The sequence below is a fragment of the Haematobia irritans genome, chromosome 3 (assembly GCF_050003625.1).
Source record: "Haematobia irritans isolate KBUSLIRL chromosome 3, ASM5000362v1, whole genome shotgun sequence".
Taxonomy (NCBI): domain Eukaryota; kingdom Metazoa; phylum Arthropoda; class Insecta; order Diptera; family Muscidae; genus Haematobia; species Haematobia irritans.
The window spans coordinates 97328098-97400186 of record NC_134399.1 but is presented as its reverse complement, the minus strand read 5'-3'; the positions used below and the strand labels follow the sequence as shown (position 1 = coordinate 97400186).

At 34.3% G+C, this 72089-nt stretch overlaps 2 protein-coding genes across 2 annotated transcripts; both read right to left on the bottom strand.

Moving 5' to 3' along the window:
• Positions 1 to 65369: 65369 nt before the first annotated feature.
• LOC142231089 (uncharacterized) lies at positions 65370 to 66743 on the bottom strand. The gene is made up of 2 exons (XM_075301708.1): positions 65813 to 66743; positions 65370 to 65428 (listed from the first exon to the last, which is right to left on the bottom strand). The coding sequence occupies exons 1-2, from the start codon at positions 66741 to 66743 to the stop codon at positions 65370 to 65372; spliced, it is 990 nt and encodes a 329-aa protein (XP_075157823.1).
• A 138-nt stretch (positions 66744 to 66881) lies between these two features.
• LOC142231088 (uncharacterized) lies at positions 66882 to 71864 on the bottom strand. The gene is made up of 2 exons (XM_075301707.1): positions 71493 to 71864; positions 66882 to 71405 (listed from the first exon to the last, which is right to left on the bottom strand). Exons 1-2 carry the CDS (start codon positions 71697 to 71699, stop codon positions 66882 to 66884), a joined length of 4731 nt encoding a protein of 1576 aa, XP_075157822.1. The 5' UTR covers positions 71700 to 71864.
• Between the last annotated feature and the right edge of the window lie 225 nt (positions 71865 to 72089).

The following is a 72089-nucleotide window of genomic DNA, read 5'->3' as shown; positions in this document are numbered from 1 at the left end:
GTTGTCATGATGTCCGATCGAAACCACATGCACATCGTTATTCACATCTACGAAATTAATTTGAAAGGTATTTAATACACACAAACTGTTTATCTGTAAATTTCTAACCGTATCATTGTATACATACTCGTTGTGTGCACTACGGCATTTTCTGCGTTATGCAAAGTTCTTGTGTTTTTGCTTGAACAACTTGAGAGCCTACTGTTTTAAAATCTAACAATAAAAGTAAGTGGTAACGGAATTGTGGAAAAACATGAAATGTACTCAAATCAAATACAAATCTAATCTAATATTTTCTTGTTTAAAGTATTTACTCATGTGACAACATTGCTCACCATTGTGAAGATGACAAGAAAACGCAAAAAAAAATACGGCGTAGTCAGATGTTGAAAGGCAGAAATTTAACCAATGTGTAAGCAGCATAACGATCTTCGTAATTTTCCACAATTCCGTTACCACTTACTTTTATTGTTAGATTGATTGTTAGATTTTAAAACAGTAGGCTCTCAAGTTGTTCAAGCAAAAACACAAGAACTTTGCATAACGCAGAAAATGCCGTAGTGCACACAACGAGTATGTATACAATGATACGGTTAGAAATTTACAGATAAACAGTTTGTGTGTATTAAATACCTTTCAAATTAATTTCGTAGATGTGAATAACGATGTGCATGTGGTTTCGATCGGATATCATGACAACACAGCAAAAGCTATTTGATGGTGTAGAGTGACCTATTGACTTTTTAAAATCTCTGTAACTTTTTTGTTTATGAATATAATTAAATACTTCCAAAGCAAAAGTTTCATATTTTGATAAGATCTTTATAATGGTTATAAGAAATGGGCATCATAGGGGTATACGAAGCGAAATAAAAAAATTAAAAATCAAATTTGACGTCGGAGTCAAAACTGACCAATGCACGAAATATAGCCCCTGATCAACCATGAACAACGATATGCGTTTCTTTTCGATCCGACTTCAAATGACGACACAGCACAGTAAATTGCATTTCGGGGGGTCGTAGGGTGCACGGAAAAAAAAAAGTTTTAGTGTTCTGAAATTGTCTTCAAATATGCTACAAAACTGGGGGGTGACTGCATGAACTTTTTTTCGCGACCCTATCTAATATACAGCTCCCATATGAACCGATCCCCACATTTCACTTATGAAGGAACAAATTTCATCAGATGCGGTTGTTACCACCTGTTACTATTGAGCCATATGGTATAACTGAGATACGTTCTAAATGTGTTCTAGTTCTAATTTTCTTCCCTACTATTTAGCTATATCTTTCGATTTCATCGAATTACTTTCAAAACTTGGTCATCTATACACAAAATGTTTAGCCCTATATGTGTGCCTGTGTGTATGTGTGTGTGGGTGTAATGAAATTCTTGGAAACACTTTTACTCTCTAGTTTGACTGATTTTCTTCGTAATGGCAATTTCGAAGGGTAAACATAGCCAATATTGGCTTTTAAACCATTGTGTGGACACTGAAATTGAAAAACAATAACCAAAGGCTTTAACAAACAAACCATTTTTTCAAATAAATATCACAGTCAAGTCAAAAAATAATGATTGTGTCATAGCCATCCTTGTTTCATTGCAATGTCATCAGCCGCAGGGAGAATATTTAGACTTCTCGAACTAAATGTCAAGAATTGTTAACAAACATCTTCGTGGAAATTTTCATTGTTATTTGGGGATGGTGATATCCTATGAATCCAAATTCTTCGTTTATAGCATTTCCAATTGATTTGCCCGCGGCATTATTTTCATAACGATTTTTTTGTGTGTTCGTTTTTACTTTAGAATTCTATTTACTTTGTGGAGAAGGATACTTTGTGGATACATTCTTATGTGTCCAGTATTTTTCTTATTTTCTTTCCTTCCTTATGCTATATGTGTTTAAAATAAAAGCAATAACTATTTTTATTCAATGCTAAAAAGGCTTTTCACATTTAAAGCCATAACCGACAAGAGAGATACACAGATAAATTAATTAAGATATATTCCCATTTACTGCTAATATATGTTAATAATATTTCGTTAAATTGCAATCGTATATGGGCGACAATACTTGAGTGTGAGCATTGTAGCAAACATGCACATTTCAGAAATATATGTGACAAAGCATATTAGTCGAGTATACGACACTCTAGCTCTCATTCATTATCACACCGAAACTAACGCAGCCAAAAAAGTGTCGTCAAAAAAGTTGCGAAAATGTTCTTTTTATACCCTGAGCCACACTGTGGAACAGTAACCCAGCAAAATTTGAAGTTCTTCTAAAGGCACAGCACTTCCTAAAATGACCTCCCAAACATGTTCATTATTTTAATTGCACAGAAAATCCTTTTGTGTAAATTTTTTTTTATAAGTCGCTCTTTTAATATTTTAAAGACAGATAAGAACAAGTATATACGGCCGTAAGTTCGGCCAGGCCGAATCTTATGTACCCTCCGCCATGGATTGCATAGAAACTTTTACTAAAGACTGTCATCCACAATCGAATTACTTGGGTTGCGGTAACACTTGCCGATGGCAAGGTATCATAAAACTTCTTAACACCGTGTTCTCAATTGTAAGTTAGTCCATATATATATTGTATATATTGAACAAAAAAAGGCCGATTAAATACGAAAATAATTCAGTTTGACAAAATTTTCTATAGAAATAAAATGTTGACAAAATTTTCTATAGCAATAAAATTGTGACAAAATTTTCTATAGAAATAAAATTTTGACACAAAGTTTTCTATAGACATAAAATTTTGACAAAATTTTCTATAGCAATAAAATTTGACAAAATTTTCTATAGAAATAAAATCTTGACAAAATTTTGTATAGTAATAAAATTTTTATAAAATTTTCTATAAAAATAAAATTTTGACAAAATTTTCTATTGTAATAAAATGTTGACAAAATTTTCTATAGAAATTAAATTTTGGTATATTATTTTTGGGGATCGGCTATATATAACTATAAACCGATATGGACCAATTTTGGCATGGTTGTTAACGGCCATATACTATCGTAATGTACCAAATTTCACCACGTACCAACTTTCAACCGGGTCGGATGAATTTTGCTCCCCCAATAGCTCCGGAGGTCAAATGTGGGGATCGGTTTAAATGGGTGTTATATATAATTAAGAACGGTATGGACTAATTTTTGCATGGTTGTTAGAGACCATATACTAACACCACGTACCAAATTCGCATCACACCTTAAGACGTAATGCAAACTCAGTGCAACGGCTGTTAAAATAGCGGATATCCGTCCTATGACAAGCCCATTTTAAATTCATAGCTTCTGAGCCAATTTTGCACCACTATCGGATCCAAAAAGAACATTGTCACTACTGTTTTGACGACACTTTTTTTGCTAGGAACCCAGCAAAAAAATTTGGAAGTTCTTCTCAAATGCCCTCTCAAAAATATTCTTCAGTTTAACTGCACAGGAAGTTCATTTTAGTAAATGTTTTATAACACGTTTTTTTCATATTTTTAATGGGAAATTTATTTTTTTTACTTAAATTAAATTATTTAAATTTAGCCGAAAAAAATGTTATGTTAAATCCTTCCTAGAAAAATTGCGAATTTTTGAAAATATTTGATGACAAACGTTTCAGACAAGCGTTATAATCCATTAAAATTCATAAAAAAATTTAAAAAAATATTTAGTTGTCAAAATATCACAAAAATCCGTAATTCACATCCAAAACACTGAATTCACCTCAAACCTTAAGAAGTGATGCAAATTCAGTGCAGCTGCTGTTGAAATGGTGGATTCATCATGTTAAATTCATCGCTTCTGCGTCAATTTGGCACCACTTCCGGACCCAAAAAAAACATTTTCACCACTTTTTTGGCAACACTTTTTTGCGGGAAAGTTAGTACATATGCTTACAACACCCAGAAGCGAACAAAATAGATACCTGGTGTCTTTGGCAATAATGCTCAGGGTGGGTCCCTGAGTCGATCTAGCCATCTCCGCCAGTATGTGAACATATTTTTGTGATTAAAATCTAGGTCGCAATTTTAGTCTAATCGACTTCAAACTTGTCACAAGTATGTTTTTTGAATCAGAGCAGAACCCTATTGATTTTGGTCCAGATTTTGTTTTAAATCGTGTACAACGAGTAGAATTAACAATCTTACTATCCATGCCAAATTTGGTTGAAATCGGTTCAGATAAAAACTCCCATATATATCTATCGCTCAGGGAATAGAATTGACATTCTGACTATGTGTGTCAAACTTGGTTGAAATCTGTTCAGATATGTATATAGCACCCGTATGTATCTTTCTCCCAATTTAGAAAAATATGACCACAGGGATCTTAGTTTCACTCTGATTGATATTAAATTTTGCACAGGGAGTATAAATAAAATAAAATTCTGTTTATTTCAGATTTAGCTACAGGCCCCATGTATATGTCGTTCGCCCGATTTAGACTCAGATGAACACGGTAGTTTAAAATTTCATTCCGATTTACTTAAATTTTGCACAAAGATTACAATTAAAATTTAAGAATTGTGTGCCAAACTTGCTCAAAATCGGATTAGATTTGGACGAAGTCCGCTCGATTAGTGTAAAAATAGACAAAATACCCACAATATCCTTGTAACATTGCCACTGATAAGTCGATAACTTGTACAAATAACTCATATCTTTCTATAACTCTAATAAATATTTATCGACCGATAAATCATAAATTCACTTTTGTGAAGTTGCCTAAAATGACTTGAGATTTAAATATTTTCCATATTTTTTTATGGACATTGTGTACCGCCCCAAGGCATTGCCGATTCAAATTTTATGCGTAGAAATTTTGTAGAAGTCTTACAAAATTTTGTCCTATTCGGGTTGGGGTAACGCTTGCCGATGACAAGGTATAGTTTTGTTTCTTAGCATAGTCGTATAAATTTTATGTTAGTCTATGTTAGATAAAAAGGCAGATAAAATATCTAAATAAGCCACATAAGGTTTTAATCGTTTGATTTTGAGGAGACTACAAATAACAAGCTCATTTTTTTCATCCTTTCTTCGTCAATTTTGTTCCATTTCTGGATCCAAAGAATATTTTCACTACTTTTTTGGGGACGCTTTTTTTGCTGGGTAATTCATGAACGTCATGTGGATTATCTTTGCTTCAAATACGGCAATTTAGGTTGCCGACATATCCATATGGTGGCCTCAGACGGACAATTATGTGCATCATAAAATTAATGAAGTACTCTATAGACATTTAAATTGAACAATGTTTGACAATAAATTTCCACGATTTATTACACGTTATTCTGAAGTTAACCTATTCATGATGATTTGCCAAACAATACTGAGTAGAGACGTCACTTTAAACTGTCGGAACAGCTGCCAGATAATATATTTTGAACCCAAGACCGCTTTAATTGGCGTATTTTGAAGACGACATTGAAGGATTTCTTCGTGAGTTACTAGGTGAAATGGGGGAAAATTGGACGAAACGTATGGACAATATTGAGCCGCAATAAACATTTGCATGAAATAATCTTCAAATATAAAATTAGGTGGCCTATCGATTCAAATAAATATTTCATGTTTTTTTCTGAACTTTATGTTTTTGGTTGAACAATTTTCCCAGAGCTCTTAATTTATGATAACATTTTCCTATAGCTCTTAAAACATCACCCTTTATTCATACATCATCCAAACGAGATTTGGTTCTGTTGAGGATCTTATCTTTGCCTTGTGCCGGTACATCCCAATATCCATTTCTGTTCAATACACTTTTTTAATATTGAATAGACATTGGACCAAACTACAAACGCTTACTGTCGTTACTAATTCAATTTGGCTAAAAGCCATTTGTCGTGTAAAATTTTCATTTAAACTTCGTGCACTTTTCGCCAATCAAGCGAAAATGTACGAAATTAAAACTGAAATGGAATTAAGCATTCCTTCTCACTGGCGACACTGCAACACAAGGTCCATGTAAAGTGGCAATCCTATTTTAAAAGTCAGCATACTGCAAATGAATAATGACCACACGTTCGAAGGCGAAATAGATTATGCAGTAGAGCCTGTGAATATCCACCAACATGCTGCACCATGAGATGAGTAAATAAATTCGTTGGAGATGGATTTCGCAATAAATGAACGGTCGAAGGGAATAAAGGTATTGTGGATTGTCACTTACACTTTTTTCCCCTTTAATTGGTAAGCTATGCCTTTTAAGTATAGGGATGGATGCAACGGACAATCAGTAATATCATTTTATTTACATATGGTTTAATTATGCCCTATGGCATTCTGAGGCACTCCGTATTTTAAATGTATGCAGCCACAAAATGTTAAATCGAAATATTGATGCGAGAGTAAAAAATATTTTTACCAATCCATTTCGAGTTAATAAAAGAATTAATAGACAGATGTCTTCTATTGCCTTCGAAGAAATTGTCATCAATTTCAGGTATATATGTATTCTGAGACACATGGTAGTTTAAATATATACAGTCACAAAATTGTCTATAGAAATATTGAAACTAGAGTGAACTTGTATAGAGGACCGTATGTTCGGCCAGGCCATATCTTCATTGCCCTCCACACAGGGCTGCCAATAAAATTTAAGGAAAATTCGTCACTTTTTTCCGAAAAAATAATTGTCATAATCGGTACATGCATTTTAAAATCGACAATTCAAATATTATTATATATTTGGTTAAAAGCATACATATGTTTAATTTTAATATTAACTAAAAACAAGTAAGTAAAGTAGAAAGTCGGGCGGGGCCGACTATATCATACCCCAAACCACACTTATTGAATTAGTAAATATAAGCATCAACTTTGTCATTCCGTTTGTAACACATCGAAATATTGCTCTAAGACCGCATAAAGTATATATATTCTGGGTCGCGATGAAATTCTGAGTCGATCTGAGCATGTCCATCCGTCCCGCGCCCTCCTGTTGAAATCACGCTAACTTCCGAACGAAACAAGCTAGCGACTTCAAACTTGGCACAAGTAGTTGTTATTGATGTAGGTCAAACGGTATTGCAAATGGGCAATATCGGTCCACTTTTACGTATAGCCCCCCTATAAATGGATCCCTAAATTTGGCTTGCAGACCCTCTAAGAGAAGCAACATCGGTCCATAATTATATATAGCCCCCATATAAAACGATCCTCCGATTTGGCTTTCGGACCTCTAAGAGAAGCAAATTTAATCCGATCGGGCTGAAATTTGGTACGTAGTGTTAGTATATGGTCTTTAACAACCATACAAAAATTGGTCCACATCGATTCGTTGAAATTTGATACGTGATGTTAGTATATGGTATCCAACAACCATGCAGGAATTGGTTCATATCAGGCCATAATTATATATAACCCTCATATAAACCGATCCCCAGATTTGACCTCCGGTGCTTTTTGGAGAAGCAAAATTCATCCGATCTGGTTGAAATTTGGTACGTGGTGGTAGTATATGATATTTAACAACCATGTCAAAAGTGGTCCATATCAGTCCATAATCATATATAGCCCCAATATAAACCGATCCCGAGATTTGGTTTTGGAGCCTCTTGGAGGATCAAATTTCATTCGAGTCAGTTGAAATTTGATACATTGTGCTAGTATATGGCCGTTAACAACCATGCCCAACAAGGTCCATAGCGGTCTATAGTTATATATAGCCCTCAGATAAATCGATCCCCAATCACACAAAAATTGGCCCATATCAAGTTCATAATAGAATATGGCCCCCATATAGACCGATCTCCCGATTTTATTTCTTGTGCTTCTAGAATCTGTAGTTTTTATCCAATTAGTCTGACGTATTCTAGGACCATAAATAATTGTATCGAAAAAGGTGAGTACCGGTCCATGTTTTCATATAGCCCGCATATAGACCGATCTCCCGATTTTACTTCCTGGGCTTCTAGAATCCGTAGATTTTACCCAATTTGCCTGAAATTGGAAATGTAGAGGTATTCTAGGAAAATAAAGAGATGTGTTGAAAATGGTGATTATCGGCCCATGTTTAGATATAGCCCCCATATAGACCGATCTCCCGATTTTACTTCTTGGGCTTTTAGGTTCCGTAGTTTTTATCAAAATTGCCTAAAATTGGAAATCTACAGGTATTCTAGGAAAATAAAGAGATGTGCCGAAAATTGTGATTATCGGACCATCGATACAGCCCCATATATATATGCCGATCTCCAGATTGACTTCTTGGGCTTCTAGAGTCCGTAGTTATACCCTAAACCACATAGTGGTTTGGGTATAATAAGTTTGATCGGCCAAAAAATGTGCCTACCAGAAATATTGATTTTAGACCCTATAAAATATATACCGATCGACTCAGAATCACCTCCTGAGTCGATCTAGCGCTTAGTGTCCGTCCGTCCGTCTGTCCATGTATTTGTTGTTCACAGGATTCCGGTCGCAATTATTAACCGATTTTGATGAAATTTGGTACAGGGAGTTTTTTGGGAACAAGGACGAAAGCTATTGAATTTGGAAGAAATCGGATTAAATTTAGATATAGCTCCCATATATATGTATCGACCGATTTCGACAAATGGGGTCACGTTACCTTTGTTTTCAAACGGATCGTCACCAAATTTGGCAAAAAGTAATCTTTTTCATCGTTCTTCAAGTCTGCAAAATTTCAAAATTTCTAAATCGGTTCAGATTTAGATATAGCTCCCATATATATGTATCGCCCGATTTTGCCAAATTTGGCCGTAAAACCCTTATTTATCAACCGATAGTCCTCAAAGTTGGCTAAATATAATCTTCTATACCTCTAACTGTATGTGCGCAATTTCATCAAAATCGGTTCAGATTTAGATATAGCTCCCATATATATGTATTGCCCGATTTTGCCAAGTTTGCCGTAAAACCCTTATTTATCAACCGATCGTAACCAAGGTTGGCTAAATATAATCTTCTATAGCACTACCTGTATGTGCAAAATTTCATCGAAATCGGTTCAAATTTAGATATAGCTTCCATATATATGTATCGCCCGATTTTGAAAAATTTGCCCCTAATAACCTTATTTTTGATCATAGGGGCCTCATTTATTAACTGATCGTACTCAAATTTTACACAAAGTGACCTTCTGTGGTATCAATTATACCTGCAAAATATTATACAAATTGGTTCAGATTTAGATATAGGTCCCATATATATGCATCGCTTGAATTTGTCATATTTGGCCACAATACTCTTATATACATATATCTTATATACAATACATAGCTTAATATGTTATTCAAATTTCAAATTTTGATGTACTAGCTGATCGTGTTTAGACTTACATGTAGCTCTTACATAAATCTATTTCCCTATTTGCAGAAAGTTGGTTTTATTACCCACAACTAATTGACCAATTTCCTCTTTTTTAATAATGGACTCAATATTAGTGGCATACTAACTCTTTTGGTGTAAAATAAACTATAGCTCCTAATATTAGATATTTCTGCTCAGATTGTGTCAAGACACCCATAAACATGTACCCCCCTTTATGTTCACCAAAACATATACCAATGATACCCCACAAAGACTTATATTTACTAATTCAGTAGGGGTGGTTTAGGGTATGATATAGTCGGTCCCGCCCGACTTTCTACTTTACTCACTTGTTTTTATCCAATTTGCCTGAAATTTGAAATGTAGGGGTATTATAGGACCATAAGGGGGTGTGCCGAATATATTGAGTATCGGTACAGTATTTGATATAGCCCCCTTATAAACCGGCCCGCCGATTTGGGGTCGAGATTCTAGATCTACAATTAAATGTGCTGAGTACTGTGTGTATCTTTCCATGTTTTAGTATAGCCCCCATTACACCGAACTCCCGATTTAACTCCTAGGGTTTCTAGAAATTGTAGTTTTTATCCGATTTGCCACAAATTGAAAATATTCTGGCATTTTAGACCCATAACAAAGTGTATATGATTTAGTTTTATCGGTCCCTTTGGTAAGGCCTTCATATAGACCGATTTCATTTATTGAGGGTATAGAAGGCGCACTGATCATGAAAATTGCTTTAAACTGAATGCTAAATTTCCAGATTTTACTTCTCGTAGTCATTTAAATAATTGGGTTGAAAATCCGCAAATTATAGATTTCAAATTATGACGTTATTTCACCATTTTCTTGCACACTTACAAGAGATGTTTATGATTTCTCTAAAACTCAAACAAAAAATGGTTCTTATAAATTCAGAATCTGATGTAGTCTTCATAGGTAAAATCTTTAAATTTATCTGTGGGAAGCGTACTGGTTGAACTCTGCTTGGGAAAATATCTGTCATCAAACTAGTATATTTGATTCATGGTGGTGGGTATTTAAGATTCGGCCCGGCCGAACTTAATACTGTATATACTTGTTTGTTTCTCCAATGGCGATATTACAAGTATAATGTGGATATGTTGGCCATATTTGCTCAAATTGGAAAAACATATATATGACGACTTTCCCTAAATTTAAGACGATTTTGAGATTAAAATTTGAATACTCTAGATTTGATTTTTGATTTTTAGACAAATCGGATTAAGATTTCGGTGTCACGATTCTCAAGTCACCAAATCGGGGGCAGGTTTGTAAGGATCTATATCTTTAATGGTGTGCGGCAATGTGTATGAATCAGTCCATGCTTTTTTATAGCCACCATATAGACCGATCTCTCAGTTTGCCTTCTTGATCGTCTAGACATCCCAATTTTTATCCAAATCACCCGAAATTGGAAATTTAGAAGTAATTTAGGTACATAAACAAGTGTGCCGAAGATTTTGTGTATTGGTCGATTATGACAAAACTGAAGATTTTTGACAGTGAAACAAAACACGACACGTGCGTCAGCTGTATTACCAGAAAGATACTAGATAAAAATTCACCTTTTACTTTCAAGTAAGCCACTACGTCGACTATTATATTCATGGTCGTATTAGGTGCCGTATAAACTTTGCTTTTGCATTAGAAAATGATTCTTTTGGCATACTTTTTAGTCTGATGGTAGATGTTGTTAGGTCTCCATATAGTACCTTAATGCCTTCCAAAATTATAGTATGTGCTCCTTGGTGGTATGTATTTAAGATTCGGCCGGGCCGAATTTTTGGCCATATATACTTGTGTCATATTAATGTGCTCTCTCCACCCAATTTTTGTACCAAGGGTTACTTCAGAGTACTTTGCTTTTGTTTTCAAATGAAATAATTGTTTCATTAATATATAAAATAATGTTTTTTTTTGTGCAAAATTTTGCATATATGAACAAACAATAACATTAAAAATAAACAAAAAATTAATGCGACATGGGTAATTTTTTAAGTAAGAGATGAAATAATAAGGGGTGCGAATAAATGTAATTAAACATCCTCTACTAAAGTAATCATTTGCATAATAATATTGTCTTTTTTTCCAAAGTTAGCATGCACTTACAGAAATGCTGTAAAATACTTTACAAAACCTATACTTATGCCCACCATCAAAGCATGATGATGGGAGTATAAAAGACATGCCGTTCCTTTGTAACACAGTAAAATATAAATTTCCCACTCTGTAATATACAAGGGGGAACAAAAGCGAACCACTTAATAAAAATCGTCTTTTGAGTCCAATTGCAAAAAAATTTATTTCATTTATACTTTTGTTTTTCCTAACAAAAAAAAACTGTACATTCAGATCAATTATATACCTATGCTACTGTATTTACTAAAATAAACTGCAAATAAGTCTGCATCCATTACTGAGGTCATTACCAGTAATGTTCTTTTGCATTGGATGGAAAGCGGTTTATTTTTGTTTCATATGATCAATAACTTATTTCCAGTCACCAACGGCTCAAACTTTGTGGCCTAACGCGACATTTTCCATTTAATAAGGATTACAAAAAGTGAAAACATGCACTCGGTTTTGTTCCCCACTCTATATATACTAGCCAAACCCGGCCCATTCCCTGCACCTTCCGAAGCATATTTTTATACCCTTCACCACTACTGTGGTTCAGGGTATAATAAGTTTGTGCACTTGTAGGTAACGCCACGAAGGAAAAGTCGGAGACCCATCGTTTTAATTCTAGCGATGTCCGTCTGTCTGTATACGTAATTTTGTGTGCAAAATACAGCTCGCAGTTTAAGTCCGATCGTCCTCAAATTTGGCACAGAGTTTAACATTGGATCAAGGACAATCGCTATTGGTTTTGAAAAAAAAAAATCGGTTCAGATTTAGATATAGCTGCCATATATATTTATCACCGATCTGGTCATAATTGTCGTATTTATCAACGTATTTTCTCAAAATTTCGGGCAACCAAATATTCTGGGGCTTTCGTAAGATATGCAAAATATCAGCTAAATCGGTTTACATTTAGATATAGCTCCCATATATATCGTTCGTCCGATTTGAACTTAAATGGCCAAAAAAGCCATAGTTTTGTCCTGATTTGCTTCAAATTTTGCACAAGGAGCAAGTTTAATAGTATTGTTAATTGTGCGGAATTTGGTTGAAATAGGTTCAGATTTACATATAGCTCCCATATATATCTTTCGCCCGATTTACACCCATTTCACCACGGGGGCCCAAAATTATTTTCCCATTCACGTTTTTTGCTGAGATAGCAGGATTATTATTCTAACTATGCATGTCAAATTTAGTCAAAATCGGTTCATATTTAGATATATCGTTCGTCCGATTTGAAATTATATGGCCAAAAAAGCCAGAGTTTTGTCCTGATTTGCTTCAAATTTTGCACAAGGAGCAAGTTTAATAGTATTGTTAATTGTGCTGAATTTGGTTGAAATCGGTTCAGATTTGGATATAGCTCCCATATATATCTTTCGCTAGATTTACACCCATAGTTATGACTACGGAGGCCAAAATTATTCTCCCATTAAGGTTTTTTTTTCTCAGTTAGCAGGATTATTATTCTACTAAGCATGTCAAATTTGTTCAAAATCGGTTCATATTTAGATATATGTTAGCTCCCATATATATGTTGTGTACGCCAAAGTAGGGAAAATATGGTAGAATGTTTCATATTTTAGACATATTTTCAATGGGCGTTTCCTCCAATTGACCCAATAGTTTCCACAGAGAATACATATGCTATTTAAGTGTGCCATCTTGATCTAATATGGCCAAAATACCCACATTTTACACAAAATTCTGTGATGATTTCCCCATATCGTAGTCATATTCTACACTCTGTAATGCCAAACTTTCCACAGAATGGTCGAATTTTAAAGAAAGCGCCGACTTGTGGCAATATCGCCCGAATTGGCCAAATAATATATCACAACCCACAATTGACCACATATCATGGCGAGATTTAACCAATATCCTTGTAAAATCGCCACTGCTGAATAGCAAAAATTGTAAATATTACTCAAATTGTCCTATATCTCGAATACAGCCGAAGCTCTGTTTAACGAAAATCCAATTTAACGAACGTCCAAGTTCCTAACATTGAGTATTCTAAATAACGAACGGTTGAACAAAATTTACGTTTGATTTAACGAAAACGCTTTTAATCTTAAGAAAATTGACAACTAAAAACCAGCAATATTTCACGATTGTGAGAGTGGCTTAAGACCTTCGGAAATGTCCACAAAGTATGGCATTCCCAAGATATTTAGATTCCATCAAATGTTTGGAAACACAAATTCAATGGCCGGATAACTAGGTAAACTTAGGTTAGATAGAGAGACAGCTTGGCTACGGAAAATGGATATACCCCAGAACTGGTACAGGACTACTCCCTGATGTGAATGGACCAGTCCCAGACCTGGTCGAAACGTATGGACGGGATCGATCATTTTAACACAGGTTTGTCATTGACGGTGTACATTTACACTGTAGGACACGGCTTGAACTCATTCCAAAGGACCTAGGAGAACCTAGGAGAACTTAGTAGGACTAGACAGGTCCTCATTAACCAGTCTGGGACAAGCCCTTATTTTGCGCATCCCAATTGCACAAGGAAGGAAAAAATTTGGAATATGCTGACCCATTGGTAAATGTCTAGATCCAATAAGATTTTAAAATCAATAGAGAATATAAATTAATAAATTATATGCAAATCTAAAACCTGTGACAAACTGGAGCACTGGTACTAGTTCTGTGATAGGTGGTAATATGCACCAAATTTTCGTAGGATCGCCAGTTGGGCAGGTGGTGAATTTTTCTCTTATTAATGAGTGCTACCCGATTGTATATTTATCTCAATGACAAAGAACCTCCTTCTTATAGCTGAAGAGAAACTGTGAAATGCACAGGAATATCAGCATAACTACATAGAGGGATAAATTACCGCTGAAAAACTTTCTTGGTGTTCGGCCGAAACTGTAATCTAGCGTTGAGAGTACATCTATGCCGACAGGAGCAGCAGAGTAATAGTGTAATAGTTATGCCTGGCCCATCTTGAAACTGGGGACTGGAAACAAATCAGGGAATTCGTCTAAGAAGGTATTTTCATGGGTGTATACACGCTCTCCTGAGGCTGCGAATCTTGGATCCTCTTTTCAACCTAACCTAACCTAGATATGTATATCAGGCTCATCAGTTTTTAAGGATTATTTAAAGTAATGTTTTTTTTTAAATGCCTGTGTAGTTTAATTTTGCCACATGCTTTTGAATTTTTACTCATCTGGTAAAAAAACTACGATTTTCAAGAAAAGTTAACATTTAATATTCCCGTTCGATTTAACGAATATTTCTAAATAACGAAAGGGCCTGACAATATATCGTTCGTTAAACCGAGCTTCAACTGTACATATGTACAACGACTCCTAGTTGTACATCGAAGATACAGGCGAATGAAGAAAAGAAAGCGATGTTCCCGCCACGATGGTTTAGTGGAAACTCAATTTATTAATAAATTTACAATGACTTATCTAATAGAAACTAAAATACTTCTTATTCTAATTATAGCTAAGTGTTTGCTGCTATCTGTTCATGTGGAAAATCGTTTACATGGATTTTATTACTATACGCTTGCGTAGCATACTCATCTGTGTGTTATCAGCCCTAATGATTCTATTATATTTAGGTAGACCGCTGATAACACTTCTACCTACAGACAATACACATGCGCATTTGTCCAATAGATAACTGCCAACAATGTTTGGGTACAGCAAACTAGGCTGGTGGCAATTATTGACAATATGGGAATCTATGAAATATAAAAGGCAACTGTACAGAACTGTACAACATATGTATCGCCCGATAAATCATAAATCCTCTTTTGTACAATTGCATCAAAATTGCTCTAGATTTATATTTCCCATATTTTTTACTAACATTGTGTTTTAATCCAGGGTGTTAGCGGATTTAATTTTTAATTCTAGCGATTTTGTAGAAGTACAAAAAATTGTGTCCAAATCGTTTCAGAGATAAATATTTTTATATGGGAATATAAACCTTGATAATAACTCCCAACAAATTTGAAGGAGTTGAGATGGTAACACAAATTTTGGTCTACATAATGGTGAAGGTCGGCCCCGCCCGACTTTAGACTTTACTTACTTGTTTTTGGAACATTTTGTGTTAACTTAGTCAATCGGATAAAAGATGTGCTGCTTCTTGTAGTCGAATGTCGTAAAATCAAAAATATAATTATGTTTTATGTTCAATTAATTTATGTTCAAATAAATCACTCCATATTTTGATACACATCTAGCTTGTTTGATTTACATCTATCTTGTCCTTCATAAACTTCTATTTACATACTATCACGTCTTTGCATTTAAATGTTAAATTTTTCTTCGATATTATTATAAATACTAAAAACATATTACTTTTCAAAAATTATTTATTATATAAATTATTAATATTTAAAAGAAATGTTTTTTTCCTCATTTTTTTTTTTTTTATAAGATTGCCCATAATATGAATTATTGTAACCCTAATTAAGATGGATATTATTTCAACTATTGAAATCTGCACTATAATTATAAGACATTGTCTTGCTGTGTAGAAATATACAAATAAATAAATAAATATATCCTCCACAAAAACTATAATAAATTTGGCATATATCAGTCCATGTTTTAAAATATCCCCCATATAGAGCAATGACCCATTTCAATCAATAAATCTACAGAATTATGCTCTCGTATACTATGAAAAGCGATATTTTCATACGATTTCCTTAGACACTTAGACTACATGTCTAAATGTTAAACAATAAATTTTAAATTTTCTTCTAAATATTAAACAATAAATTTTCTTACAAATCTAAAAATTTCAAATTTAGTTTCGGAAACTGTACCATTTGAACCGATTGCCTGAAAAAATGAGTATGCTCCATCTTACACACTTGAAATTCGAATATTACATTTAGTGCCTCAAATGGCCATAAGAAAGTCCTTAAGTATCTAGAATTTACTATAATATTCCTCCAAAAGTCATTATATTATACACATTTACAATGTACACTGAAAAAAAGCATACCCGGTTCCAAAGATTTTGTCTTTACTTTAAAAAATTTGGTATTGATTCCGAGCCAAAGAAGCGGAGAATACAAGTAAGGATACTTTTGACACACAATTCTCTTTTAAAATCGGGTTTTGTGTACTTGCTTCTAGGAAGCAAATTTTAATTTTTCGCTTTTTCAGCTTTTTTTTCTTCATATGCTATCAAAGTCCTTTAAAAACAAGTTAACGACGACTTTATTTTCCAAATTAAGACTCGACTTCTAGTAGATTTTATGCTGTGTTTCAAGTAAAAACGTCTTTAAAATAAAGTGTTGAAAAACATGTCCTATATTTGAACGATTATTTGCTTTGTAGTCAAGATGCAAAAAGACAACAAATATAAAGACAATTTCATTAAGTTTAAAGATTTTTTCTAAATTATTAAAGTCAAGTTGACCTTAGCCCAAACATTTTTTCTTTCATGTTATGATATTCATTTTAAAATCAAATCACTTAATTATAAGGACAATACGACTTCATTGAAAAGTTTATCGACCTTTAGTCAAGGAAAAAAAACTTTATACTAGAGAAATGCGTCTTCTATGCTAAGCAAAATTTGCATTCGTATTTTAAAGACATGAAATCTTTGACCCCACGACAATATTTTTTTCAGTGTATGACAATCCATTAGAACGATAAGTTTCCATGTAAATCTGTTATATTCGTACCATAGTGATGACTTTCATCGATTTGGCCCTGTCGAAGATTTGATTTGCTACCTTGATGGACGAAGAAATTACAAATGTGAAGTAATTATTATTTTTTGTCTAGCGGGTGCATTGGCATGTAACGCCCAGAAAAAAATTTGAGACGAATTGAATGATTTTCGATCTATTAGGGATGAGGCATAGGCTTTTACTTTGAGTAGAAGAAAATTCCTATTGTCTATTTTGCTAAAAAAAAAATCGGTTTAGATTTAATTGTAAATCTCATATATACAAAAAGATTATGCACACGATCGTTTGTTTAAATACGCAAAAATCTTTAAAAAAAAAATATCTAAAAATCGCCTTAGATTTACTATAAATCATTAAATCCGGCAAGACCAATATTAAATCAAGTTTCATTTTGTAGATAGCTTCACAAGTTCGGTACATCATTGCGTATGGGTGATTCGAATAACTCTTCTGTCATCAATACGTATACGCTCCAAATAACTATTATTATAGTTATTAACGTATAGTTATTATATACGCCGAATCGAATGTTCTCCAACATGGATTGCGCACATACAGTCGACTCCGCTTTAGCGCAATGCGCTTTACTGAAAAACCTCGGATAACTGAAATCGATCGCATTCCCCAGTTGTTTTTTCTGTCCATTTCATTTAAATTACTCCGCTTTAGTGAAACTCCGCTTAACTGAAAAAATCGGATTACTGAAAAGTTTTTTGTGTTCAAATGAGTTTCGTCACATTAGTATGACTTCGCTTTACTGAAAATGCCACATTCTCGCTATTGAGAGAGAGTACATTTTCTTCTCCGTATTGAGAACGCTTTATTTCAAGTGAAGATGGCACTTTCAAAACAGTTTAAATCACTCTGTAAATAAAATCAACTGAAAGGTAAAATTGTAGATGGCACACACACGGAATCAAACACCTTGGTTTTATTATTTTATGTACATAGCATTGGTCATAAGTTCGGTTAACTGAAATTGAGTGGATTTTTTTCCAGTTATACGGAGTCCGCTTTACTGAAACTTTTTCAGTTATCCGAAGTTCGCATTACTGGAAGTTTTTTTCAGTTATCCGTAGTCCGCTTTAGCAAAAACTTCGGATAACTGAAATCAAATGGCTGCATTTTTAACGTTTCAGTAAAGCGGAGTCGACTGTACACACAAAAAAATTTTTTTCTGATTCAATCACCAAATTAATTGATCCAATTAATTTTTTAATTGAAATGTCTTCAATCACGAAAATGATAGTATCAATCACAGTTTTAATTGGGCATAGAAAAAATTCTTGATTAAAGAATTAATTGATTTTTTCAGCAAATTTCAATTAATTTTTTAATTGATTCAATTAAAAATTTAATTGACGTTGGTTGCAAAACTCAATTAATTTATTAATTAAAAAAGGTAACTATTTTTAATTACTTTCTGAATTGACTTAGAGTTTTTATTTGGATTAACAAATCATTGTTTGAAATACATTTTTAATTAAAAATTAAAAACTTTTTTTAACTGAATAAGTCTTCCGAATTTGATTAAAAAGTTAATTGTATCAATTAATTTTTTAATTAAAAATTTTAACATTTTCAATCATTGGCTTAATTAACTTAATGTTTCTATCATGATTAAAAAGTTAATTGTATCAATTAATTTATTAATTGAAAACATTTTCAACTTCAATTAACTTTTTAATTGGAAATATTTTGGTGATATTTTTTTCTGTGTAGTTCTAAATATTAAAGACAGTTATCTCAATCGAATTACTTGGCTTGTAGTAACAATTGCCAATGGCAAGGTATATTAATGCTAGATAAAGGAGTCTATTAATAATTATAAAACGTTATGAATCAATTTCCGCATTGTAATTAGAGCACCAACATTCAACTGGATCGGATGAAATTTGTTCCTTCATGAGGCTTTATAAATTAAATCTTGAGGGTCGGTATATATGGAAGTTATATATACACCCTCAAAAAATCGCTTCTGTAACATATACTCCAAACACATTTTGCTTCAAGCATATATATTTTCAGGATTGGTGCAAACAAAATATTGTTTGTATTGTTAAAACATATTATGTTTTACCTTACGGCATACACTGGTAGTAAAAAATTTTAATGAAGTTTTCTTTATGTGGACATATTTTTAAGGCGCCAATTGGTTACTTCCATTATTTTACTTGCAGCATACTATCTAGGTCTCCCTTTCTAAACACATATATGTTTATAGGCTATTTCCAAATTAATATATGTTTGCATCTAAGCATATTATATTTACAAACATTTTATGTCCCAAACATAATATATTCTAACATATTAACATATATGTCCAAAACATGTTATGCTAGTTTATGAACATTATATGCTTGCACTTAAAAATATTGTGTTAAAAAATTTGAATTCCAAACAAATAATTTTTACACCCAAACATGTGAAAAATAGTCTTCTTCGTCCGTGCAATCATGGTACGATATTGAAAATTTTTTCACGCTATCAAATTCCTCAAATCTGAAGATCGGTTTATATGGAAGTTCTTCTTAAGGCACAACTTTAAAAGCACTTCCAAAAATGTCCTCCCAAAGATGTTCTTTATTTTAACTGCAGAGAAAGTTCAGTTGAGCCAATTTTTTTATAACTCGCTTTTTTCATATTTTTATAAGAAAATTTTATTTTTTTGTTTCAAATAGGATAAAAGCAGATTAAGAATTAATAAAATGGTAAAAATTATTTAAATTTTGCCGTATAAAATGCTAAATGCATTTTAGAAAAATTGTGAATTTTTGAAAATATTTGATGTCAAACGTAATCAGAATGCATTAAAAATCATTAAAAATTTTTAAAAATTAATTTTTTGTCAAAGTATCACAAAATTTTTTAATTCACAACCAAAACACTGAATTCGCATTACACTTTAAGAAGTGATGCAAATTCAATGTAACGGCTGTTGAAATGGTGAACATCCATACTATGACAAGCCCATGTTGAATTCATCGCTTCTGCGCCAATTTTGCACCACATCCGGATATAAAAAAATATTTTCGCTACTTTTTTGGTGACGCTTGTTTTAGGTAGTTATGAACCGATATGGATAAAATTTTGCATGGCTGTAAGAGACCACATACTTACACCACGTACCCAAATTCATTCGAATCGGATGCATTTTGCTGCAAATCTGGGGATCGGTTTATATGGGGGCTATAACAATTATGTACGTACGAGTACTCGTATATGGACCAATTTTTGCATGGTTGTTAGAGACCACATATTAACACCATGTACCAAATTCCAACCGGACTGGATGCAATTTGTTCTTCCAACAGGCTCGGGAGGGAGCCACAATGGTTAGCATGCCCGCCTTGCATACACAAGGTCGTGGGTTCGATTCATGCTTCGTCCGAACACCAAAAAGTTTTTCAGCGGGTTCTTCTGAGGGTTTCAAAGCTTCACTAAGTGGTTTCACTGCAATGTGGAACGCCGATCGGACTCGGCTATAAAAAGGAGGTCCCTTGTCATTGAGCTTAACATGGAATCGGGCAGCACTCAGCGATAAGAGAGAAGTTCACCAATGTGGTATCACAATGGACTGAATAGTCTAAGTGAGCCTGATACATCAGGCTGCCACCTAACCTAACCTAACAGGCTCGTGAGGTCAAATCTGGTGATCGCTGTATGGGGGTGTATGGGGGTTTTATATAGTTATGGACCGATATGGAATTTTTTTATAATTATACCCTGCGCCACACAATGGAACAGGATACTATAAGTTAGTGCATATGTTTGCAAACACCCAGAAGGAAAAGAGATAGACACATGGTGTCTTCGGCAATAGTGCTCAGGGTCGGCCTCTGAGTCGATTTAGCGATGTCCGTCTGTCTCTCTGTGAATTCATTTTTTTAATCAAAGTATAGCTCGCAAGTTTTATTTTGGGTCAAAATAGAACCCTATTGTTTGTGGATCGGTTTAGATTTAGATATGGCTCCCATATATATCATTCGTACGACGTACGCAAAATTTTGCACAATGAGTAGAACTAACAGTATTACTATGATGGGAGCCACCGTGGGGCAATGGTTAGCATGCCCGCCTTGCATACACAAGGTCGTGGGTTCGATTCCTGCTACGACCGAACACCAAAAAGTTTTTCAGCGGTGGATTATCCCACCTCAGTATTGCTGGTGACATTTCTGAGGGTTTTAAAGCTTCTATAAGTGGTTTCGCTAGAATGTGGAACGCCGTTCGGACTCGGCTATAAAAAGGAGGTCCCTTGTCATTGAGCTTAACATGGAATCGGGCAGCACTCAGTCATAAGAGAAAAGTTCACCACTGTGGTATCACAATGGACTGAATAGTCTAAGTGAGCCTGATACATCGGGCTGCCACATAACCTAACCTAACCTATGATGGAGCTGATTTCTACAATCCCAGCCGTCTTCCCACTATTGACCATAAATTCTCAATCAGGTTGAGGTCGTGGGTTTGCTCTGGCCAATTCATCACTTGCAATTTTTGCTCACTAAGCCATTTTCACTATTTTTGCACTATGCTTCGAATCACCATCCTATTGAAATACGACTTCATCTTCAGGATAGGCGCTCTTGTCAACAAACTCGGGAAGATGACTTTGCAAAATGGCGAGGTAGTCTTCCTTCTCCATTATACCATGAATTTTCTGCAATGTCTTCACAGTTTGTTTAATATGGTGACGTTGAATGGTATCACAAGGACGATACCAGCAATATTGTTTACCGTCCGATTGGAAACGGTTAAATTTTGATTCATCTGACCAGATAACACGTTTCCAGTCATCTGTCGTCCAATTTTTATGCTCTCTTGCAAACTTCATTCGCGCCTTTTGATTCTTTTCGGACAATGAAGGTTTTTTTTACAGCTGAAACATAACCAATGTTGTGGAGCGCACATCTTGCTGTCAATTCACTAACTTGCTTATTTTTGGCAACAGTAGTATTTTTCGACGTTACGGACTTGTTCTGCCTCATTTTTGCCATCATCTGGCGGAGCGTCTGCTTTGGTCAATAGTTTTCGGCGGCCTCTGCTTTAATCTTTGGGAGTAGTTGTTCGTCTATTTTGGACGCGAATGACCACAGACTGACTTATATTTAGTTCCTTGGCTATTTTCCGCGATGAAGACCCATTATTAGTTAAGGAAACTATATTGTCCTCCACATCATGCTATAACTTTTTCATTTTAATTTTTACTTGATATTATTACAGTATACTTCGAATAACTCTCTTTAACTCTTACTGGCAAACACGTTTCTAAACACAAAGTTGTATTACGGATCATAAAAAAAGGCAAAAAATACAAAACTAACGGTATATTTTGGTTTTATGCTGAGTACATCAAAGTGCAAAATTGAGTACATTCGGTTTTTTTGCTATGTTTATTTATCTCTCTGAATTTCTTACTTTTTGTTTTGAGTTTTTTGTTGTTTTATTTAGAATTGAAGATGGAATAAAGGAAAAATAAAATTCTTTCTTTATTGCTGCTTTTTTATTCGTTTAGAATTAAAAAAAAAATAATTATGTACTCATTTCTGCACGCCACTGTATATTATTCGTCTGATTTACACGCATGTGATCACAAAGGTCAAAGTTTCACTCCGAAAAAATTGATTTTGTACACAGGGAGTACAATTAACAAAGGCTCATATTTAGAAAAGGTCCCCATATATATGTACTACTGATTTGGGAAAATGTGGCCAAATTTTTGCTAAATCGGTTCGGATTTGAGATGGTATCGAAAATGTATATCTACAAAGGTATAATATAGTCGGCCCTGTCCAACTTTAAACTTTCCTTACTCCTTTCATTTTTTTACTAAGATCAGGTACCAAATTTCAACTGGATCAGATGGACCGATATGGACCAAATTTTGCATAATTTTTAGACAGCATATACTGACATCACGTACCGAATTTCGATCGGATCGGATAAGATTTGCTCTTCCAGGAGCCTTCGTAAAGCTAATATGGGGATCGGTTTATATAGGGGCTATACTTATTTATGGACCAGAGAAGGAAGATGCCGATTTTAACCATCTACCAGTATTTGAAGCTCAATGTCGCCGCCGAATATGTCGACTCATCTCCACTCAAATTTAGCCGTCAATTAATCAAAATTATTGATTGTTTTTTGCCAACATTTTGAACCTTTCCCAACAATCAATCAATATCAAGCTGCTATAATAACTTTGCAAAAATTTAGCTCAGAAAATTTGAATGTAATGGAAATTTGATTGTAAGTTTTTTCGTACAACTAATCTCATTACCATTCGCATAAATTCAAGTTGATTTTGTAATGGATTAAAAAAATCGGTTTAAAAAAATTTGCCCCTCCAAGGGGATGAGCAAGCCAAATATGGGCGTCCGTTCATATTGGGGCTATACCAATATGACGCATTTGTAATACCGTCCGGCCTAAAACAATAAGAACAACTTGTGTCAATTTTTACGTGGACTGACGAACAGCAGCACGGACGGATGGATGGACGGATCTCTAGATCTATATTTTTATACCCTCCACCATAGGATGGGGGGTATATTAGCTTTGTCATTCCGTTTGTAACACATCGAAATATTGCTCTAAGACCGCACAAAGTATATATATTCTGGGTGGTGGTGAAATTCTGAGCCGATCTAACCATGTCCGTCCCTCTGTTGAAATCTTGCTAACTTCCGAACGAAACAAGCTATCGACTTGAAACTTGTCACAAGTAGTTGTTATTGATGTAGGTCGGATGGTATTGCACATGGGCCATATCGGTCCACTTTAACGTATAGCCCCCATATAAACCGACGGTAAGATTTGGCTTGCGGAGCCTCTTAGAGGAGCAAAATTCATCCGATCCGGTTGAAATTTGGTACATGGAGTTAGTATATGGTCTCTCACAACCATGCAAAAATTGGTCCAAATCGGTATAAATTATATATAGCCCCCATATAAACCGATCCCCAGATTTTACTTGCGGAGCCTCTACATAGTGTTAGTATATGGTCCTTAACAAACATGCAAAAATTGGTCCACATCGGTCCATAATCATGTATTGCCCCCATATAAACCGTTATCCCGATTTGGCTTGCGGAGCCTCTAACAGATGCAAATTTCATCCCATCCGGCTGAAATTTGCTATGCAAAAATTGGTCCACATCGGTCTATAATTATATATAACCCCCATATAAACCGATCCCCTGATTTGGCTTGCGGAGCCTCTAAGAGAAGCAAATTCCGTCCGATCCGGCTGAAATTAGGTATATGGTGTTAGTATATGGTCTCTAACAACCACGTAGACTTTGGTTCATATCGGTCCATAATTATATATAGCCCTCATATAAATCGATGCAAAGATTTGACCTCCGGAGCCTCATGGATGAGCAAAATTCATCCGATTTGGTTGAAATTTGGTACGTAGTGTTAGTATATGGTCTCTGGCAACCATGACGGAATTGGTCCATATAGGTCCATAATTATATGTAGCCCCCATATAAACCGATCCCCAGATTTGACCTCCGGAGTCCATTGGAAGAGCAAAATTCACCCGATCCGGTTGAAATTTTGTACGTGGTGTTAGTATATGGTCTCTAACAACCATGCAAAAATTGGTTCATACCGGTCTTAATTATATATAACCCCATTTGGGTTATTGCGCTAGGATATGGCCGCTAACAACCATGCCAAAATTGGTCCATATCGGTCTATAGTTATATATAGCCGATCCCCAAAAATAATTTTTTGGGGATTTATTACTATAGAAAATTTTGTCAAAATTTTATTTTCATAGAAATTTTGTCAAAATTTTATTACTATACAAAATTTTGTTAAGATTTTATTTCTATAGAAAATTTTATCAAAATTTTATTTCTATAAAAAATTTTGTCAAAATTTTATTTCTATAGAAAATTGTATCAAAATTGTATTTCAAAATGTTGTCAAAATTGTTTTCTATAGAAAATTTTGTGAAATTTTATTGCTATAGAAAATTTTGTCAAAATTTTATTTCTATAGAAAATTTTGTCAAACTGCATCATATACGTATTTAATCGGCCTTTTTTGTTTAAAATATACCCCGTATGGACTAACTTACAATTGAGAAGACGGTGTTATGAAGTTTTAAGATACGTTGCCATCGGCAAGTGTTACCGCAACCCAAGTAATTCGATTGTGGATGACAGTCTTTAGTACAAGTTTCTATGCAATCCATGGTGGAGGGTACATAAGATTCCGCCTGGTCGAACTTACGGCCGTATATACTTGTTTTATTTTTCGATATTTGGTCAAGGATGGGGACCACTGTTACCACAGATGGTGGAATTCAAAAAAAATTTTTCGATTTTTTACTGTTTGGTAGATTCTGGATGTTTTCGTAGATTTTGTACAGCCCCCATATAAATCGATCTCTCAATTTGAATTCTGGTGTGCCTATACAATATTTTTAAAATTTAAATGACCAAAAATGAAAACAAAAAAAAAATATTTGTTGAAATCAATGTATTCTCTTACAAACCTAATAATGTTTGTCAAAACTTATAATGTCAAAAATAAATCGAATGGATTTTCGTACGATTTACCTCAAAATCAAAACTCTTTATCATTTTCCACACGCTCACAAAAAATCGCTTCTGTAACATATACTCCCAAACATATTTTGCTTCAAGCATATACATTCTTGGGTATTGCCCAAACATTTATATGTTTGATCTCTACCAATATATAATATGTTTGAAAGCATATTGGTCTAAACAATATATGTTTGGGTAGTCTAAGTTCCAAACATTTTGTATTTTTGCATCCAAATTCAATAATGTTGTCTTCCAAAAAACAATATGTTATTTTGTGAACATATAATATGTTTGGAAGCATTTTGCACCCAAAAATATTATATGCTTAAAAAAATTCTCCCAAACAATATTGTGCTCAAAATTTTATTTATTTATATATTTACAATCATAGTGAATTATGAAAATAAACAGGTAATATAGGTGCTAACAACATAGGTTTTCGACCTAAATGCTCAAAATTTTGTTTCTGCCTAATTGTATATTCCCCACATCTTTCTCACTTCCAAGACATTTTTTAGTCCTTAGCACCTTTTTCTGTAATACAAACATTGTAGAAGAAATTATTAAATTTTTTTTTAATTTTACCTTTTGCCGGACGGGGATTCGAACAGCGGACCACACAGTTTGTAAGGATCAAAGAAGTAGCTGATCAATTGCCCAAGGAAAAATAAAATGTAAATTTTGTAATAACAAGCAACAACCACCAACTTAATTCAATATCGCTCCCTGTTAAATAGCGCTCCAAGCTACTAAACACATATATGTTTATAGACTATTTCTAAATTAATATATGTTTGCATCCAAGCATATTATATTTACAAACATTTTATGTCCCAAACATAATATGTTCTAACATATTAACATATATGTCCCAAACATGTTATGCTAGTTTATGAACATTATATGCTTGCACTCAAAAATATTGTGTTTAAAAATGTGTGTTCCAAACATATAATGTTTATAGCCAAACATATGAAAAACAGTCTTTTTCATCCGTGCAAGTGTATTGTAAATCTACCAGGTGAATATTCTTCCATATGTATATGTGGTCAGTTGTACCTAATTGCACCCATACTCATACATACTATACATATTTATTCAACTAACTATGCAGCATATGCATGCGGATGTGAGAAGAACATAAATGCAAACATGAAATCGTGTAAATAACCTACTCAGCATAATTCGTGATTACAACATTTTGTGTGAACTCATGTGGTCTGGAATCCGCGGTTTTAATTTAATTAATATTTGTTTTACTTTCTTTAATTTTTTTTTTTGCAGCTACGATGAAATTAAAACTAAAAAACTGTTTGCATTACATTGTCCATCGCTCATTTTGAATGATTATGCAAATGCATTCATTGCCAGCAAAATGTACGGTAACCGAAACCGACCTGTGATGGTAAGTCATTATTCTCGGGCATAGGGGAATAATGACTAAAATACCGTTTTTCACTTCAAAACTTATACAGTGGGTTGGTCCAGCCAAGACAATGTTCACGTCAAGCCTGGGTTTTATAAGGAGTTCAAAAAGAGTCGCTTCGCTCATACTAATATCAACACCAAAAACACAAGCTTTCCTCAAAAACACGTCAGTTGTAGAATGTAAACCACCCTGATTTGAAATATATCCAAAATATATATCAAACTAGCAGAACCCGGTCCGCTTCGCTGCGCCTTCCTAATTTTTTTATTTTTATTTTTTTTTTTTTTGTTTAGAGAATATTTTTTAAAAATATTGCTTTTATTTTGAAGTAAATTTTGAAGAACATTTAATGTTAACTAAATCAGCCATATCGCTCAGAGAATATTCCCAAGGATAAAAAATTATTAACATGGATCGCTCGTGATGTTATCAAACCAAAAATTAAACAAAAGAACTCTTTGAAAGGCGAAGTCCTACTCATTAAAAAAGGGAATATTTGTAACAAAATATCCTATTCCACCCCCATAGTTTGCACACTGGTGTCGTTTATGTTTCAAACAAATCTGAAAACTTGCTTCCATGTGTTTTTAAGAGATCCTTATATAGAAATATACGTAGAATATGCAGGTGTAAAATGGTCAGCAAAAATATTTTAAAAGGTTTTAATATTCTTGAAACACATAGGGGCAAGGGTGGTCCCTTCTGGCCAACTTTGTTAAAAATTATGTTCTATGTTCAAGCCATTGGACCATTTTTCACATTTTCTGAGAATTCTTAAGGGGAGGTATCCCTCTTCTCAATAAACCGGAACATTAAGCATACTACTTCAACTGCACAAAAACATTCTATACTTGAATAAATCAGAGAATGTAAATATTTAAAAGTTCTGAAACAAGTTGAGCATAATGATTTTTGTTTTTAAATTTCGGGCAAGGAACGCATCATAAGTTTCTCGACCATATATGGGAAAACGAAACACCGCTTTAAGTTGCCTGTCATTTTCACGTAAATTTAAGTTGCTTTCAAATACAAACAAGTATATACGGCCGTAAGTTCGGCTAGCCCGAAGCTTATGTACCCTCCACCATGTATTGCGTAGAAACTTCATCAAACACTGCCATCCACAATCGAATTACTTAAGTTACGGTAACGCTTGCCGATGGCAAGGTATCTTAAAACCTCCTTACACTGTCTTCTAAATTGTATGTTAGTCCATACGTGGTATATATTAAATCAAAAAAGATCGATCAAATACGTATATAATTCAGTTTGACAAAATTTTCTATAGAAATAAAATTTTAACACAAATTTCTATGGAAATAAAATTTTAACAAAATTTTCTACAGAAATAAAATGTTGACAAAATTTTCTATAGAGATAAAATTTTAACAAAATTTTCTATAGAAATAAAATTTTGACAAAATTTTCTATAGAAATAAAATTTTGACAAAATTTTCTAGAAATAAAATGTTGACAAAATTTTCTAGAAATAAAATTTTGACAAAATTTTCAATAGAAATAAAATTTTGACAAAATTTTCTATAGAAATAAAATTTTTAAAAATTTTTCTATAGAAATAAAATTTTGGTAGATTATTTTTGGCTCGAGTGGCAACCATGATTATGAACCAATATGTACCAATTTTTGTGTGATTGCAGATCGGCTATATATAAATATAGACCAATATGGACCTATTTTGGTATGGTTGTTAGCGGTCATATACTAACGCGACGTACCAAATTTGAACCGGATCGGATGAATTTTGCTCCTCCAAGAGGCCCCTAGGTCAAATCTGAAGAACGGTTTATATGGGGGCTATATATAATTATGGACCGATGTGGACCAATTTTTGCATGGTTATTGCAATGTTCCAAATTTCAGAAAGATCGGATGAAATTTGCTTCTCTTTGAGGCTCCGCAAGCCAAATCTGGGGATCGGTTTATATGGGGGCTATATATAATTATGGACCGATGTGAACCAATTTTTGCATGGTTGTTAGAGACCGTATACCAACACCATGTACCAAATTTCAGGGAGATCGGATGAAATTTGCTTTTCTCTGAGGCTTCGCAACCAAATCTGGGGATCGGTTTATATGGGGGCTATAATAATTATGAACCGATGTGGACCAATTTTTGCGTGGTTGTTAGAGACCATATACCAAAACCATGTACTAAATTTCAGCCGCATCGGATGAAATATGCTTCTGTTAGAGGCTCCACAAGCCAAATCTGAGGGTCCCTTTATACGGGGGCTATACGTAAAAGTGGACCGATATGGCCCATTTGCAATACCATCCGACTTACATCAATTACAACTATTTGTGCCAAGTTTCAAGTCGATAGCTTTTTTCGTTCGGAAGTTAGCGTGATTTCAACGGACGGACGGACGGACGATATTTCAAATAAATCGGAGAAGTTTGGGGTTTTATTATAAATGCCACCCCTAACCCTACCTGTCCATTTTAAAAAGGAAATAATTCTGCAACTTTTGAACGAATAAAGATATCAACATAATTTGTGTGTATGACAGCTGAGGTGTTTCCTCTAAGTTTACAAATTTGTGGATCCCTAGTGGGCCCACGGCGTGACCAGTAGGCGTTGAAAGTTGGTCGGGTGTATGAAATTTTTCTTAAGCTGTCAACTCCGCAATTTTGAACCGATTTTTTGATTTTTTCTTTGCTTAGTAGAATTTGTAAAGCTCTACAAAAAAAGTTTGCGTGCGTGTACAATTATCTTTTATCGTTCGCAAGATATGGGCGCCATAATTTCTTTTTTTTTTGCACAATTTTGACAAAGTGTGGTCAGTATTTTGAACCTAAAAGTTCCGTTCTTTAGTGGATTCGTAATTTTTCTTCTTAACTGCATTCCCTACAAAATTCTACGAATTCTGGAGGAAAATATTATGTATTCATGTGAGTTAGATTAAAAGTTGTAAAGTCCACAAACTAAAATTTCAAAAAATATCGAATTTTGACCATTTTTTTTTTTTTTTTGGAAAAAGACACATACATTCTTTCTGTCGTAACATTTTGTTATAGATTTTTCTCAATCTTTTTTTACTTGTTTCTTATAGAACACCAAACATGGATATGTTTTAAGCTTTTATCGGCCATTTTGGTCAAGTAGTATATGAGTTTTTCTCCTCCCAAAATCGCAGTTTTTCAAAAAGAAACGAAAAATTCTCATTCGGCAAAGCACCGATTGCTAAGCCGATCTGTTTTCTAAAAAGCCCTATGTATCCACGAAATAACTGTAAAAGGTTTCAACACTAGTAAACAGCTGAGACATATGCAAATTACAAAAAAATAACGTTTTTCAATATATGTCCTCACTTTGGGGATTTTGGGGATTTTTGATACCAATTTTGGATTTTTGATAATATTTCTTAAAACAAATTTCCCTACAAATATCAATAAAAATCATAATGATATCACAATTAGTTCAAAAGTTAGTAAGGTTTCAACTCATATTTTTAATTCCTAAAAAATCTGAATTTTTGAAAAAATTTGTTCCGTGCCCCAAAAACTTCAAAGTTTCTTATTTTTTGTTCTTTATAATTGCATAGAAATATAGCTGTCTCAAATACCTTTCCAACGATATTTTATATTTATACCCGTGCTTAGCCAAATGCACTAAACTTGCACTAAACTTCACTAACTCGGGTAAAATAATGCATTTCTGCAAATGTACGTTTATATGGGGGCTATACCCAAATCTGAACTTGGCACACTTGACGATACTATCAAATATATTTCTTGTGCAAAATTTGAAGCAAATCAGGGAAAAAATCTGGCTTCTAGAGCCCTATATGTGCATATCGGGCGTAAGATATATATGGGGCATATATCTAAATCTGAACCGATTTCAACCAAACTCGGCAAGTAAATCGGAGTGAAACTGTGGCCTTAGAGTGAAAATTTATTTTCCGGTGCCCATTTAAGTGTATATGTATGTATATATACGAATCCACTTAAAAACAAAACTTCTAGGTACCAAATACTGACCCAAAAAAAAAAAATAATAGTCGAGCTTTATAAGTTCGACTCAGCAAAGAAAATATCATCGAAATCGGTTCAAAATTGCGGAGTTGACAGCTAATACAAAATTTCATACCCCCGAGGTGAACAATTTTCAACGCCTACAGGCTAGCCCGTGGACCAACAAGGGAACACAAATTTGCAAGCATAGAGGAAAACACCTCAGCTTTCACACACTGAAAAAAGTTATGTTGATATCTTTATCTGATCAAAAGTTGCAGAATTATTTCCAAAAAAAACGATTTGGAAGCACTGTGTGTCGGTATACTGGTACTATAAAAGATTACATTGCGCCAACTTTGAAACAATGGGTTGTAAATATTATGGGCCAATTTGCGAAAATCATGGAAAACATAAATATAAAAGCTATATCTAAATCTGAGTCGATTTCAATGATTTAGGATTAGTTGATACTTTAGTATACTGCATTACGCCAACTTTGTAAAACCGGTTAATAAATAAGGCTATTATAGCCAAAGTTTAGAAAATTGACATACTTGGCGATGCTATCAATTGTATTCTTTGTGGAAAATTTTACACAAATCAATTCAATTTTTACAAAGTCGGGCAAGAGGGAGGTACCCCTCATCGACTAAGTATCGCAAAACCACTTACCATACATTCAGTTCATAACCTTCCCTTCATTGCCCATAAATTCCAAGCAAGTTGAAGAAGTTTAAATTTTTCACAATTCCAATTGGGAGTACCCTTAAATATCGCAAAAAGTAGATAACCGATCTTTATCTAGAAGCCATACCCAACATTCAAGCAAATTTGAGTACTAAAGCCAAATTTTTAATTTAATTAAATATAAACGATTAATTTTAAATTCGTTTTATTTTTGAAAAGTCGGGCAAAAGGGAGGTGCACGCTGCCCTTCCCATCCAAATATAACACACTCAGGTACCCTATATTAAATTCATAGCCTACCCCCACCTCTTCTGTAAATCAGTTTAGTTTTTTCACTATACTTTAATAAAAAGTCGTTCCCCCACCGAAAAATAAAGTAGCGAATCTTTGTGTACACGCCACCTTCAACCATCTCTGAAAATTTCAAGCAAATTGGAGATCGTTGGTTAAAATTTCCAAAAGTCGGGCAAGGAAGAGGTCCCCTTTCCCCACTAGATATCACGAAACGAAGTACCCTGTTTTCAAAACACATGATGACCTAATATAAAGTAATTCAGAAAAGTTTAGTTTTTTTCTATACTATAAAAAAGTCTGGCAAAGGGGAGGGTTCCCTCTCACACCAAATATGAAATAATAAATTAATGGACCATTGTCTCTACGGCATTCGCAACCTTCCCTGAAAATTGCAAGCAAATTGTAGAACGTAAGCCTATTTTTTAATTTTATTTAATTAACGATTAATTTTAAAATCGTTTTAAATCAATCAAAGGGGAGGTCCACGTCCCCCTCCCCATCTAAGTATCAAAAACTCAGGTACCCTATATTAACTTCATAACTTCCCTCAAGTCTTTTGAAAATTTCAAGCAAATTGGAGAACTTTCGTCCTATTTTCAAAAAGTCTGTCAAGGGAGGAGGTACCCTATTTTCACCACATGGTCACCCTCTACGTTCACAGAAAGTTTGAAGTAAATCGCTTCAGCCGTTTCCGAACTTACCAGCAGTATATAAACAAACAAACATAACTCGAGTTTTATATATTTACCCCATTTTCATGAAGCTCCGTTAGCTAACGAACTTTTAAACTATACTATGGACATATCTGTCATGTTGCCTATATATGCCTTATTCCAGATAGGAACTTAAATGCTGAAAAATGTCCAGTTAAAGTTAACCGGAGAGAAGATATTTGCAATTTACTTTCTGTTAACGTAACGCCTAACGGAGCTACATTAAAATGGCTTTTAGATAGATAGATCTGTCATTATTTGAAACATTGAAATAATGATGTTAGATTTTCTTGATTTGCAGAAAAAATATTATTTAAATTGCAAATAAGTTTCGAGTATTTGCCAAAATTAATGCAGACGCAATTCTCAATAATGTTCTACTATGTGGCCGGTGTCAAATATTTATGTGTATTTATATAATTTTTCATTGCATTTTTTCCAATGTTGGTTATTTTTGCAAATACATTCGAATGGGTCGCAAATTTCCCCACTTATGTCATAGACCTCTGAATATATTGAGTGCGCAAAATAGTAAAAAACAAGTATATACGGCCGTAAGTTCGGCCAGGCCGAATCTTATGTACCCTCCACCATGGATTGCGTAGAAACTTCTACGAAAGACTGTCTTCCACAATCGAATTACTTGGGCTGTGGTATCCTAAAACTTCTTAACATCGTTTTCTAAATTGTGAGTTAGTCCATACGTGGTAGAGAGCCAGAATTGAAATATGGGGGTCGCTTATATGGAGGCTATATACAATTATGAATTTGATGTGGACCAATTTTTTGTGATTGGGGATCGATTTATCTGAGGGCTATATATAACTATAGGACGATATGGGCCAAATTTCAACTGACTCGGATGAAATTTGCTCCTCCAAGAGGCTCCAAAACCAAATCTCGGGATCGGTAATATGGGGGTTATATATGATTATGGACTGATATGGACCACTTTTGCCATGGTTGTTAAATATCATATTCTACCACCACGTACCAAATTTCAACCAGATCGGATGAATTTTGCTTCTCCAAAAGGCACCAGAGGTCAAATCTGGGGATCGGTATATATGGGGGCTATATATAATTATGGACTGATATGAATCAATTCCTGCATGGTTGTTGGATACCATATACTAACATCACGTACCAAATTTCAACCGAATCGGATGAATTTTGCACTTCCAAGGGGCTCCGGAGGTCAAATCTGGGGATCGGTTTATATGGGGCCTATATATAATTATTGACCGATTTCGACCAATTTTTGCATGGGTGTTTTAGGCCATATATTAACACCACGTACCAAATTTCAACTGAATCAGATGAATTTTGGTCTTCCTAGAGGCTCACGGAGGTCAAATCTGGGGATCGGTTTATATGGGGGCTATATATAATTATAGACCGATGTGGACCAATTTTTGCATGGTCATTAGAGACCATATACACAAATTGCAGCCGGATCAGATGAAATTTGCTTCTCTTAGAAGCTCCGCAAATGGGGGGTTCGGTTTATATGGGGGCTATATAGAATTATGGACTGATATGGACCACTTTTGGCATGGTTGTTAAATATCATATACTACCACCACGTACCAAATTTCAACCAGATCGGATGAATTTTGCTTCTCCAAAAGGCACAAGAGATCAAATCTGGGGATCGGTTTATATGGGGCTACATATAATTATGGACTTATATGAAGCAATTCCTGCATGGTTGGTGGATACCATATATTAACACCACGTACCAAATGTCAACTGAATCAGATGAATTTTGGTCTTCCAAGAGGCTCTGGAGGTCAAATCTTGTAATCGGTTTATATGGGGGCTATATATAATTATAGACCAATGTGGACCAATTTTGCATGGTTGTTAGAGACCATATACTAACACCATATACCAAATTGCAGCCGGATCAGATGAAATTTGCTTCTCTTAGAGACTCCTCAAGCCAAATCGGGGGATCGGTTTATATGGCGGTTATATGTGATTATGGACCGATGTGGACCAATTTTTGCACGGTTGTTAGAGATCATATACTAACACCATATACCAAATTTCAGCCGGATCGGATGAAATTTGCTTCTCTTAGAGCAATCGCAATCCAAATTTGGGGGTCCGTTTATATGAGGTCTATACGTAAAAGTGGAGCGATATGGCCATTTGCAATACCGTCCGACCTACATCAATAACAACTACTTGTGCCAAGTTTCAAGTCGATAACTTGGTTCGTTCTAAAGTTAGCGTGATTTCAACAGACGGACGAACGGACATGCTCAGATCGACTCAGAATTTCACCACGACCCAGAATATATATACTTTATGGGGTCTTAGAGCAATATTTCGATGTGTTACAAACGGAATGACAAAGTTAATATACCCCCATCCTATGGTGGAGGGTATAAAAATCACTGGTTACACCGCTCAACATCGATGGCAAAGACGAATATCCGCACAGAAAAAATGTTTTGTTTTCAATCACGAAATTAATTGACCCAATTAATTTTTAATTGAAATGTCTTCAAGCACAGAAATGATAGTATCAATTAAAACAATTTATTGAAAGTCAATTAAAAAATTAATTGCTAAAAAATGCCACTATTAATTTTTGTGATTGGTTTATGTTTCAATTAAACAATTTGTTGAATCAATTAAATTTTGTGTTGGATGAAGCTTATGCTTTGTATCCGTTGGCACCAGTTGGGTGTGGTGTAGAATGAACTCATAAAACATAGTGAAACGATCGCAGGAGCTTTGTATAGGAAGATGGTATTTCAGGTGAATCGGATCAAAATTTTTTCCGAAATCGGACCGAAATTCCCACCAGGGATCAATTTTTCGATTCCGCCTCCAGACAAGAAATTTTAAAGAGAAATTGAAACTGCCAACGGATGGCTCCTTTTTGATATACGAACCAACTCCTTGTCTACAAAATGGAATTAAATCGTTAACATTTTCGTGGAATAACTCAACAACAGTGCATCGATGAACTTGGTTAAATTTTAGTGTGGTGAATTGAACCGAGGTCGTAGTTCACTCAAAGCCGAAACTAAAATTGGGCGATGTGACCGCCCCAATGGAGGTCATAACGCTCAAAAATCATTTTGGGCGATATGTCCGATGGGGGATATGTCCGGTCGCCGCTGCATATATATGGGAGCTATATCTAATTCTGAACTGATTTGGATGATATTTTGCAGGTTTGGTTGATACCACAGAAGTTTACTGTGTGCTTAAATTGACGTACTCAATCGGTTAATAAATAAGGCAATTAAGACCAAATTTTCGAAAATCGGGCAATACATATATATGGGAGCTAAAGCTAAATCTGGACCCATTTCATTAATTTTTTGCACATATACTAGATACTATAGAAAATTAGATTTGGCCAACTTTGAGTAAGATCAGTTGATATTATTTATCAACTGATCTTATGGCCAAATTTAAGAAAATGTGGCAATACATATATATGAGAGCTATATCTATATCTGAACCGATTTCAATGAAATTTTGCACACTTAAAGGGTAGCAAATTAACTCTAAAAGGTTGACAGATCAAAGTTATTATACCCTATGTGGTTTGAGGTACAATAAAGACAGTTTTTAGAGAGTTATCTGTCTTTAAATCTAGGCTCTATAAAGTTAAAATAAGTATACAGATACGTGTTATTGACATTTACTATTTTCTACAATGTTTACAACTTTTTGACTTTTGACAGAAAACCCAAAAAAATTATACTCGGACCATCTCTGGGTATGACAAAGTTATTCCCCCTTACTATGGTGGGAATATACAAATCGCTGGCGAATCACAAAACCTTCTTTTAATAAGCTGTTTTCTTTTTTTTTTACTATTGATTCGGAAGTGGAACCCATTGCTTTATATCCACATTGGATGATATGTAATTGTTCATATTTTTTTAAGATACTAAGATACTTATCCATTTATTTTGGATGTTAATGTGCTAACCACTCTAGTTCACAGAAATTTAAATGCAATAATTTATTTGTGAAGAAAAAAATGTTTTCCCAAAAGCATTAAGTTTGCATTAGTGTTCATGTTGTGCGGTTTGTGTTGATAATTAATTCAAAACAACAGATTTGTGTGTGATGATTTCACAATAAAATCATTTCGTCACCCACTTCCAACTAGGCGCACACATATATACGAGTCTTACACATACGCACAATTATATTCACTTAAACATTGCAAACATTTTGTATTGAAATTGTAGCAAAGTAGGTTCTCCATGTAATACAAAACTTTCATAGGAGATATCATCATATTATCGAGTTAGTGTCCCCGTTCGGGAGCAAATGTTCCAGTACTGGGTAGTGTCCACAGAGAGTCGAACCAGTTACTAAATGAAGTAAAAAAATAATGATAATCCAGACCTGACTTTGATCGTGGAACCTTTCTTCTTCTGTGCTACCCTCGCTTGTTAGTTGATAGTGACTTTTTACACACATACATATACAGTGAAACCTCTGAAAGATGGATACTCACGGTCGCATAAATTTTGTATACATTTGGGAGGTGTCCATTTACGAGAGTTCAATTTTAATGAGTTAATATAGCAAACGATCCCATACAACTGTCCACGTTGGAGAGGTGTCAGAGTGTCCAAGTTTGAGATGTTTCACTGTACTCTAAATGAAATGTTATTGAAAATTTATCTATTTCGATTTAAGGAGTTTATATTTAGATTTTCGATCGCTGCAAACACCGAATTTATTTCGAAAGGGAAACACTCAACGCGATAGTTGTGTTTATTTCTGTTGTGCTTGAAATATTACTACCAGAAAATTTCCTAGCATTCCGAAATTATAACATTTTGGCAAAAGATCATGAGGCAACCACCCAAATGCGTGCAGGGAAACCTACAATATGTGTGTGCGTATTACAAAACATTTGAGGTTAACAACAACACCAAACTATTCATGTATATAATTGACATTTACAGTTTTGCATATTTTATAGAAAATGTAGTCTTATAATTATGCCGAACGCCGTTTCTTTAATGAAGTATCTATGATTTCATGAAGTATCTATGATTTCTCTGTTATACCCACCACCATATGATAGTTAAGGAGGCATAATAAGTTTTTCATTACACTTGTCATCCACAAACTACATATAATATTGATCAGGATGAAGAACGTGATCTTGTGCTGAAAATAGGGACCACATTTTTTGATGTCTGGTCGGGGAGGGGAACCCCCCACCCATTGTCCAACTTTTTGCAATTTGGACCAAAGTTCTCCGATTTGGGTGAAATTTTCAAGGAAGGTTAGGGATGTAGTAAAGATCCGCTACTTATTATATATATTTCGATATTTGGTCGGGGAGGGGACCTGCTCTAAACCCGGCTTGTTTTTTAAGTACAGTGAAAAAACTGTAATTCTCCGATTTACAGAGAACATGCGGGGAGGTTATGTATTTTTATACCCTCCACCATAGGATATAACCCCCATATTAACTTTGTCATTCCGTTTGTAACACATCGACCGAAATCACGCTAACTTCCGAACGAAACAAGCTATCGACTTGAAACTTGGCACAAGTAGTTGTTATTGATGTAGGTCAGATGGTATTGGAAATGGGCCATATCGGTATTTACGTATAGCCCCCATATAAACGGACCCGCAGATTTGGCATGCGGAGCCTCTTGGAGGAGCAAAATTCATCCGATCCGGTTGATATTTGGTACATGGTATTGGTATATGGTCTTTAACGACAATGTAAAAATTGGTCCACATCGGTCCATAATTATATATAGCCCCCATATAAACCGATTCCAAGATTTGGCTTGCGGAGCCTTAAAGGTAAGCAAATTTCAACCGATCCCGCTGAAATTTAGTACATGGTGTTGGTATGTGGTCTCTAACAACCTTTCAAAAATTGGTCGACATCGGTCTATAATTATATATAGCCCCCATATAAACCGATCCCCAGATTAGGCTTGCGGAGCCTCAAAGAGAAGAAAATTTCATCCGCTCCGGCTGAAATTTGGTACATGGTTTTGGGATATGGTCTCTAACAACCATGCAAAAATTGTTCCACACCGGTCCATAATTATATATAGCCCCCCTAATAATCCGATCCCCAGATTTGGCTTGCGGAGCCCCTAAGACAAGCAAATTTCATCCGATCCGACTGAAATTTGGTACATGGTATAAGTATATGGTCTCTAACAACTATGCAAAAATTAATTATATAACATATAGCCCCCATATAAGCGACCCCCATATTTCAATTCTGGCTCTCTACCGTCCAAAGGTCGACATCGATTCGTAATTAGTTGTAGACTTGCCCATACATACCTTTTTTGTCTAATATATACCACGTATGGATTAACTTACAATTTAGAAGACGATGTTAAGAAGTTTTAAGATACCTTACCATCGGTAAGTATTACCACAACCCAAATAATTCTATTGTGGATGGCAGTCTTTCGTAGAAGTTTCTACGCAATCCATGGTGGAGGGTACATAAGATTCGGCCTGGCAGAACTTACGGCCGTATATACTTGTTTTTATTATCACGTTTTAAAATTATTTTAAAAAGTAATTTCAGACATTTTTGAGAATTATTTCAGAAAGTAATTTCAAAAATTTCGATGGTAGAGGTTGGAAGATCAAAAAGGGTGAGAGCGGTTTATGGGAGGATTTAATACATATACCAATGGTGTTCAAATTTTTTCCTCTATGTATGATTTATGGCCTCTTCCTGTATATCGAACGAAAGCTTTCTTTCGTATTCCAAACGAAAGAAAATCGATTTTTGTTCTTTTATTTCGGAAGGCAAGTCACTTCATATTTGTTGTCGAGTAATAAACGAACATTTACAATAAGTGACAAGAAAAAAGTAAAAGTATTGTTAACATTTGAATGAATTCTCAGGCCAAAAATTTAAAAATACTCATGTTTAATAATCAATGTATTCTCATACAAACGAATCGAACTTTCAAAAATAGAAAAACCCAAATTCATTCGAATTCGAGTGACTGCCTTTCTTTCGAACTGGTTTTCGTTCGATATACAGGAACAGGGCATTAACTATATTTTTTTTTTGGAAAACGTGATATCAATTATTCGGAAAATTGAACGACTGAGAGAAATGGGTTAAAAAAGTTGTTTATCCTGAAATTAAACTTCATTTGTCTAAAATGCCGTTCTTTAGAAAAGTGTATATCCGTATGCGGCATGATAGAGATAACTCCATTAGCCTTATGAATTCGCTTTGCTGACAAAAAAGGCGACATGCTTTAAGATAAACTCCTTCATACCTTTAATTTTTCTTGAAACTGGAATTTTAGTACAATTTTCTTCCACGTAAGGATAATGTGTTGGACAAAATATATGTAGAACTTTACGCCTTTTCTTCATGTCTCTTTTAATTCAACTCACAGTTGCGTCCAATTGTATTGTCTTTGGAATAATAAATGAAGTTATTTTCCTGTGCCTGGTGTCACATAATTTAATTTAAACTTAAGGTATTTTTCTTGGGTCTATGCTATGGGTCTGAATGAATGTTTTGTAATACGACTTCCACAATCAGACAGACGCATTGTTAGGTGGAATGCGTACGAAATTACGAATTGTCCTTTGTTATCCACATTTCATTCAATTACACAATGCCACAAAAAAAAAAACGGAAGGCAAAATTTTAACACACAAACAAATACAACGAAAACAGACATCAACCGGGTTAGAGCTATTTGAATAGCTTACCTCACACCCACCCGAGTTAGTTTTTTTTGTGTTTTCGTTACAGGGTAAATCTTCCCACCAACCACCATCTTTAATGGCATTTTAAGTAAGAACCAAATGCTTTTAATGCACTGTCTTTTAATGACTAAATTTGGTATCTTTTTGAAAATAATTTACAATCTGCTTCCTATGTGTCAGGGTCCTCTGCTTCGTATTGAATTTCTTGGGATTTGATTAGCGGACACAGAGAGGTCAGATGCCATTAAGGTGAAATTAGAATTTAATGTATCCGTAACAAATTACGATTAATGCATTTAAGAGTGGTAATAAAAATTAATATTTTTCACCTGTTAGTTTTACATTATTTTAATATTTCTTTAAATTTAAAATTCTAATTATACACAGAAAGAAACACAGAACAAAATGGTATAATATAGCACAGAAAACTCTACTGCAGAGAGAAAAAAGTTGTTTGCTGATTCAGTCTCTAAATTACCCAGCAAAAAGCATCGCCAAAAAAGTAATGAAAATATTCTTTTTAGATCCGGATGTGGTGCAAAATTGGCGCAGAAGCGATGAATTTAACATGGGCTTGTCATAGGACGTAGGTCCACCATTTCAACAGCCATTGCACTGAATTTGCATCACTTCTTTAGGTGTGATCCGAATTCAATGTTTTGGATGTAAATTAAAAAATTCTGTGATATTTTGTCAAATAAATAATTTTTATAATTTTTTATAATTTTTAATGGATTCTAACGCTTGTCGGAAACGCTTGACCTCAAATATTTTCAAATTTCAGATTGGATTTAGCATTTTTTTCGACAAAATTTAAATGATTTGTACCATTTTATGAATTCTTACTATGTTTTTGACCTATTTGAAACCAAAAAAGTTTAAATTATCCATTAAAAGTATGAAAAAACCAAGTTATAAAAAATTGAATTGAAAGAACTTCCTGGGTAGTTAAAATAAAGAACATCATTGAGAGTACATCTTCTGGAAGCGCTTTTAAAGTTGTGCCTTTGGAAGAACTTCAAAACTTGTTTGCTGGGTAATTAATCAAATGGATTTTTTTATAGTATAAATCATAGAATTAATTAAAAATTAAATATATTATTGTTTAAAAAATTAATTGATTTCTTCGATACTTTCAATTAATTATTTAATTGGTTCAATTAAAATTTTAATTTATTTTTGTCGCAAAACTCTGTTAATTTTTAAAATGAGGTAATCAATTATTTATGGTATTATTAATTGTTCATTAATAGTTATTTTACTTTTAGCTGAAATTATTGCCTTCTATATTTAGTATTTTTATGAATTTCGATTATAAATATAGTTGATTTTTTTTTGGATTTGGGTCAAAAATTGTATAATTCTCCTACACAGAAAAAAGTAGTAATGATTTTACTTAATCGTAGAAAATTTCTTTAAAATTGGTAAAAATTTCGTGAACCATAGTAAAAAAGAAACTTACTGACGATAAAACGTTCTTAAGGGTCAAACCATGGTAATTTTTACTACCATTCAATTAAAAATCATCGTTAATTTTTATAAAATTAATCTGACTGTTATGAAAATATTTTGTAATATGTGTCAGTAAAAATTTTGTTTCTGGTACGAAAAACTTACCAAATCTTTGTAATTTCAAACTTTATCAGTGTACCCCACTTTAGGTAAAACAACCCATAGAGACCTATAGCCAGATTGGATTTTTTGGGCGCACTGAAAGTTTCCTCTATATCGATCCAAAATTACATTAGCTCTCATTAAACCGATCGTCATATTTGAATTCGATTCATGGTTTCGGTTTCCACCCAATTATACAAAAATTCGTCCATATCACTATCGCAATCAATGGCGATGGATACATGCTCTGGTCTCGTTAACATTTGGTACGTAATTTCAACATATGCCTTATGAATTTTAATTGTTGTTAATTTTATTGTTTACAAGCTTACCAAAACATGTTGATCTATTACATTCAGAACTAAAATTTATTTATTAATTTTATTTTATTAAAATCGTTATTATAACTACAAATTATAATAAATGTATAAAAAAACTAGCAAATTAGGATTGCTTTATAGTTATTCGTAATGAAATTGAAGGGTAATAGTGTTATTATCTTGTATTTGACTGGAAAACCACAAGTGGTTAACGTTAAAGCCATTCAGCTTTAAAATGTCTACATATAGACAAAGTTAAGATTTAACGTAAAAGGAAGTATTGTCTTCATAATAAATTTACCGCCTCATGTATACATGCAGAGAATGGATCACCCCAAACATGCTTCGAGAGCACATTTTTACCGCAACCATGTTATGTTCTCGAAAACTATGTATCTGATATTGGCAAGCATGTTATGGCAGTCGCAGTCACCATTAGCATGAAATAAAATTCAGACATTAAATTATATGTAACGTACCATCGATTCGAAATAAATATTTCATGCTTTCTTCTGAATTAGAGGTGTTCCTATATAATGTTTCCACGTCACGTTGCCACTTGTGCCAAAAACATTATACTAAAATTTAAAGAATATATTTCCAAATTTAATAAATATCTTATTTTGAAAACGTTGATCAAATTTTTGTCGTTAGTGTGAAAAAAAAAAATTTTTTTGGGGTGCACAAATCCCTTTGCATTGTAAATATGTCGCATTTTAAATGTTTTTACGATTTTGGTTTGCACTAACAAGAGAAAGTTTCTACTTCTAAAAAAGGGAGAACTTACTTAGAGTGGACTTTGATAGTATGACCGTACTTCCTGTATTAAAATTTTTAAGGCTATTAAATTTATAGAAATTTTTTTAAAATTTTGCTTAACATTTTTTTATAGGACTTTATTTTGTAATTTGAAGCCTCAGGTGGCCGATCTAAGATAATAATTACAATAAAACTACTATGGAAAATTTCGCCAAAATTTTATTTCTATAGATAGTTTTGTCAAAATTTTATTCGCAATAGATTTTTTAAAATCTTATTTCTATAGAAAATTTTGTCAAAATTTTATTTCTACAGAAAATTTTGTTCAGATTTTATTTCCACAGAAAATGTTGTTAGAAATTTTATTTCTATAGCAATTTTGTCAAAATTTTATTTCTACAGAAAATTTGGCTCAAAAATTTATTGCCAATATATTTTTAAAAATTTATTTTTGTAGAAACTTTTGTCAACATTTTATTGCTACACCCAAAGAAATTTGTTAGTAGGGACAGCAGAAATGTCTGCTAAAAGAGCAGAAAGTTTGCTGAAAAAGGGACAGCAGACACTGTTTGCCGAAATAGCAAATATTTCCTGCTATTTTTTAAGCTCGTTTACACCAAAACATGTTTTATTTTGGCCGAATCAAATAAAAATGTCAACTTAGGAGCTATCCTAACATAATTAAAACAATATTTTATGAATATCTATAGTATTTGACCAAAAATCTGAATATTTATCGAATTGACCTATAACAGCAAACTAAATGTTTGCTGATAGTATTTAGGAGCTTGTAAATATATTCCATTGCAAAAATATACAAAAAACTACTTTTGGTTCTTAAATATGTTTTGGGGAAAAATTTATGACCTAAAAATTTTACAAATTGTTGTTCATTAGGCCCTGAAGTACAAAAATATAACAGCAGACATCGACTGCTGTTTTCAGCAGACTTTTTTCTATGAGTGTATAGAAAATGTTGTCAAAATTGTATTACTATAGACAATTTGTCAACATTTTATTTCTATAGAAAATTTCGTCAAAATTTTATTTATATAGAAAATTTCCTCAAAATTTAATTCTATAGAAACTTCTGTCAAAACTTTATAGAATATATAGTCAAAATATTATTCCCAATAAATTTTAAAAAATTTTATTTTTATAGAAAATTTTGTCAAAATTTTATTTTTATAGAAAATTTTGTAAAACTCTTATTCCTATAGAAAATTTTGTCAAACTCTTATTTCTATAGAAAATTTGGTGAAAATTTATTTTTTATAGAAAATTTTGTAAAAATGTTATTTTTATAGAATATTTTGTCAACATTTTATTTTTATGAAAATTTTTTTTCAATTTTTTGGAAATTTTGTCAAAATGTTATTTCTATAAAAAAATATAGTCAACATTTTATTTCTATAGAAAATTTTGTAAAAATTTTATTTCCATAGAAAATTTTGTTAAAATTTCATTTCAATAGAAAATTTTGTTAAAATTTCATTTCTATAGAAAATTTTTTCAAAATTTTATTTCTATAGATTTTATTTCAATAGGAAATTTTGTTCAAAATTTTACTCCCAATAGATTTTTTAAAATTTCATTTCTATAAAAAAAAAATTAAAAATTTAATTTCTATAGAAAATGTTGTCAAAATTGTATTTCTATAGAAAATTATGTCAAAATTTTATTTCTATAGAAAATTTTGTTCAAAATTTTATTTCTATAGGAAATTTCGTCAAAATTTTAATTCTATATTAGGTTAGGTTAGGTTAGGTGGCAGCCCGATGTATCAGGCTCACTTAGACTATTCAGTCCATTGTGATACCACATTGGTGAACTTCTCTCTTATCACTGAGTGCTGCCCTATTCCATGTTAAGCTCAATGACAAGGGACCCCCTTTTTATAGCCGAGTCCGAACGGCGTTCCACATTGCAGTGAAACCACTTAGAGAAGCTCTGAAACCCTCAGAAATTTCACCAGCATTACTGAGGTGGGATAATCCACCGCTGAAAAACTTTTTGGTGTTCGGTCGAAGCAGGAATCGAACCCACGACCTTGTGTATGCAAGGCGGGAATGCTAACCATTGCACCACGGTGGCTCCCAATTCTATAGAAAGTTTTGTTCAAACTTTATAGGATATTTTGGCAAAATATTATTCCCAATAGATTTTTTAAAATTTTATTTTTATAGAAAATTTTGTCAAAATTTTATTTCTAGAGAAAATTTTTTTCAAAATTTTATTTCGATAGATTTTTTAAAATTTTATTTTATAGAAAGTATTGTCAAAATTTTATTTCTATAAAAAATTTTGCTAAAATTGTATTTCTATAAAAAGTTTTGTCAAAATTGTATTTCTATAGAAAATTTTGCCAAATTGCATATTTTCAAAATTTTATTTGTACAGAAATTTTTGTGAATTTTTTATTTTTTTTTTTTTTTGTTATAGAAAATTTTGTCAAAATTGTATTTCTATAAAAAATTTATCACAATTTAATTTCTATAGAAAATTTTGTCAAAATTTTATTTGTATAGAAAATTTTGTTCAACATTTTAGTTCTAGAGAAAATTTTGTTAAAAATTTTATTTTTATAGAAATGTTGTCAAAATTTGATTTATATTGAAAAATTTATTTGTACAGACAATTTTGGTCAAAAATTTATTCCCAATATAATTTAACATTTGTTTTTTGTAGAAAGTTTTGTTTCTATAGAAATTTTGTCAAAATTGTATTTATATAGAAAATGATGTCAAGATTTTATTTCTATAGAAAATTTCGCCAAAATTTTATTTCTGTAGAAAGTTTTGTCAAAACTTTATAGATTATTTTGTCCAAATTTTAATTCTATAAAAAATTTTGTCAAACTTCTATTTCTTTAGAATATTTTTTCAAATTTTATTTGTGTAGAAAATTTTGTAAAAATTGTATATCTATTAGAGATGTGCACGTGAGTAATATTTTGCTCACGCTCACGCACACTCACGACGAAAAAATCTTATTCACGCACACTCACGCACCATATTTTTTGGTAAGACTCACGCTCACGAAAAGAAAATTTGTACTCATTCACACTCACGCACGAAAATCTTTTAAATGTCGTGACTCACGAAAAAAATTGTGACTGACGAAAAATGTCGTGACTCACGAGAAACCTCGTGACTCACGAATAATTTTATGAGTAATTTACCTACAGAACCTGACTGAAAACATGAGTATGATAAAAATCGAGAGCATTATAAAACTCTTAATACTTAGGATATCACAAAAAGTATAAATGAATTCAACTCCAAAGCATTTTATGTTCGTAAGCGGGATTATTTTCGTGAACGTGTTCGTTACTCACGCACACTCACGAAGATATTATTTTCGTGAATCACACTCACGCACGACATTTGGTTGGTTAAGCATGTCCGCACGCGTGAGTCACGACAATTTCGTGTCACGTTTACACCTCTAATATCTATAGAATTTTTTATACCCTCCATCATAGGATGGGGGTATATTAACTTTGTCATTCCGTTTGTAACACATCGAAATATTGCTCTAAGACCCCATAAAGTATATATATTCTGGTTCGTGGTGAAATTCTGAGTCGATCTAAGCATGTCCGTCCGTCCGTCCGTCTGTTGAAATCACGCTAAATGGGCCATATCGGTCCACTTTTACGTATAGCCCCCATATAAAGGGACCCTCAAATTTGGCTTGTGGAGCCTCTAACAGAAGCATATTTCATCCGATCCGGCTAAAATTTGGTACATGGTGTTGGTATATGGTCTCTCACAACCAGGGCTGTGGAGTCGAGCCAATTTTGCTTGACTCCGACTCCGACTCCGACTCCAGCATTTTTCATCAGCTCGACTCCGACTCCGACTCCGGGTAATATTACTAAATCTCATTTTAATACCACTAATTTGTAGTTTATTGTGGGGGTACCGTAAGTAGATCGATATAAAGTATCATATTTATTTATGTGTGCAAAAAAAGGTCTTAATTTCACATTAGATGCCAATTGAACTCTATATTTCAAATTTGGGGCAACGTTTAATAAATAAAATAATGATATAAATACCCATCATACTATGAGAAGATACCAACAGTATATGTATTTGTGGACCAAAATTATTGATACTATCTCAAATCCTTTAAATTTGTTGCGACCTATATAAAGGTTTATATTCCCATATGCATGAATTTGAATCTGAATCGATTTAGACATAATTGTATATACTTATACAAAATCTATGTACTTAAAATTTAAATCTAACGTTATGGGACGTAACACAATTTTAACAAAAATTAAAAATGCAAAGAAAGTCTAAAGTCGGGCGGGCCGACTATAATATACTCTGCACAACTTTGTATTTAGATCTACATTTTGATAAAATCTCAAATCAGACTTCTACAAAACTCGGGCAATATTTGGGAAATATTTATAATTGTTTAGACAATTTCGCAAAAATGCATTTATGATTCATTCATTGAAAAATTTTAAAATTTGAGTCATTTCTACAAGTTTTCGACTTAGCAATGAGTATCAGTGAGCATACAATTTTAGAAAAATTTTTGTCTAGTAAACAAAATTTTGATTAAATTTTCTACAGAAACAAAATTTTGACTAAATTTTCTATAGAAATAAAATTTTGGCAAAATTTTCTATAGAAATCAAATTTTTACCAAATATATAGAAATAAAATTTTGAATAACATTTTTATAGAAATAAAATTTGGCAACATTTTTTATAGAAATAAAAGTTTGAAAAAATTATCAATAGAAATACAATTTAAAAAAAAATTGTGTAGCGAACAAAATTTTGCAAAATTTTCTATAGAAATAAAATTTTGCAAAATATTCTACAGAAACAAAATTTTGACTAAATTTTCTATAGTAATAAAATTTTGACCAAATTTTCTAATAAAAAAATCTATTACTATAAAATTTTGGCAAAATTTTCTATAGAAATAAAATTTTGCAAAATATTCTATAGAAACAAAATTTTGAATCAATTTTCTATAGAAATACAATTTTGACAAAATTTTCTATAGAAAAAAATATTTCTATAGTAATAAAATTTTGAATAAATTTTTTATAGAAATAAAATTTTGAAAAAATTTGCTATAGAAATAAAATTTTGACAACATTTTCTATAAAAAACAACTTTGAAAAAATTTTAAGGCCATTCCAATTTTCTGTCAATATGGCCTTAAAATAAAATTAAAAAAAAAATAATTTCGATTGTTCGAAATATTTCAAATAAATTGATATGAGCATTAAAATGGATCGATCCAGCCCATCTGCTAGTCTAACATTCTAGGAAACATAAAAAGATAGCCGTAATTGGAAGTTGATTCTCATTTACAATCATGCTGTACATTGATCGAATGAATAAAGCAATGGAAACTAATTTGCGTAAAAACTTGCTTAGTTAAAAAAATGTGAAGTGTTTTAAAAAATTTGATTTAGCCGGAGTCGGAGTCGAGCAAAATTTTTACGACTCCGACTCCGACTCCAGCAAAATCTTCAGACTCCGACTCCAAGACTCCGACTCCACAGCCCTGCTCACAACCATGCAAAAATTGGTCCACATCGGTCCATAATTATATATAGCCCCCATATAAACCGATCCCCAGATAGGGTTGCGGAGCCTCAAAGAAAAGCAAATTTCATCCGATCCGCCTGAAATTTGCTGCATGGTGTTGGTATATGGTCTCTAACAATCATGCAAAAATTGGTTCACATCGGTCCATAATTATATATAGACCCCAGATAAACCGATCTCCAGCTTTGGTTTGCGAAGCCTCAAAGTGAAGCAAATTGCATCCGATCCGGCTGAAATTTGGTACATAGTATTGATATATGGTCTCTAACAACCGTGCAAAAAGTGGTCCACATCGGTCCATAATTATATATAGCGCCCATATAAACCGATCCCCAGATTTGGGTTGCGGAGCCTCAAAGAAAAGCAAATTTCATCCGATCCGCCTGAAATTTGGTACATGGTGTTGGTATATGGTCTCTAACAACCATGCAAAAATTGGTTCACATCAGTCCATAATTATATATAGGCCCCAGATAAACCGATCTCCAGATTTGGCTTGCGAAGCCTCAAAGAGAAGCAACTTGCATCCGATCCGGCTGAAATTTGGTACATAGTATTGATATATGGTCTCTAACAACCGTGCAAAAAGTGGTCCACATCGGTCCATAATTATATATAGCGCCCATATAAACCGATCCCCAGATTTGGGTTGCGGAGCCTCAAAGAGAAGCAAATTTCATCCGATCCGCCTGAAATTTGGTACATGATATTGTTTTATGGTCTCTAACAATCATGCCAAATTTGGTCCACATCGGTTCATAATTATATATAGCCCCCATATAAACCGATCCCAAGATTTGGCTTGCGAAGTCTCCAAGAGAAGCAAATTTCATCCAATCCGGTTGTAATTTGGAACATGGTGTTAGTATATGATCTTTAACAACCGTGCCAGAATTGGTCCATATCGGTCCATAATTATATATAGCCCCCATATAAAACGTTCTCCAGATTTGACCTCCGGAGCCTCTTGGAGGAGCAAAATTCATCCGATCCGGTTCAAATTAGGAACGTGGTGTTATTATATGGTCGCTAACAACCATACCAAAATTGGTCCAATCACACAAAAATTGGTCCATATCGGATCATAATCATGGTTGCCACTAGAGCCAAAAATAATCTACCAAAATTTTATTTCTGTAGAAAATTTTGTCAAAATTTTATTTCTATAGAAAATTTTGTTCAAATTTTATTCGGTTCATAATCATGGTTGCCACTCGAGCCAAAACTAATCTACAAAGATTTTATTTCTATAGAAAATTTTGTCAAAAGTTTATTTCTATAGAAAATTTTGTTAAAATTTTATTTCTGTAGAAATTTTTGCCAAAATTTTCTTTCTATAGAAAATTTTGTCAAAATTTTCTTTCTATAGAAAATTTTGTCAAAATTTTTATTTCTATAGAAAATTTTGTCAAAATTTTATTACTATAGAAAATTTTGTTAAAATTTTATGTCTACATTGTCTAACTGAATTATATACGTATTGGATCGATCTTTTTTGATTTAATATATACCACGTATGGACTTACATACAATTTAGAAGATGCTGTTAGGAGGTTTTAAGATACCTTGCCATCGGCAAGCGTTACCGCAACTTAAGTAATTCGATTGTGGATGGCAGTGTTTAGAAGAAGTTTCTACGCAATCCATGATGGAGGGTACATAAGCTTCGGCCTGGCCGAGGCCGAACTTACGGCCGTATATACTTGTTTATTTTTTATTTCTTAATACTTACTCACAAACATGAAGTTTGAATGGTAGCTTATATTTATACATGCCTTTGTCAATTATTTAGATTTAACGATTATATTATATATTTGTGTTTATTTCAAAAATAGCATTGATTCAAGTTAGAATTGATTCTATTTATCACAACACAAAAAAAGAGAACTTTATATAAAATAAAAACCCAAAATGATATCATAATTTCTTTACATTGGCAAAAACTTGTCTAGGAATATGACAAACATGACATGATATTTATATTTTTTACTCTTGTTCCCCGACAAGTTCCGGTCTAATAAGGAAAATCTAAACCCGAAGGTTTTGCCATTTTTCTTGTCAACCGGCAAAAGTCTGTTTCCTTTAGTATCTGACATTTTTATACCCACCACCATAGGATGGGGGGTATATTAACTTTGTCATTCCGTTTGTAACACATCGAAATATTGCTCTAAGACCCCATAAAGTATATATATTCTGGGTCGTGGTGAAATTCTGAGTCGATCTGAGCATGTCCGTCCGTCCGTCCGTCCGTCCGTCCGTCCGTCTGTTGAAATCACGCTAACTTCCGAACGAAACAAGCTATCGACTTGAAACTTGGCACAAGTAGTTGTTATTGATGTAGGTCGGATGGTATTGCAAATGGGCCATATCGGTCCACTTTTACGTATAGCCCCCATATAAACGGACCCCAAAATTTGGCTTGCGAGGCCTCTAAGAGAAGCAAATTTCATCCGATCCGGCTGAAATTTGGTACATGCTGTAAGTATATGGTCTCTAACAACCATGCAAAAATTGGTCCACATCGGTCCATAATTATATATAGCCCCCATATAAACCGATCCCCCGATTTGGCTTGCGAGGCCCCTAAGAGAAGCAAATTTCATCCGATCCGGCTGAAATTTGGTACATGCTGTAAGTATATGGTCTCTAACAACCATGCAAAAATTGGTCCACATCGGTCCATAATTATATATAGCCCCCATATAAACCGATCCCCCGATTTGGCTTGCGAGGCCCCTAAGAGAAGCAAATTTCATCCGATCCGGCTGAAATTTGGTACATGGTGTGAGTATATGGTCTCTAACAACCATGCAAAAATTGGTCCACATCGGTCCATAATTATATATAGCCCCCATATAAACCGATCCCCCGATTTGGCTTGCGAGGCCTCTAAGAGAAGCAAATTTCATCCGATCCGGCTGAAATTTGGTACATGGTGTTAGTATATGGTCTCGAACAACCGTGCAAAAATTGGTCCACATCGGTCCATAATTATATATAGCCCCCATATAAACCGATCACCAGATTTGACCTCCGGAACCTCTTGGAAGACCAAAATTCATCTGATTCAGTTGAAATTTGGTACGTGGTGTTAATATATGGCCTCAAACTCCCATGCAAAAATTGGTCGATATCGGTCCATAATTATATATAGGCCCCATATAAACCGATCCCCAGATTTGACCTCCAGAGCCCCTTGGAAGAGCAAAATACTTCCCATTCGGTTGAAATTTGGTACGTGATGTTAGTATATGGTATCCAACAACCATGCAGGAATAAGAAGTTTTAAGATACCACAACCCAAGTAATTCGATTGTGGATGACAGTCTTTCGTAGAAGTTTCTACGCAATCCATGGTGGTGGGTACATAAGATTCGGCCTGGCCGAACTTGCGGCCGTATATACTTGTTTTGTTTGTCTTCATTGCACTAGAATTGTTTTTCTTATACTACTTTCATCTTTGGCATTGCTTGAGGTGTTTTTCTTCGTTTTATGTGGTTTGAATTAGAAATTATTTGTTGTTGTTTGTATGTTTATTCTGTCATAAATTTCAAAATATTTAGACGAAAGCAGGATTTCAGCAACGTTGGTTTGTCCAATCGACCATATTGATAAACAAAGCTATTCTTTGTTTTGTTCACAATAATCGATACGATTGGTTAGAAATTTTCACTGTAGTGATGAGAAATTTAAAACGGAAATTATAGAAAATACTCATATTCTCATATGGATTACTTGGACAAATAAATAAGGTCGACAATCGTACGGGATTTTGTTATAGCCTTCAGTGACTTGTTTTTATATCCAAAACGCTATTATTTAGAGTGATGGCATGGTATCTATTATGAGAATATAATAAATGTTGAGGATCAAAAAAGTAGTAGTATGTGAGTATCCACTTTGTGATGGACTTATACCTCGGAACTTTCTACTTCATTTGTTATACCCTCTACCATAGGATGGGGCTATATTAACATTGTCATTGTGTTAGGTTAGGTTAGGTTAAAGTGGCAGCCCGATTTAGTTTCAGGCTCAATTAGACTATTCAGTCCATTGTGATACCACACAAGTTAAACTAAAAGTACCTATTACATATGGGCATTTCTAGTTTTAACCACTGAACCTTCTCTATTATTTTCTTTTGTTGAACCAACCAGATTGTTCCAAAAACATTAACAGACTGCTTAAGTTAACGTTTTCCAGGTCCTCCAGTAATCTAAAGCTATATGCCCCTAAAATTTGCTTACGCCTTACACAAATGCAGGACACTCACATAAGAGGTGTTTAATTGATTCCTTTTCCTCCGCATCATGACAGCTTATACAATAGTCATTATACTTCGCACCAATAGTTTTTGCAAATCCGCCTACCAGGCAGCGACCTGTTATAGCAGATATCAGAAATGATATCTGACGTCTTGAGAACACTAGCATATCTAGTCTGCGGTTCAAGTTTAAATGGGGCCATATTTGCTTGGTGTCGTTACAACCCTTGCAATTTTCCCATCGAACATTTGCCATCATGACGGCCTTCTCACGCAGTAAGAGCTTGCAGGTTGCCAGAGACATACCAACAGAATCTAGTTCCCCTCGAATATGTAAGGTAGTTCCTAGCCTTGCTAACTCATCTGCTTGACAGTTCCCATCAGCTCAGCCATCTCGTTGAGAGATTTGCGGCAGTCGATGGCCGTTTTCGAGTAAAGGAACACAGAGTCCAAGGATTTTATTGCAGGTTGACTGTCTGAGTATATATTAATGCCAAAAATTTTTGGAACATTACTTCCCAGCCAATTCGCCATCTCTTTTATTGCTAATATTTCAGCCCGAAAAACACTACAATGATTAGGTAATCTTTTCGCTATTCGAAGTTACAGATCTTTAGAATATACTCCGAAACCCACTTGTCCATCCAATTTGGAGCCATCAGTGTAGAAATCTATTTATCTTTTATTCCCCGGGGTCTTTGTACACCACGCCTCACTGTTGGGAATTAGAGTTTCAAAGTTTTTGTCGAAAAGTGGTTTCGCCAGAGTATAATCCACTACGTAAGGCACATCTGGCATTATTTTGAGGACCGAACTGTGGCCGTATATTTTTTCCTACCACAGCGATAGCTCGCGAAACCGCACGTGCTCGCGCAACCGCTCGTTGTTGCAGCTGACTGTTTGGCCAAAATGTCTAAAAGCAAAAGATGCAGCATGACATTAAGGGAATCTGTTCCTGTCTTACTGAATGCGCCTGAGATACACAACCTGTCGGTTGCTGAAGTACCGGCCACCAAACTACAACACCATATAGCATTATAGGTCTAACCACTGCCGTGTATAGCCAATGCACAATTTTCGGTTTTAGTCCCCACTTTTTTCCTATTGCCTTTTTGCACGAGTACAAAGCTAGGGTGGCTTTCCTCGCCCTTTATACAAAATTAAGCCTAAAATTCAGCTTCCTGTCCAGAATAACACCAAAGTATTTTGCACACTCACCAAAGGGAATTTCAATACCCCCTAAGGATATGGGCTTAACCGTGGGAGTTTTGCGATCTTTGCAGTACACGACTAATTCTGTCTTGGCAGGATTTACTCCAAGACCATTCTCTTTCGCCCATTTCTCAGTCATCCGGAGGGCTATTTGTATAACATCTCCGATTGTGGATGGGATGGGATGCCTCTGTTCACATACCTTTGCATGTTTGCTTGTCCTAGTGTGGCTGAAATACGTCTCCTCATTAGCAGTTCGTCTAGCAGCCTGATATACCGTCTAGCAGTCCAGTATACCTGGATCAATATTCAGAGTTGCCAGTCCATTTAAGAGCTTCCTGCAGGATTTCCTCATATTACTTAACTGCGTAGACCACCATGGTGGTCGATTTTCCCCCCTTGGCTTCCCTCTAAGGCATGCAGCTTTCAGTGACATGTTGAAGGCCTAAGTAATCCGCTCCACTGCATGTTCGATATCTTGTACAGTGCTCATATTTGTCTCTGGTATTTCCGGTATCATCATATGGAACGATTGCCACATACATATTCTAATCAGCTTTCCTAACAATTGGCGGAAATAGGGTCTTTGAAGTACGAATAGCCAATCTGAAACTGATGTAGCGATGATCTGAGAAGCCATGTTTCCTCAAAACTTGCCACTCAGATATCTTATCACTCAGCTCCGGAGAGGCCAATGTGACGTCCAAAATCTCTTGGCTGTTTTTGGTGACGAAGGTTGGTGCATCGCCCTTATTGCAAACTACAAGGTTACTACGCAAAATAAACTCTATTAGCGACTCTCCCCTTGCATTAGTATCACTACTTCTCCAAATACTATGATGTGCATTTGCATCGCATCCCATAATGAGTTTTGTCTTTGTTTTCAGTGACTCCTCAACTAAGGTCTTATCGGCACATGGAGGCATCTCCCTGTCATGTCCCATGTAGACCGAAGATACCCAGTATTTGCATTTGGATATCTCTAGACTGACTACGACAGTGTCTGCATTTGAAAACATCCCAGAAATATCGATTTTTATCAAACATATAATTAATATGTCAGGATTTACAATATAGTGCACGCGGACCCACTGTGCAAAACCTGCTCTATATTTTTATACCCTCCACCATAGGATGGGGGGTATATTAACTTTGTCATTCCGTTTGTAACACATCGAACTATTTCTCTAAGACCCAATAAAGTATATATATTCTGGGTCGTGGTGAAATTCTGCGTCCATCTGAGAATGTCCATCCGTCCGTCTGTTGAAATCACGCTAACATGGTGTAAGTATATGGTCTCTAACAACCATGCAAAAATTGGTCCACATCGGTCCATACTTATATATAGCCCCCATATAAACCGATCCCCAGATTTGGCTTACGGAGCCTCTAAGAGAAGCAAGTTTCATCCGATCTGGCTGAAATTTGGTACATAGTGTTAGTATATGGTCTCTAACAACCATGCAAAAATTGGTCCACATCGGTCCATACTTATATATAGCCCCCATATAAAAAAATCCCCCGATTTGGCTTGCGGAGTCTCTAAGAGAAGCAAATTTCATCCGATCCGGCTGAAATTTGGTACATGGTGTAAGTATATGGTCTCTAGTGACCATGCAAAAATTGTTCAACATCGGTCCATAATTATATATTGCCGCCATATAAACCGATCACCAGAGTTGACCTCCGGAGCCTCTTGGAAGACTAAAATTCATCGGATTTGGTACGTGTTGTTAATATATGGCCTCAAATACCCATGCAAAAATTGGTCGAAATCGGTCTATAATTATATGTAGGCCCCATATAAACCGATCCCCAGATTTGACCTCAGGAGCCCCTTTGGAAGAGCAAAATTCATCCGATTCGGTTGAAATTTTGTACGTGATGTTAGTATATTGTATCCAACAACCATGCAGGAATTGGTTCATATCAGTCCATAATTATATATAGCTCCCATATAAACTGATCCCCAGATTTGACCTCCGGTGCAAACTTTATCCGATCTGGTTGAAATTTGGTACGTGGTGATATGATATTTAACAACCATGCCAAAAGTGGTCCATAATCATATATAGCCCACATATAAATTTATCCCGAGATTTGGTTTTGGAGTCTCTTGGGGGAGCAAATTTCATCCGAGTCAGTTGAAATTTGGTACATTGTGCTAGTATATGGCCGTTAACAACCATGTCTAACTAGGTCCATATCGGTCTATATTTATATATATCCCTCAGATAAATCGCTCCCCAATCACATACAAATTGGTCCATATCAGGTTCATAATTCTATATAGCCCCCATATAAGCGACCCCCTTATTTCAATTCTGGCTCTCTACGTATAGTGCAAAAAGTCCATATCGATTCGTAATTGTTTGTAACTTTTTTGTCTAATATATACCACGTATGGAACTAACTTACAATTTAGAAAACGATGTTAAGAAGTTTTAAGATACCACAACCCAAGTAATTCATTGTGGATGACATTCTTTCGTAGAAGTTTCTACGCAATCCATGGTGGAGGGTACATATGATTCGGCCTGGCCGAACTTACGGCCGTATATACTTGTTTGGTATCTGGTAAATGCAAGTGGTTTTTATTTTCGTAAGCATCCCAGAAATATCGGTTTTAGTCAAAAATAAAATTAGTTTGCACGAATTTAAAATATAGGACACCCGTGCCCACTGTGCAAAACGTGCTCTATATTTTTTGGTATCAAAACAAAGCTCTTGACGAGTACTACAAATGCAAGTGGTTTTCGATTTTTTTGATTTTTGTTGATTTTTTTTTTTAATTTAGTCGCCACAATTTGAAGTAAAACTCAAATGCGGCCACTGTGCAATACCTGCTCTACAGTGGGTCCGCGAGCCCTATATTGTAAATTCCGACATATTAATTATATTTTTGATAAAAATCGATATTTCTGCGATGCTTTCGAACATGACAACCACTTGCATTTATAGTACTCGTCAAGAGCTTTCATTTGATACCAAAAAATGTAGAGCTGGTTTTGCACAGTGGGCATAGTTAAACTTTATTTAAAGTTGGACAAACTAACTTTTAAAATCTAGCAGCAAAACTAACATTTCTGGTGTTCTTCAAGATCTTTCGTTTAATACCAAAATATATTGCGCAAATATATTGGAAAGTGCTGAATTTTATTAAATATTTTATCTCCCCAAATTGTAATTAACCCATTAGGTGCGCAGGCAAAAACTACCTGGTTTGTGTCTCGGGTTATTAAATTTACAATTTATCTTCACGCACATCTCCCGGTTTATATGGGGTCTATGTATATTTATAGCTGAGAACTAAAAAACTTGTGGAACTGAAAAAGATGTGAGGGTAGATGTAATTAGCCAGAAAAGCATTTTTTAAGTTAGTCTTTATGAAATAGTTTTCACAACCTGTAATAGAATCAACATTTATCACAAAAGGTATAGCTAGATCTACCGAGACTCTCCATCTGTGCTATCGGCCCTTGCTGGGAATCAGCTTATTGTGGAACTAATTAATATTATCACCCATATTCGGATATCCACTTTAGATTTGTGCGCGATATTTGTGGTAAAACTCACTCACCCTAACGAAAAGAAAATCCGTAATCAAACAATTTGAACTACTGAAAAGAACTTTTTCGTTTTTTCCCTTCTCCAGATTGTTTTAGTCGTACATCTGCCCTTTGTTCATTAAGCATTCTTTCTTTTTATAATTCCAGGCGCCGCAATTAACAATAAAACTCTATTACTATTCACAGTTGCTTGTATTGTTCGCGGCCAAAGGAATAGACCGGATGCACGACCATTTCATAATGTCACTGGAGTAGAGAACTTCATATTTTATGCTCTCCGTTTCATATAAACCGATATAAACCGGTTTATATGGCGTTGCCGCCATATAAACCGATCACCAGAGTTGACCTCCGGAGCCTCTTGGAAGACTAAAATTCATCGGATTTGGTACGTGTTGTTAATATATGGCCTCAAATACCCATGCAAAAATTGGTCGAAATCGGTCTATAATTATATGTAGGCCCCATATAAACCGATCCCCAGATTTGACCTCAGGAGCCCCTTTGGAAGAGCAAAATTCATCCGATTCGGTTGAAATTTTGTACGTGATGTTAGTATATTGTATCCAACAACCATGCAGGAATTGGTTCATATCAGTCCATAATTATATATAGCTCCCATATAAACTGATCCCCAGATTTGACCTCCGGTGCAAACTTTATCCGATCTGGTTGAAATTTGGTACGTGGTGATATGATATTTAACAACCATGCCAAAAGTGGTCCATAATCATATATAGCCCACATATAAATTTATCCCGAGATTTGGTTTTGGAGTCTCTTGGGGAGCAAATTTCATCCGAGTCAGTTGAAATTTGGTACATTGTGCTAGTATATGGCCGTTAACAACCATGTCTAACTAGGTCCATATCGGTCTATATTTATATATATCCCTCAGATAAATCGCTCCCCAATCACATACAAATTGGTCCATATCAGGTTCATAATTCTATATAGCCCCCATATAAGCGACCCCCTTATTTCAATTCTGGCTCTCTACGTATAGTGCAAAAAGTCCATATCGATTCGTAATTGTTTGTAACTTTTTTGTCTAATATATACCACGTATGGAACTAACTTACAATTTAGAAAACGATGTTAAGAAGTTTTAAGATACCACAACCCAAGTAATTCATTGTGGATGACATTCTTTCGTAGAAGTTTCTACGCAATCCATGGTGGAGGGTACATATGATTCGGCCTGGCCGAACTTACGGCCGTATATACTTGTTTGGTATCTGGTAAATGCAAGTGGTTTTTATTTTCGTAAGCATCCCAGAAATATCGGTTTTAGTCAAAAATAAAATTAGTTTGCACGAATTTAAAATATAGGACACCCGTGCCCACTGTGCAAAACGTGCTCTATATTTTTTGGTATCAAAACAAAGCTCTTGACGAGTACTACAAATGCAAGTGGTTTTCGATTTTTTTGATTTTTGTTGATTTTTTTTTTTTTAATTTAGTCGCCACAATTTGAAGTAAAACTCAAATGCGGCCACTGTGCAATACCTGCTCTACAGTGGGTCCGCGAGCCCTATATTGTAAATTCCGACATATTAATTATATTTTTGATAAAAATCGATATTTCTGCGATGCTTTCGAACATGACAACCACTTGCATTTATAGTACTCGTCAAGAGCTTTCATTTGATACCAAAAAATGTAGAGCTGGTTTTGCACAGTGGGCATAGTTAAACTTTATTTAAAGTTGGACAAACTAACTTTTAAAATCTAGCAGCAAAACTAACATTTCTGGTGTTCTTCAAGATCTTTCGTTTAATACCAAAATATATTGCGCAAATATATTGGAAAGTGCTGAATTTTATTAAATATTTTATCTCCCCAAATTGTAATTAACCCATTAGGTGCGCAGGCAAAAACTACCTGGTTTGTGTCTCGGCTTATTAAATTTACAATTTATCTTCACGCACATCTCCCGGTTTATATGGGGTCTATGTATATTTATAGCTGAGAACTAAAAAACTTGTGGAACTGAAAAAGATGTGAGGGTAGATGTAATTAGCCAGAAAAGCATTTTTTAAGTTAGTCTTTATGAAATAGTTTTCACAACCTGTAATAGAATCAACATTTATCACAAAAGGTATAGCTAGATCTACCGAGACTCTCCATCTGTGCTATCGGCCCTTGCTGGGAATCAGCTTATTGTGGAACTAATTAATATTATCACCCATATTCGGATATCCACTTTAGATTTGTGCGCGATATTTGTGGTAAAACTCACTCACCCTAACGAAAAGAAAATCCGTAATCAAACAATTTGAACTACTGAAAAGAACTTTTTCGTTTTTTCCCTTCTCCAGATTGTTTTAGTCGTACATCTGCCCTTTGTTCATTAAGCATTCTTTCTTTTTATAATTCCAGGCGCCGCAATTAACAATAAAACTCTATTACTATTCACAATTGCTTGTATTGTTCGCGGCCAAAGGAATAGACCGGATGCACGACCATTTCATAATGTCACTGGAGTAGAGAACTTCATATTTTATGCTCTCCGTTTCGTTTTTGCACCTGGTTTTTATACTCTTCACCACTATTTTGGTACAGGGTATAATAGGTTTGTTCATTTTTATGTAACACCAAGATAGGACAGTCTGAGACAACGGTTGCCACCGTTGATAGAATTCTACCAAACATTTTAAATTTGTTACTATTTGGCAGATTTATAGAATTTTTTTATGTTTTGGTAGATTTTACAAAATATTCCTCTCCAACTAAGAGGTATTTCAAAAATTTTCTATAGAAATAAAATTTTGAAAAAAGTTCTTACAGAAATATAATTTTGACAAAATTTCTTATAGAAATAAAATGTGATAAAATTTTCTATATAAATAAAATTTTTAAAAAAATTTCAATACAAATAAAATTTAAAAAAAATCACACAGAAATAAAATTTTGACAACATTTTCTATAAAAATAAAATTTTGTCAAAATTTTCTATAGAAATAAAATTGAAATAAAAATCCTTTAGAAATAAAATTTTATCCAAAGTTTTAATAGAAATAAATTTTGACAAAATTTTCTATATAAATAAAATTTTGTCCAAATTTTCTAGAGAAATAATTTTTTTCAAAATATAGAAATAAAATTTTGTAAAAATTTTCTATAGAAATAAAATTTTGTCAAAATTTTCTAGAGAAATAATTTTTTTCAAAATTACATTTTTGACATAATTCCCTATAGAAATAAAATTTTGTCATAACCCAGCAAAAAAATTTGGAAGTTCTTCCAAAACCACAACTTTAAAAGCACTTCCAGAAGATGTACTCCCAATGATGTTCTTTATTTTAACTACTTTTCTTTTCATTCAATTTTTTATAACATGCATTTTTTATATTTCTAATGGGTAATTTTGACTTTTTTTGTTTCAAATTGGTTAAAAACAGTTTAAGAATTCATAAAATGGCACAAATTATTTAAATATTGTCGAAACAATGCTAAAGCTAACCTGAAAAAATTGTGAATTTTTGAAAATATTTGAGATCAAACGTTTCAGACCAGCGTTAGAATCCATTAAAAATTATAAAAATTTATAAAAATTATTTATTTGACAAAATATCACAGAATTTTTTAATTTACATCCAAAACATTGAATTCGGATCACACCTAAAGAAGTGATCCAAATTCAGTGCACCGGCTGTTGAAATGGAGGACTTCCGTCCTATGACAAGCCCATGTTAAATTCATCGCTTCTATGTCAATTTTGCACCACTTCCGGATCCAAAAAGAACATTTTCATTACTTTTTTGGCGCCGCTTTTTTTGCTGGGAAGTAATAAAATTATTTTTAGTAGTAATAAAATTATGAAGAAATTTCCTATAGAAATAAAATTTTGACAAAATTTCCTACAGAAATAAAATTTTGACAAAATTTCTATAGAAATAAAATTTTGACAAAATTTCTATAGAAATAAAATTTTGACAAAATTTCTATAGAAATGAAATTTTATTCTGATTATTAATTTTGTTCGGCTTGAGGTTATAGAAACAATCGATTATTGATTAGTTTTGATATTTATTTATTTCAGTTAGTTGCCACTAACCATCTTCTGGGATTTTGTATGTGAGTTCGTGTGGTGCTGTTCGTTTTGCAAGTATACGGTGACTTAAAACAAATCAATACTCGATTGTTTGTATGACCCCAAGCCGAACAAAATTAATAAACAGAATAATCATAAATATATAATAGGTCAACAATACTCAAAAATACGAAATAAAATTGAACAAAAAAAAAAACAAATTCTATAGAAATAAAATTTTGACAAAATTTTCTATGGAAATACATTTTTGACAATTTTTCTATGGAAATAACATTTTGATAAAAATTTTCTATAGAAATAAATTTTTGACAAAATTTTCAATAGAATTTAAATTTTGACAAATTTTTTGTAGAAATATAATTTTGACAATACTTTATACAAAAATTAAATTTTAAAACATCTATTGGATGTAAAATTTTTAACAAAATTTTCTATAGGAATAAAATTTCGACAAATTTTCTATTTTTGATAAAATTTTCTGTGGAAATAAAATGTTGACAAAATTTGCTAAAAACATAAAATTTTGTTGTTGTTTTTTTTTTGCAAAATGTTCTCCAACTTTTGGTAGATTATTTTTGGCTCGAGTGTCTGAGACCCATCGTTTAGTAGTATACCAATCGTCTTAGAAATAAATTCTGATTTGAGTTTGCGATATGCGTCTGTCTATCTCTTGGTGTATTTTTGTCCCTAAAGTACAGGTCGCAGTTTAAGTTTACTTCGGCTCAAATACGGTCCCGATTGATTTTGGAAAAAAAACGCTTTACATTTAGATAAAGCGGTCATATACATATATTTATTAGCAACTTGGTTATAATCGACGTGTTTAACAAGCGATCTTCTTCAAATTTCTTATATTTGAATGTGACCCTCGTCAAACCTGAAAATATTATCCAGAGGACAAATTATACTCCGATTTACATTAAATTTTACAGATATAATGAAATTAACATTCTAACTGTGCGTGTTAATTTTAGTCAAAATCGGATCAAATTTAGATATAGCTCCGAATTAGACAAATGGGGTCACATTGCTCTGCTTTTCTTAACGATTCTCGTCACATTAATTAAATTAATCTAGTTCACCACCCTTCAAGTGAGCTCGAAGCTGAAACAAATTAATCTTCTTTAGTATCACCTAAACCTGCAAAATATCATCCAAATCGATTCAGATTTAGATATTGCTCACATACATGTATCGCCCGATTTTCATAAATTTGGTCATAAATAATACTAACCAATGGTACTCAAATTTCAAATTTAGTTGTATTAGACGATCTTATTCAGATTTACATATAGCTCTTAGATAAATATATTTCCCGATTTTCACAAATTTGTCGCCATAAGCATCCACTACTTTAGCAAGTTCCTTTTTTTTACAAATGGACTCAATATTTGTAGCCCACTAACTCTGTTGGTGTAAAATCATGTATAGGTCCTAATATCAGGCGTTTCGGTTCAGATTGAGATAAAGCGCCCTCAAATGTGTACCCCTTAAATTAAATATGGAAATAACAGTATCTCCCAAATCAATTTCAATGATACCCCATAACAATTCTAATGTTTACTAATTCAGTATGGATGACTTAGGGTATGATATAGTCGGACCCGCCCGACTTTACTCACTTGGTTTTTTTCTAACTTCTCATACTAAATCTGTTGTACCCTTAGAGGACACTCATCTGGTTTCTTTCTCCCTAATCCAATGGTCTAGAGCAAACAACCTTTGTGAACTTTCCATGTAGTAGGGTAGTCAACGATGAGAATGAACAGTATAACAATTGCACTTGAATGTGTGGGTCTTTTGTTGCTAAGGTTGCATTTCATATATGAATGGTTTCGCTCGGCTCACTTCTTCGCACAATGGAATTCATCTTACAGGTACTTCTTTTGATGTAGACGGTGGTTTGGTTTGGTTGCTAGTGGATTGTAATTCATCCATAGCCAATTGATTCTATACAAATGGGAATAGAAAGCAAAAAATTAACTCAGATGATTTAAAGAAAATTAGATGCACTTAAAGTTATTTCAATAAAATGATATTATGAACAGCAAGCTATTGCACTGAAAAATGCGTATCCGGATCCAATCATTTTGTCTATACACTAACGTGTTTGGTATTGATTCTGAGCCAAATAAGAGGAGAATTCAAGTAAGCATACACTTAAGACACAAATCTCTTTTAAATTTCTAGGTGACATTTTTTAATTTATTTCAGCTATTTTCTCATGTGCTCTCAAAGTCCTTTAAAAACGCTTTAACGCCATTGTCAAATTAAAACTCGACTTCATGTAGAAATTATACTACCTTTCAAGTAAAAAACGTTTTTAAGGACATATTTTAAGGACATGAAATCTTTGGTCTCACGACAATACTTCTTTTTCAGTGTGGGAGCGCGTATAAAAGATTTCCCGCTGTTGCAGTATTCTCAATGGTTTCAATCGTTGCGAATTGCGACTTGTATGCCAACTTCACCCAAATAAAAAATATACGTTTCTCCGGAACGAAATTCTCCTTTCTTACGAAATATTTTCTTTAAAAGAACATAAATCCTAATTTATGCCAAACCGAAAACCCATAATGGTCAGGGTATAATAAATTTGATCTGCCTAAAAATGTGCCTACCAGAAATATTGATTTTAGACCCCATAAAATAAGGACCGATCGACTCAGAATCACCTCCTGAGACGATCAAGCTCTTGGTGTCCGTCCGTCCGTATGTCCATGTATTTGTTGTTCATAAGATTACGGTCGCAATTATTAACCGATTTGGATGAAATTTGGTACAGTGTGTTTTTTTGGGCACAATGTCGAACGCTATTGAATTTGGAAGAAATCGGATAAAATTTAGATATAGCTCTCATATATAGGTTAGGTTAGGTGGCAGCCCGATGTATCAGGGTCACTTAGACTATTCAGCCCATTGTGATACCACATTGGTGAACTTCTCTCTTATCACTGAGTGCTGCCCGATTCCATGTTAGGCTCAATGATAAGGGACCTCCTTTTTATAGCCGAGTCCGAACGGCGTTCCACATTGCAGTGAAACCACTTAGAGAAGATTTGAAACCAGCATTACTGAGGTGGGATAATCCACCGTTTAAAAACTTTTTGGTGGTCGGTCGAATCAGGAAATGAACCCACGACCTTGTATATGCAAGGCGGGCATGCTAACCATTGCACCATGGTGGCTCCCTAGCTCTCATATATATGTATCGCCCGATTTCGACAAATGGAGTCACGTTGCGCTTTTTTACAAACCGATCGTCATCAAATTTTCCACACAGTACACTCTAAGTCTGCAAAATTTTATCCAAATCGGTTCAGATTTAGATACAGCTGCCATATATATATGTATAGCCCGATTTTCCCAAATTTGGCCATAAAAACCTTATTTATTAAGCGATCTTACTCAAACTTGGCTTACTCTAATCTTTTATGGAAAACGAAAGCGTATTTTCAGCTTGTAAATTCAGATAGCTAAAATCTGTAAATTTATTTAAATAATTCATTTATATTTACAGTTATATTTCATATGATTTTTTTATATACGTACACTTGTGCTTTACAGTAGGAGTTTATTATAATCGAACGCTTTAACATTAAATTCCAAATCGTTTATGAATTCTTATTTTTACTTAAAGGAATTTAGAATAAGTCTTTAATTTTTTATCGATGTGAAAAAATGAGTATTAACTAGAATGACTCTCAATTCAAAAAGAGCGATTTTCTACATGTCTTGTTGACAGTTCCCAAGTGTTGTAAAGCGTGAAATATGACTGTCATAATTGACATGCTAAACTAGTGATGTAGAGTTTTGCACCGCAACATGATCCCCCCCGTAAACTTTGTGCTTCAGCTCAGGGTTTACTTTCCACATCTAGTTTTGCCAATTTTACCGTTGGACGAGTGACTATGCCATTTTCCGTTTTAACCACTGCACTTCTCACCACTCCATCTTTGCCTCTGTGAACATCAATCACAACACCCTTCGTCCATGTATTTCGCTTGGTCCTCTCGTCAACAATTATAACAATATCATTGACATTTATTGTACTCTCAACTTCTCCATGCCATTTCGTACGTCTGGTTAAGCATGGAAGAACCTCTCTCACCCATCGCTTCCAAAAGGTATCAGCTATAGCACTGGATGTTCTGAACATTTTACTTAATGCCGAACCATTGCGATCTACATTTACTCGCTCTCTTATTCCACTGGATGATCCAATTAAAAGGTGGTTTGGTGTTAACGCTTCGCTTTCCCAAGAGTCGAGTGGAACATACGTTAGTGGCCGTGAGTTAAGAATATTTTCTACATCTGCTAATGATGATCGGAGAACTTCTTCGCGGAGTCCGGCAGCTGGTAAAATGTCCATCAAAATCGATTTCACCGAACGTATCATTCTTTCCCACGAACCTCCCATATGTGGCGAAGAGGGTGGAATGAATAGCCACTCAATGTTTGGGTATTCTCTTTGAAGTTCACATGTGGATATTTTTTCGATTTCTTTTTCCAATACCCGACTTGCCCCACGAAAGTTGGTTGCATTGTCTGACACGATACGACGTGGTACTCCACGACGACATATGAACTGCTTCAACACAAGTAAGAATGAATCAGTAGTTAATGAAGGAGATATTTCTAAATGTACTGCACGGACTGTCATACAGGTGAACAAAACACCCCATCGTTTTTCTCTGCGTCTTCCGATAACCACTTCAAAAGGGCCGAAATAATCAACTCCTGTAAAATAGAATGGTGGCGTAAACGGTGAAAGTCTTTCTATGGGAAGTTCGCTCATTTTTGGAGGAATAGGCCTTGCATTTTTATTTTTGCAGTATTGACAATTTTTCGATATTTTGCGAACAATGGCTCGTAATCCTTGTATCCAAAAGCGTTGTCGGATTTCGTTAACAATGACCTCATTATGGTGATGATGCTATTTGCGATGGTAAAAGTCCAGTAATAAAAATGTGGTTCTGTGGTTTTTTGGAAGAATTATGGGTCTTTTCATGTCTGTTGGAACATTTAAAACTGCATTTATTCGCCCATTAACACGTAAAATTCCCATTTGGTCTAAATAGGGCGAGCATTTAAACAAAGGGCTACTTGGCTTTAAATTCTTTTTTAATTTCAGATCTGAAGTTTCTTCAGGGTATGCTTGTTCTTGACAGGCTTTAAATATGAACAGCTCGGACATATATATTCCTTCTTGTTTAGTGAATGGCTTAATTTCATCTTTGAAGGCCCGTTTACCCATTATCAAAATGATGAATTTAAAAACTAAATTTTGGCTGAGGCGAAGTATTTCCCATTTACTTATTCTGTTTGGATCTGGAACTAAATTGAACAGGGGAAACTCAGATTTTCTAGATTTTATATGACAATTTACTTCTGTGTTCTCATGAGGAGTGTAAGATAGATCTGAAATTGGCCATTCTGATTCATTAAAATACAAAAAGGGCGGGCCTGTGAACCATCTTGAGTCAGACCTTAGATTAGGCATATTGTTCCATTTCGTTCCTTCATCAGCCACATTTTGAGCAGATGGAACCCATCTCCACTGGTTGATGAGTGAGCCTTCCAAAATTTCTCCCACACGTACAGCCACAAACTGCTGGAATTTTCTTGCATCTGACCTAATCCAGTATAAGACATCTTTGGAATCGGACCAAAATACTTTCCGATGGATTTCTATCGACATTTCTCTAGTGATAAAATTCGAAAGTCGCAATCCAATTACGGCAGCCATCAATTCCAATTTTGGTATCGAAATAGGCTTTAAAGGGGCAACCCTGGTTTTAGATGCGATGAGGCTACACTTCACATTGCCTTCCAATTCAACTCTCAAATAAACAGCCGCTGCGTAAGCATCGACGCTTGCGTCCACGAATGTGTGAATTTGAACATTTGATGAATGACCATGACATCTTGGTATTCGAATATTTGTCAGACTAGGCAAAAGACTAACCCATGTTCGCCACTTTTCACATTCCTTATCGCAAAGCGGTTCGTCCCAATTCACCCCTGATCTCCAAATTTCCTGCATAATAATTTTCGCATGTACAACATAGTGACCCAGAAGACCTAAGGGATCAAAAATAGACATTATAACACGTAAAACGCTCCTTTTCGTTGGTACTATGTCTTCATTAAACACGTCAGCATCAAATTTCCCAATAAATGTCAACTCATCGTTTGTTGGCATCCACCACATGCCTAAAACCTTTTCGAATTTCCCCTCTGGATCTTCGATGGACTTTTTCATATGCGTTGTGGTCTCTTTTAGCGCATTTAAAACTTTTGCCGAATTCGAAAGCCAATTGCGCATTTCAAATCCCCCCTCTTCGTGTATATATCGAACAGTTTTCGCTATTTGTATCATCTCTTCTTCCGAGTTTAAACTTTGTAGCCAATCGTCCACAAACATATTATTTAAAATTGAATGAACAGCCTTTGGATGTTGACAGGCCAAGCGCTCAGCATTCTTGTTTTTTATGAAATTAGCTAAGGAAGGAGAACAAGAAGCTCCGAAGGTCATGACTGTCATTACGTATACATCTATTTTATCCTTGTTATTTCCACTGCGCCATAAAAATTGCTGAGCCTGCTGATCTTCTTTTGCAATACGAATTTGGTGAAACATTTCACGAATGTCACCCGAAATAGCAATTGGTCTCTCTCGAAACCGTAGTAAAATACCCAATAAATTGTTTAATAGATCTGGCCCTTTCAATAGCATTGTATTTAACGAAGTGTTTTCGACCGATGCTGCCGCGTCCCACACAATGCGCTTCTTGTTTTTGTTCTTATTAGTAACAGTAAATATTGGTATATACCATGACTTCCCACCTGAAGAAATTTCATTTTCTTCCAATTTCCTTATGTACCCCTTTTCTTTATATCCGTGTAGCGTTTCTAACAGAAATGATTTTAATTCGGGATTTTTGTTCATTTTAGCCTCAAGGCAAAACAATCTTCTGCAGGCCATGGAATACGAATCAGGAAGATTTATGTTGTCATATTTCCATAGCAAACCTGTCTCCCATATTTTTTCTTTCTGTATATATTTAGTTTTTGATTCCATAATTTTTATCGCACGCGCATCACCTTTTGATCTGAGAACGTCTTTACTCATGCTTATGCCCACTGAATCTAAAGAAAAGTAGTGTTGCAATAAATCATCCAAGCGATTATTAACAGCACTAGGGCATACGTGCATCACTCTATGTATTGGAAACATATCAGCTGGAGGCCGCCCATATACCCCCCAACCAATACGACTTCGTGTTGCAATTAATTCATTATTTGTTCCTTCACGAATTTCTAGGGGAACACAGAGCTTTGCATTATCGATTCCGATAAGTATTCTTGCTTTAGCCGACGTATATGGCATAATCGGTAAATTCGCCAAATGTTCACAACACTCAATATCTTTCTTTTTGAGGGTTTGTATAGGCAATCCAAGATTTGCAATAGTTCTCACATTTCGCATTTCCATTTTGTTCCCTTGTTCTGATTGTGACGATATTTTCAGAGAAACTATTCTTGAACTGTCATCTATTTGCGTTATGTCACCCGTCCATTGCAAGCACAACTCCTCTTTGGGCCCACTTAATTCTAACTGCATGGCCAGTTCATTTTCGATAAGTGTACACGACGAGCCCTCATCGATTAGGGCAAATGTATTTAATGATTGTGACTTTCCATAAATAGTTACAGGGACATAACGAAATAGCGTTTTATTTTCTCTTGCATGGAACAAAACAGAAGAATTTAAATTTAAATTTTGCTCTGACGGTTCACTCGTTTTGTTTGTAATTTCGCCCGAATTACTTTTATGTAGTAAAGGGTTATGCGGTTTCGTGCATTTGTCCACTCCGCATAGTTTCTTCGAATAACAACGTCGCACTGAGTGTTTCTTGAAGCATCGCACGCAAAGATTATTTTCTTTTATGAAGTTCCACCTTTCGTTAACAGTAAACAACAAAAATTCTGGACACTCTGCTAATCGATGATTTTGGGCACACTTGCAGCATGCTGTTGTTGTAATAGTATTCCCTTTATTGTGAAAAGTGACGTCATGCAAATTTATGCGCTCTTTTGTATGCTTTTTACATTCATCATAACACGTTGACACAAATGACGTCACATGGGATGCGCAAGCCGCTAAGCTAAACAGCCACCCATCGAATACAGCGATGTCTGCTCGAGGCGAAGCGAAACGATGTCTCCCCCAATCCAATTTTAAGTCACTCGGCAATTTGTCTACTAATTCATTTAAGAGCATTGGATCATTCAAATACTCTGAGAGACCCATAGCCTGCATAGTTGTACGGTAGTTTTGAACAGCGAGAGCGAAATGAATGAGAGTCTCCAATTTCTCTTTACGTACCACTGGATGCTCTTTGAGTTTTTTTTGAAGAGTGTGGTGAATTATCTCCGGTCTACCATATAACATTCGTAGAGTTTCCACAGCATATTTTACAGTACCGGGTACCATTAAATTTCCCCTCACGGCTTCCAAAGCTTGTCCTTTTAAACTCTTCTGTAAACGTATTAAGTTTTCTTGTTCTGTGAAACCACATCTTTCAGTTGACTGAACATAATTTGTAATAAAAACGGGCCATTCCTCAGGATTGCCATTAAATACCGGCAAATCTTTGCTAATGACTTGACGTGCTGCTATTTGCGAATTGGATAATGTCAAATCGACTGTTGAGTTACTATACGATGGTGCAGCAATTGAAGATGGCATGGTGCTATAAGACGTAAAGGGGTCTGAAGGGTGTTGATTATAATACCCGCTATGATTGTGCAACTGCGAGTGGAAGTTAGAAGCAGTAGTATTGTTATACAAAAACGAAGCTGAAGAGAGGTGTGGAAGTGCTTGAGAAGGTGGGCATGCAATAGAATGAGAAGATTGGGTGAAGGGAAGGTTGAAAACGGGAATATGTAGAGAATTGTTATTTGCGGTAGGCTGGTTGTGTTGAGCATTGTTCAGACAAGAACTGCCGAATAATGAGTTTGAGCTAATAGGCGACACTCTTCTTTGATTCATACCCGATGAAGTACCGCTGAACAAATTTTGGTTGTTATGGAAGTCTTTTCCAGCGCAGGCTGAATTCATTAAATTCACACCAGTATGTGATAAAACAGTTGAAGGTTGCCTACCTGGCTGTTGATTGTTTTGTATTCCATGTACGGCTGAACTGGAAGTACTCGGAACGAACACACCTTGAGTGGAAGAGGTCGAAAATATATTGGGATTAATCGTTTTGTTCGTGGAGCTTTGAATGGAGAGTGAAGACATTTTATTTATTTGGTCTTGAATCTGCAATGGTTCCGAGTGTACTTGAGAGCTGGGAAGAGACGTCGGTGGACATTGTGGAGTTGATTTTGGAGATGTAGGGGCGAGCCAACTAACGTGATGTTCCTTGTCAGTAGAATTTATTCTGGCGAGCTTGATTGTACGACGAGTGCGTTTAATTGGGACTCGTGTCAAAGCAGAATGCATGCGAAGGGGTGTAGAGGATGATGTTTTTCTTACCTTAACCTTTTTCTTGGGTGCAGCTGGGTTGGCATTTATTTTTGGGTGATCATCTGTAGGCAAGTTTTGTCCGTCTTCAATGTTGTCCCCGGCGGTGGAGGTGTTTAAAGTGGATGAGTGTTGCGCAGTTGATGGTGTAATAGGTGCTGAGTTATCACCTAATCCCCTTTCAGTAACCAAGATATCCAATTTGTCACAGTGTGGCATGGTGGCGCAGTCTTGTGGTTACGTAACGCAATTAACCAACGTGTTTTCAGCCCGATAAGGTATTCAAATTTGAGTTATAAATAAACTCCAAGTATTTTAGTTATGTTGAGGCGACGATTATTAAAGAAAACGAAAGCGTATTTTCAGCTTGTAAATTCAGATAGCTAAAATCTGTAAATTTATTTAAATAATTCATTTATATTTACAGTTATATTTCATATGATTTTTTTATATACGTACACTTGTGCTTTACAGTAGGAGTTTATTATAATCGAACGCTTTAACATTAAATTCCAAATCGTTTATGAATTCTTATTTTTACTTAAAGGAATTTAGAATAAGTCTTTAATTTTTTATCGATGTGAAAAAATGAGTATTAACTAGAATGAC

Excerpts from the sequence above, each read along its gene's own strand:
- LOC142231089 (XM_075301708.1), bottom strand. The coding sequence starts at position 66,743 with ATGAGCGAACTTCCCATAGAAAGACTTTCACCGTTTACGCCACCATTC. Across the intron at positions 65,429-65,812 it reads GGCAAAACTAGATGTGGAAA|ATTTTAGCTATCTGAATTTA; the intron begins GTAAACCCTGAG and ends ATAAATTTACAG.
- LOC142231088 (XM_075301707.1), bottom strand. The coding sequence starts at position 71,699 with ATGCCACACTGTGACAAATTGGATATCTTGGTTACTGAAAGGGGATTA. Across the intron at positions 71,406-71,492 it reads CACCCAAGAAAAAGGTTAAG|CTCGCCAGAATAAATTCTAC; the intron begins GTAAGAAAAACA and ends CGTACAATCAAG.